The following is a 72,089-nucleotide window of genomic DNA, read 5'->3' on the forward strand; positions in this document are numbered from 1 at the left end:
TTGTACTCATTTGTCCAACTATGTAAGGTTGGTCGTTCCCTCTTACAACACTCTACACACGGATACATTTTTTACTGATTTTGCGAGTACTTACTATTTTCTTAACTCTCTAATTCACAGATTAATGAAAACATTTAATGAGCTGTCTAAAGTCACTAACATTGATATATTTTCTGACTCTGCCTTTAGGTTTCGGTCCATTCTTGTTGGTTATTTTCGCCGCTGCAACTGCAGTCGTAGTACTGGTTGGTTGAGGTCGCTCAGATGAATTCTTATGTATACCACACTGTTTTGTATAATTTTTGTACAATAATATATCATTTTCTGTTTAATCATCGATTTAGGTGTTCGATTTAGGGCTTGATGTTCATATGTGGATAATTTTTTTTTTTCTGTAACACTGAATTGTGGACACCCGAAACAAGGAAAAATGATTCAACGCAGGTTGCGAAGGCATCAAACGCGCCCCCAACTAAACGCGCGCGAAAAGAAAGCTCCACTTCTGATGAGGAGACTGTCAAGAAGGCAACGGAAGTGCCTAAAAGAGATAAAATTCCACCCATCACGATGATGGGCACCTCAGATTGGGTAGAGATATCTAAAGCTCTCTACACAAAAAGGATAAACTACAACCGCGCAACTGTAGTTGAAGACGGTATAAAAATCATCGCGTCAACCGAAGATGATTTTAGAAAAATCACAAAATTCTTCGAGCAGCATGGTAAAGAATTTTTTACCTACCAAATGGAGGAGGAGAAGGAGATATATGCCATCATTAGGCATTTACCAATCGACGCTGATCTTGCGTTGATTGAGGACGACCTGATATTCCAGGGAATATCAGACGCTGAGGTGTCCAGAATGACATCGAACAAGACGAAGAAGCCCATACCTCTCTACCTGGTTAAAACCCAGAAAAAGGAAATCTTCGACGTGAAGCGACTCTACAACCTCTGTAGTGTGGTTGAACACAAAAAGAGGCCTGAAAGTCCAAGCCAGTGCTTTATGTGCCAAAGGTACGGACATGCACAGAACAAATGCTCCTTCCCGTGGAGATGCGTGAAGTGCTCAGGAAGTCATAGCAGCAATGACTGCACACTCACCAGAAAAGGTGAAGAGAGAAATGCCACATGCGTCTTATGTGGAGAAGAGGGCCATCCAGCTAGCTACAAAGGATGTAGCGAGTTCAAGTTGGTGACCAGAAAGAAGAATTCCCGAAAATCAGCTGAACAGAAAAAGAAGGTAACAAAAACAACAACTTCTGAACAAAAAATTCAGGAAGTAGCGAAGACCCAACCTACAGAGCAGGAAAAGAAGAGGGAGACTCCAAAACCCGTTCAGAAAAAAGAAGGACAGAAGAAGCGTACAATGAAACAGGCTGTGACCAGTCAACAGGAGAAGAAAAATATATCTGAATCAGCCGATGATTTAGATATCTTCACGGAAAAAATTTTCAACAAGATAATATTGGCAAAGAGCCATGTCAAAAGAATTCAGGCCACTGAAAACAAGCTGCTACGATGTGCAATAGATGCACCTGGGTTTGTCAGGAATAGACAGATTTAAAGGGACTTAAAATGGAAAACCATAACGGAATTCATGAACAGAAAACAGAGAAATTATTCGAAACAGCGAAAAACCATCCGAATCAAGAACTCCGGAGACTAGTGGACTACGACCCAGAGGAAGACCGAAGGAGACCAAGAGATCATTTAAAAAGATATTAAAAAAACAGCAGAAACTTATTGAAAAATTCAATAAAGTGCTAATCCAATAGAGGATAAACACATAAATCCCAGCACGATAGTGTGCGAGGAGAAAACCGACCAAGAGATGAACGGTTTATAGGCAAATGCCGGGAACCAAAATTCAAGAAGCAGTTGGGGGTTTTGAGTCGGTCTCGAGCTCAGGAGAGTGAGAAACCCCACACTGTTAACCCTCAGGAGAGGGTGGTTCGTCTGTCTTGCAGATTTCCCCCCTGCTACACCAAAAAAAAAAAAATATTCCTCAGACTCACTCGTCTGTTCACGAATGCTTAGTGGAATGTATTACAAAGTTTTGCCTGGATGTTTCGTAAGCAGATCGGATCCCTTCAGGTCCTTACCTGCAGAAATGGTTTCAACCATTTTTAGATATCTGGATACTGATTCACTGTTATCCGTTTATTCGACGAGCCGAAGATTCAGAGATATCTGCCTTCATGACCCGATGCTCAGGCGTAAGCTCATTTCGAGAACGACTGAATTGCGGAAAGAAGAGCGGAGGCGATTGCTGAATCCAAAATTTGGCAAAGGTATTGTTCGGAATGATGATTCCTCTCGCTCATCATTCCGAGAAAATACCACTCATAAAAAAGTTCTTGTACAAACAAGAACACAACGAACGCGTGCCTTGACAATTCCAAGTAATTGGAGTTTATGCTCCTCTGAGCAGAAGGTCAAAACAAAACATCGCTTGATGAGGCTATGAATCTGCATGCACTATCAACATAATTAATTTTAATTGACACTTTGTTGTTCTCGGCAACATATATTATCATTGTGACAGATGTGACTCAACTTCAACTAATATTCTACGTTAATCGATTGTTGACTTAATTGAATCCATTCAGAAATGAAAAATACATTGGAAAATCAATAAAAAATATTTTTTCTTTCTGTTTCTTCTCCTTCTACAAAAATTTCTCTTTTTCTAAGCAATAATTCCAACATGAAATAAGTATTGGCAAATAAGGGATGAATACACTAAGGCATCATATTTGTTATTAGACTTGAATGGGTTACAACTTGGAAATGAAGGGAAGTAGGATGCCCAGATTCAGATACTCTAGATATAGATAGTTTTATTGCTGCCATTATAATAATGTCCGTCTCATCCTCACAAAATAAGTAAATAGGTACATTTGTCGGCATTCATAAATCTGAACCCAGATGTTCTGTCTATTTCCGTGAAATAGACCAGAACAACAATTAAACATTGTTCAATTCGTTTGGGTTTTATTACACCTTATCTAGGTGATACTTGGTAAGGAATACAGTCCCTGGCCAGTTTATTAGACGCACTGAGGATTTTTTTTTATATTCAGTGGTATTGCCCGAGGAAAAAGCAGAATATTTGAATTTCATTTCTGAAATAAATTCAATTCATGAATGGAAGTATAATAAATCGAATCGCTAATTCAGTTTTACAGTGTGGCTAATTTTTACAACAATTGAGATATATGCACTGAGAAATACAAACCTTTAGCAGTGGTCAAATTACTGACAAACACTTTAAGTATCAATAATGCGAGTAGACTTACCAGTACACTAGAGTAGGAAGCACGTGTATTGTGTGTAAGTTTCGTAGAGCGTGCTGTCAACTTAAGTATGGCTGATTTCGCTAGAGTGATCAGAAACGAACTGAGCTGGTGGAAGTGTGTTCTTGCCGGCATCGCTTTTACTCTGTGGTCCAAAAGATGGGCGTGGCCTCGGTACTCTTCTTCTTCCTTGACCGGCCTAAGTCTGGCAATATTGACCTCATTGCGCAGAGTCAGCAAGATGGAGTCAGAATATGAGCAAAAATCGAGGTAGCCCATTTCGCGCATACAATTGCATTGTCATTTATATGACATGATAATATGAGTTGAAAAATATATACACATATATACAAAGAACGAGAATAGAACAATTTCCACAGAATGTCAGTTTCATCTACGACTCTCATTAAATTGTTCTATTGGGCATTTATTTTTGATGTTGTAATATTAGTAGTAAAGTATGAATTAGTACTATGTCTTCCAGTGGACGTCTTGCATGATGAAGGTTCGGACGTTATTTCGATAATCCTCATATGAAATCATCATTCTCGAATGCAGTAAACCGAACAATTCTGCATTGATAGTATGAAGCTCTCATAGCTACACAAGGTGGCTTAGCAAAATATTAGAATTTCATGTTGAACATGCAATAAACAGTTCCCAACTGAATAAGCTGGCGAACACATGTGTATCGGCTGCGATAAACTCGTGAATATAAATTGTTATAGAGTGAAAATCAAAGTAAAATCGAAAAATCAACATCTCTGAAAACAAAACCTATGACGCCGCCGATTTCGAGGCATTTTTAACAGAAATGTCTGGAAGAAGCGACGAAATAACCCAAGACACGTCAAACGCAGAAGACGAATCTCATTCTAATTTCCAAACAGTGGCAGGGAGGAAACGTAGAAAGAGTAGAATAAAACCAAAACTTCCAAAAAAAAAGACGAGAAGGCATCACCGAAAATTACGCAAGAACAACCAAACTTAGGTCAAAATACATTCAAAAAACCCACCACTGAAAACACAAATAAACAAAACACACAATATCAAAACATAAACACTGATAAGGACGCAAGTAATAATAAAACATCTGCGAGGCGGACAACAATGCAAAAAAGATACGATAATTTATTCCACATAAATACACTAACCAACACAAATAGAATACAAATCGCGAATAGTTGGATGGAAATATTTCCAAACAGCACAGATATAATAACAAACACAAGACAAGGATTCCTGATCAAATCTGACAATACAAAGGAGAATTTGTGTAAAGCCCTGGAACACCTTAAAAAAGAAGGACTCGTGTTAGAATATTCAGAAACAATGGAAAACAGAGCAACTACCCCAATCAAGAAATTGTCTGAATCGTACTCTGCCGTCATTTCACATGTGGAGATGGAAATTCAAGAACAAGAAATTGAAACATTTTTGAGGAACTTGGAAATTATATTCAGATACTGCAAAAGAATCATTTCAAAAGAAACGAATCAGCCCCCACTGTTTATCAGAATCATAACAGGAGATATTGCCTCATATGAAAGACTGATTAACGAAGGGGTCTTCTACAAATGCAGGCACTACAGGGTTAAGCCCAGTTACCCGATTCCGATTCCCATACCGTGATCAAAATGTTCACAATTCACACACAAATCTGAGGACTGTAAGGAACCAATAAAATGCCAGAAATGTGGGGGAAACCATAGGAACAATCAATGTGAAACAAACCTACCTCAAAAATGTATTGCATGCAACTCAACCGAACATGTTCCATGGTCAACAAAATGTCCAAAACGGCCGCTCAAACCTATCGAAGGAATACAGAATGTGAAAATACGCTCAATAAATAAAAAAAGCGCAGAAATGGAAGAAACTAAAACTGTTACAAGTAGAATTCACCAAAGCATCACAATATACGATTACATAATTGAAACATACATAAACAAAATTAATAAACCCAAAAATTCAGACAGACAAGTACTCATTCAAAAACTACAGAAAAGATTCATAGAGACCTATAGAATAAATACAATCCCAACCTTCATAGGAAACCGAATATATATTTTAATGTTTGATATGGATAAAGAGGATAGAACAATCGATACAGAACCTGCGGAGGGGACTCAACTACATCGAATTATTAATGATTAAAGCAGTCTACTGCAATATAAACAGTATAAAAAACAAAAAAGAACTAATACGTCACTTTATAGAAAACAACAATATAGACTGTGCAATGTTCGTAGAAACCAAGACAGGAGAAAACAACTACTTTCACTATCGGCATTGGAGGACAATATTCAGACATGGTAGCATTTTGAATCAAAATACCAGAGGGGGAGCATAAGTAATGGCTGACAAAAAGGTTCAAATCGGAAAAAGTAACCCACCTTACCTCAATAACCCATGGAACGACGTATTACACTACACTATTCCATTCAAAGACCAGAGGATGCATATATTTCTGGCTTACATCCACCACTCTAGTCAACTAATTGAGGAGAACCTATTCGTTAAAGCATCCCAGTACAAATTCTGTATAATCATAGGAGACTTCAATGTGAATGCTCGAAGAGAAAAACTGCTGAATGGATTTATCAGAAATTCGGACTTCACCATTCTAGAAACCCCACCAACATATCTGATGAAAAATAATCCAGACTCCACACCCGATATTCTATTGTGCACTAGAAACATAATATCCAAGGAATAAATCTTACACCTGACCTAGGCTCGAATCATCTGGCGATTGAATTTACAATAGACACCAATAGAAGTCCACTGAAATACTCTGAAGAAACAAAACTTACATTTGACAGGTGCAACATTGAGGAAGTGAACAAGCGAATGTTCGATTAAATAAACCTTGAAGCAGAAATTACGCCAGCATACATCACTACATTTCACAACTCTCTATCAAGAATAATAAAAAATCAGACTCCAATTTTGAAGAAAAAATATTATAGCCAAACTCTGCCACCATTCATACGGAAGCTAATCAGAATAAAAAAACAGCTTTTTCGCGAGTACCAAATCAACAAGGATCCAGGCTTGAAAACAAAACTAAATAATTTCAACAAGGACATACACAAGCTAATAAGCGAGTACAGATCCCATAAATATCTGGAAGCATGTAGGGAAATAGAAGATCAGAATGGACGAACATACTGGAGAACAATCAAGAAACTATCCAAATACACAACTCATAATCTAACCAACCCAATACAAGACAAGGGAAAAACCTTGATAGACGACAGAGAAATCACAGACGCCTTTGCGAAACATTTCCAGAATATCTACAGAAAAAATAATAACAGAAAATTTGAGGAAAACCACAAAAGCCAGGTAGAACGGTGGTACCAAAACAGCATGCCCTGCACAGGATCAGAAGAAAACATAGAAGAAATAACAGAAGAGGAATACTATCAAGCCTTAAATTATGGAAAAAACACAGCCCCCACTAATAACCCATTATAACACAGCAAAGCAATGTATCGAAAACTCCAACAACTTACAGAAGTGACAGTTGCATGGATGCGACGCTGGAGAATAAGTCCAAACCCATCAAAATCAAAGCTGATAATATTCAACCATCAAATCAGGACCCACTCCCCATATATAGAAGTAGACAACAACATAATACGTCCCACAAATAATTGCAGATACCTAGGAATTCTCATAGACAATAAACTTAGCTTCAAGGCACACATAAAATCCCAAAAGACAGCAGCAATCACTAGAGCCGCACACTTCAGATCGCTTACATACAAAAATTTGGGCATCAATGTGAAAACGGCTAGTACGATATATAAAATGATATGCAGGCCCCTTCTAGAGTATGGACATACAATCTTTCAGAACACTTCTGAATCTACTCTCAAAAATCTCGAAGTGGCTGAAAGAACTTGCTTGAGAAAAATTACTAAGATCAGACACCCTAACAATCCGTTACACAATCCACCAAATCAACTTTTGTATGAAGCAACAGAAATAGAGCCTATATTGCGAGAGGTGAACCGGTCATGAAAATGTTGTACACCACAATTCAGACAATTCACGCAATTCCTATAATAGCATATAAAACAATTCAGACAATTCAACAATTCACACAATTCAAGAAAATTCATGGCAATTCACGGACAATTCAATACAATTCATGGCAATTCAATACAATTCATGACAATTCAATACAATTCATGACAATTCAATACAATTCATGACAATTCAATACAATTCATGACAATTCAATACAATTCATGACAATTCAATACAATTCATAGTTATGTGTTTTTTTTTTTGAATATATATTTTGGGAATTTTTTTCACATCACACTATGAGAGGTCTGAAACCACTCAATAATATGTCTTATAGATATAGCCAGATAGTAGTTAAGGCTAACTGAGGCTAGCTTACAGAAATTGCTTCTATCCATGGATATCCTATACTTCATTGTTTGATGTACTATTAACCTCCCCTCATCAACATCTTATCTTAATATATATAATTCTTCTGTTCGTGGCTTTGTCACACAACTCCTCCTAAACGGCTGTGCCGATTTTGATGAAATTTTTTGTGTATATTCCAGTGAACTCGAGGATGGTTTAGAATCACAATTTAGTCCACTGGAAAATATTTTTCTTGGAAATTTTATACTTTAAAGGGAAAATTTTATATTTTTGTTAGTTAATTCAAAAACTACTGGACCGATTTCAGAAATTTTTTCACTCTCAGAATGCTTCATCATTCCCGAGTGGCATATGCTATATTTTTCACTGAAAAAAATTCAGACATCTACAAAAATTCCAAAAATGTACGAAAATTTGCAATTTTCAAACTATTGTTGCGTACGCTGCGAAAACCTGATGACTTACATTGATACAATGTATGACAAAAATGTGGCTCTTCAGTTCTACAAAAAAGTCCGCAAGAGCATATGTCTATCTCTCAAGGTTAACTGAAAAAACCCTTTAAATGTAATAAAATTTTTACCAAATATTGCCTCATTTCAGAGGATGTTTTTATGAATACGGTATCGATCCTGATTCAAATAAATAAGCTATTCATCACAATTATTTAATAAAGAACAAAATTGCCTTTTACATAATATGATTTAGATGAATACTTTAGAAGATATCGTAGGTTGAAGATAAAGCCGTATCCCGCATCAAATAATGATGCTGCCGTAGTAGACGTCGCGTCAGTGAGAAACCGGCTACAGACTAGGGCTCAGAAATTTCGGGATGAGTCAATTCGAATATTCGTTTCATGCTTTTTTCGAATATTCGAATTTATTCGAATTTTCGAATTATTCAAATCTTCTTAATCTTCTTGATCTTATCTTATCTTAATATATATAATTTTTTGGTTCGTGTATATTCCAATGAATTCGAGGATGGTTTAGAATCACAATTTAGTCCACTGGAAGATATTTTTCTTGGAAATTTTATACTTTAAAGGGGAAAAATTAATTATTTGTTAGTTAATTCAAAAACTACTGGACCGATTTCAGAAATTTTTTCACTCTCAGAATGCTTTATCATTCTCGGGTGGCATATGCTATATTTTTCACTGAAAAAAATTCAGACATCTACAAAAATTCCAAAAATGTAAGAAAATTTGCAATTTTCAAGCTTTTGTTGCGTATGCTGCGAAAACCATATGACTAACATTGATACAATGTATGACAAAAATGTGGCTCTTCAACAGTTCTACAAAAAAGTCCGCGAGAGCATATGTCTATCTCTCAAGGTTAACTGAAAAAAACCCTCTGAATGTAATAAAAATTTTACCAAAATATTGCCTTATTTCAGAGGAGGTTTTTATGAATACGGTATCGAGCCTGATTCAAATAAATGAGCTATTCATCACAATTATTTAATAAAGACGTCAGTGAGAAACCGGCTACAGACTAGGGCTCGGAATTTTCGGGATGAGTCAATTCGAATATTCGTTTCATGCTTTTTTCGAATATTCGAATTTATTCGAATTTTCGAATTATTCAAATTATTCTAATATTATTCGAATTTAGTAGAGCCCTTTACACAAATACCCGCTTCCCGTACGGAAAGATATCAGTTTTTTTTTGTCTAATATCGCATCGCATTGATTTCCTATTTTATTGGAAAAAAGTGGAGAGATAGAGGACCTAATTTAATATTTGTGATGTTTTATCCTTTTTTCATGAAGCTGTTTAGCTGTGAGGTGTACGTGATAATAGTTCTCTTTAGGGCAGTCCAACGATCTGTCACGATTATCTGATTGCCTGCTGAGCCTTGTGGACCGACGTAAACAAACCGATTTCTAAGTCTTCACAGAGGCTTGGAATCAATACCATCGCAGATATTTTATTGATTTTCAAACGATATAGGATATTTTAGTTGTTTTGTGTGGTAGATTACGAGTATGAATTCCTGTTATCCTTTGTTTTGCGACCTGCACGTCCCCAGCGGCCATATTTAATTGTTTTGTTGGAGTGGCCTATTGTGCCCCAATGTTAACTGGTACAAATTGAAGTTTTTTCCATACTTCGGCATTTCTTCTTCAAACGAATCTTGGGTCTGTTCTGAAATCTGCATTCGTTTTATTGCTCTTTGTTTGCACATTTCACTAAATACAAACGTGCGTCGCCGTCGGGCTAGGGGCAATAAAAATGTGTCATTGCAAAGAGGGTTTTTGCCGGAACTCAGCCAAATTGCCGATATTTGGACATAAATATGTTATACTCTGTTCAAATACAAGAGAATGCAAACAAACAAACCAAATCGGTTTATTTTGCTTGAACCTGATATTTTATTGGTCAAACGGTCTTATTTACAACTGTGAACTACCCTCGATTCTCCTCTGGACGGAAACTACCTGAATACGCCAGGCCTTACTGCGCGACTTTGTTGTGATGTCTCTTATATTTGAACAGTGTTTTGATAGTAGGCCGTGTGAGAGGGTGAGATGCGAACGGATTCAGAAAAATTTAGTGTTATCATTGTGTTTTGATAAGTGACATTCTAATTGTGAAAGTGTTAAAGTTTTTGAAGTATACGTAAAAAACTATACGTTTTGCAAACTAAGTGTGATATCACAGTGAGTATTTTACATGATTTTTTATCAATTTTACTCGCAAGATAATCAATAAATATTCGAACATACTAATTTATTCATTCAATGATTTCATAATACTTATTTTCAATCGTTTTTATTTCAAATATTGACTATTCGAAAATAATAGGGAGTGATGATCAAAAATTAAATTATGCATTATTCATAAAATGTGGTACAGAAAAACTTTTCAGACCTGTTACTAAATTCAAATTTCATCTCAATCCAGTTTCTCAATTCAGTTGTATACCTTTTTTACATAAGTTATGTACTTTCTTACAGTACCTACGTTTTCTTCTCAATTCAGTTTTATACCTTTTTTACATAAGTTATGTCTTTTCTTACAGTACCTACGTTATATTCACCGAAAAATGCCACGTCTTCGTGGAAGATCCAGAAATATTGAGTCTTTTCATGTAAATAAAAATGTACATACCTTTTTCAATGTAATTAAATTATTTGTATATTTTGTATCTACTTTAATTTCGCCTAATATATATCCGACTTGAAAAAATACCAATGGTTAGTTAATACAACTTTATGTATCTCTGAGGCGAAACAAAGTTCGCCGGGCCAGCTAGTTGAGGTATAAAATTGTATGATCCGAAAAAATACTTTCAGGTAAATTTTTTAAAATTCTCTCAGCAAATGGCTCTAGAGTTAGTCTGTGCATAAAATCTTTTTGGTCAAAATGGGCAACCCTAATATTGAATACAACAGAGCGTACCCGTCCGTAACGACAATTTTTGTAGGTTTTTCCAAATTGAGTTATAAAATTTTATGAAGCGAAGAAATACTTCTAGGTGGAATCTTTTGAATCAGTACCTTCTATCAAACGGAAATTGATCGAGTAGTTGAAAAAAATGGTTACTGTGCAAGCTATTAATTTTAAATCATACATCAACATGTCGAGTTATTATTTTATAGAATTTTATGGAAGTATGTGAAGTAGGTACTACAAAATAATAACACAACTCACCAGGTTTCAGAAACATGGTGCGTTGAAATCAAGATTGTGTTCTCATGAAAGTTGTTCGTTCAATTTATATGGAATAACAAAGAGCTTACAGAATAACCATCAAGAGATTCGACACACGTGCTGAAATATCTATGTCTACTTTTTGAGTGCTGAAAACAATTATTAATTCATATATCCCTCTTCGAATTGCCCAATTCGGTGATCCTTAGTGTGCACCTACGTATCTAGGAATTCATTCAACGCGAACCTTAATTATTACATTACTGAAGCTCTACTGATTACAAATGCTATAAGCGAAATATATGATTTATATATAATTTGAAACATTAGACAAATGTTTCAAATAATTTTTATTTTAGACTTGGAGAGACATCTCCAAGCGAGTCTCCAAGTCTTAGATGAACCTCCGAATAATCTTTGTCAGGTTGAGAGGGAAGAAGCTGTGAATATATAATTGACATTATTGCAATCGATATATTGATATAGACTGACATTTCGAATTAACATCTTCTCAGAAATGATAAAAGTGTTAAAAATGAGGTTGAAATAACCAAAATTATATGATATGCATTGAAGAAAGAACTCCCGTTCTTAACAATGATTTTAATGGGTTATTCCCAACAGAGTAATAAAACGGTTTCAACCAAAGGAATCGTTTCAGGTACCTGCTATTGAACGCAAAGAGATCGGGGCGAATATTCACCAATATTATTGGTGAATAGTCCCTGTACAGGTTAACAATGTGTTTTGATGACTCTTCATGATGTACAATGTTATATCGAACCAATTTACCTACTCTATTCTCAAGAATGCACATGTCTCGAGAAAATTTGAAATTTTTAACTTTGAATCCCTCCAGGCCCCCCGTACGGGCTGACAATGAGCTTTGATGATTTTCATTGGTATAAATCAAGGTATGAATAATATCCGATTGCACCATATCTCATTCTTTTTCCAAGAGAAACTCAAATCCTAAAACGAGCATTAATATCTATTTCAGAACTGTAAGAATTGTATACTGAACAATACAGTTATCCTTAGAGCGCGGCGTTGACAGATTATAACTGTGGATGAAAGAAACCTGGCTTCACACCCGTAGGAAATTATTGTGTATCAATAAGAAATAATGAAAAAATTAAATGTTGTATAATTCTTACCTGCTCAATCTTATATCACTTTAATTCAAATCACAGAATACAGAAATTAAACTCGGAGTTTGCACTATTGCGCCGGCATGCGACTATATACATGTCTACATGAATATGACTATATACATGTCCATATACATGTGCAAACCTCCCTTTCTGCGTCCTAATAGTTGGACAGGTTGGACACCTGTGAATTGCAAGACAGCGAATCGCCCAACAATTAGAAAATGCATTGCAATTCATAACAATTCCTGACAATTCATGAGAATTTTCGAACAATTCACGGAAATTAATAGTTCAGAACAATTCTTTATAATTTACGACGATGGGCAAGTTTCCTAAAACTCCAAAATCGAATTCAAATTATTTATGGAAACCCATTTCCATTAGTTATCCAACACGTAAGAGATTCTCTTCAAAATTCAGATATACACCCTTCGAAACTTCGAAACATTCGATTGTATAAAAGCGTGTAACGTAGAATGTCCTTACTACAGTAATTTTTATCAATTCGACACCAGTGAAACCGATCAAGAAAATATAGAATTCCATATCCACCGAAATATCCATATATAAAAAAAAAAAATTTCTGAATTCTATACCTTAGAACATATCCATGTTCTATAAGAGAGCTCTTCTGAAATCACAATTTCCGACCGAATGCAATGTGTTAAAATTAAAAAAAAATAAATTTCCATATATTTATTTGAGTTATAAAAATTCTTATATTTTGAAATTTAGAAAAATAGCCCATTCTCCACAATTCACGACAATTCTCAACAATTCCTGACAATTCACACAATTCTTGGCAATTCACAACAATTCTTGACAATTCACCACAGTTCCTGGCAATTCATGACAATTCTCAACAATTCTTGGCAATTCAATTCAATTCATGACAATTCCTGCAATTTGTACACCACAATTCACGACCGGTTCACCCCTCGCTATATTGTCAAGATTGCGGGAACAGAGCAAAAAATTCATCAAGGGGATTACTAATAAGACTATAATAACACCACTACTGCACCAATATGACACAGAGAGCCCACCAAAGGCCAAACTACCAGCACTACCAATTTATGAACATCTGATATCATTGGAATAACTTTTTTTTTTATACAATGGATACAATTAATAAATTATAAATGTAATTGGCAGGAAGACTTCGGTCGATAGCCATTTGATGATTTTTTATTATCAATAAAGTTAATTTCTCTCTCTCTCTCACATGCAATAAATCAATATTTTTCAATGAATATGATATATTATATGTGAAAACTATTCACAGATGAATTATACAGGGTGTTTCATCATAAACTGGACAAACTCATATGACGTGTAGAGAACATCGGGAGAATAATTTTTTTCTTATGAAATATTTCCCGTTTTCGAAGCATAAGGGAGATACACGGTGTTTAATGTCATTTTCGAGCGTTATTATATTGAGTGTGGTCGGTTATGTATAAGACTGGAAGTAATGGTTTCTTGTCATATCGTAGTATTTTTGGATGCTTCATTCAGAAATGGTGTAGAGCACCAAAAAAAAAATTACAAAATGGCGGAAAACCTGCAATGTTCGTGATTTTTTTTTCGGTTGCCAAATTGATTTTCATTTCCTAAATTAACACTATTTTTAAAGGATATCTGTGAAAAATTTTTTTCAGAAATCGAACACAACTTTTTTTTTACATGTCTACAGCGAAAAAAAAATTTCACTCGAAATTGATGAAATTTTTCACGATTGTACTTACTTTCATACCTAACACGAATATCAAAACAGAATCGAAAAATATCAAACGGTTTCGTTTTTACAGCCATTCAACTGTCCCGTTCGAATATCTGAAATAATAAAAAAACATGACACAGCTTGTGTTCTTAGGCCCATAATTTTTGAATTTGTATGTCGAAACATTCCAGATTGCAAAATGAATTTAAAAAAATCAGTGAAACTTCATTGAGAGTCGAACTCCCTACTCTGAGTTAAGTATTAATGTGAAATATGAGTCTGTTCTAAGGTTCTGAGTATACATATTAATTTTCGTTGCCGAGCAACAGTAGCTGATAGAATTTGACAGGGTATTTGAATTTTACTGAATAATTCGAGTATATTGAAACGATTTGTATGCAAACGAAAATGGAATATTCACTTTTAGAAAAAAATGATATGGTTCAGGCTTATTATGAAGCGAATTCCTCAGGGAGAAAAGCAAGGGAAATTTACGCTCGCAGATTTCCAAGCCGAAACGTTCCTAATTTTAAAACTTTCATAGAAACAGTGCGTAAATTACGTGAAGAAGGTATTCTTCACCGCAAGAAGAAGGAAACAATCCGAAATAACGAAGAACGTATCCTGGATTTAGTGAGTGAAAATCCGATGGTATCAACGAGAACTCTAACAAATTATCCAAGTGTGAATAAGAGTAAATCCATTGTATGGAGAGTTTTGAAAAGAAATCGCTACCATCCGTACCATTTCCATTCATGTCAAACCTTAGAAGAAGGTGATTTTGAGAAGAGGAAAGAATTCTGTGAATTTATTTTAAGAAGGACACGTGAGAATAGGAATTTCCTAGGTCTCATACTGTTTACGGATGAAGCAACATTCCACAGAGATAGTTTCTTCAACAAAAAAAATAATATAATATGGCAAAGGGAAAATCCACATGCAACAGTAGCAAAAAATAGCCAGAAGAGATTTTCTGTCAATGTTTGGGCGGGAATGAAGGATGGATTCATTATAGGACCGTACATTCTTCCTGAAACATTGACTGGAAATGGCTATAATCAATTTTTGAGGGAAACTCTGCCCGATCTATTGGAAGATATTCCTTTGAGTCACTTTCAAGGAATATGGTACCAGCATGATGGTTGCCCTGCTCACACAGTGAGGAGTGTACGAGAATTTTTAGACTCTCAATACCCTCGCCGATGGATCGACCGATTGGGACCTGTCGCATGGCCTCCTCGTTCTCCAGATCTTACACCTATGGATTTTTATTTCTGGGGTCATATGAAGAGTCTTGTTTATGATAAGCGAGCTCCAGTGACTTCGAGAGAAGAACTGATTCAAAGAATCGAATCAGCCGCCGAAGAGATTCGCCGAAACCCGGAAATGGTTCGTTCAGCGGTGGATAGTGTGGCGAAAAGGGCGAGAAAGTGTATCCTGAAAAATGGCAATATTTTTGAGAACGAATTATGAATAAATTTTATACTAATAGGTTTTTTTTGTTGCGTTTGTGAAATTGTGGAATTATTCGTAGAAATTTCCGCAATAATGCCATGCCATTAATATCTGGGAAGTATTAACCGCCAATTTCTACTCAAACTGCATAAATTGGTTTCAAGATAGTTGCAATATTATATTCAGTTAAATTCAAATACTCTGTCAAATTCTATGAGCTGCCATTGCTTGGCAACGAAAATTAAAAACCTTTGAACAATCTCAATTAAGATTCCACATTTATTTTAATAGGTACTTAACTCAGAGCAGGGAGTTCGACTCTCAGTGAAGTTTCACTGATTTTTTTTTAATTCATTTTGCAATCTGAAATGTTTCGACATACAAATTCAAAAATTATGGGCCTAAGAACACAAGCTGTGTCATGTTTTTTTATTATTTCAGATACTCGAACGGGACATTTGAATGGCTGTAAAAACGAAACCGTTTGATATTTTTCGATTCTGTTTTGATATTCGTGTTAGGTATGAAAGTAAGTACAATCGTGAAAAATTTCATCAATTTCGAGTAAAATTTTTTTTTCGCTGTAGACATGTAAAAAAAAAGTTGTGTTCGATTTCTGAAAAAAATTTTTCATAGATATCCTTTAAAAATTGTGTTAATTTAGGAAATGAAAATCAATTTGGCAACCGAAAAAAAAAATCACGAACATTGCAGGTTTTCCGCCATTTTGTAATTGTTTTTTCGGTGCTCTACACCATTTCTGAATGAAGCATCCAAAAATACTACGATATGACAAGAAACCATTACCTCCAGTCTTATACATAACCGACCACACTCAATATAATAACGAAAATGACATTAAACACCGTGTATCCCCTTATGCTTCGAAAACGGGAAATATTTCATAAGAAAAAAATGATTCTCCCGATGTTCTCTACACGTCATATGAGTTTGTCCAGTTTATGATGAAACACCCTGTATATAACATATACATTCAATTTAATAATTCAATATTCACAAACCAATAACCTAATAACCAATTTCAAAGCGTGTTCGATTCGGATTTTGCATCAAATCAATGCGTCTAATAATATGGCCAGGGACTGTACATATTTTGTATTTGTGGAGCTCATTAAATATAGAACCTAAAAATTTCCATATTGACATATACCGAATTTGACCGAAAATTATTATCGCATTCGTTTAGAAATGAAATATCAAATGGCCGAGTCAATAGAAAAATATATAACTCAATCTTTTGCTATATAAATATTTTTCATTTATCATTCTCGAGCGAGCATTGTGTGAGCTGTAGACGTGAATTTCTGTGCTGCTCCGAACTCTGGAATTTAATGAAGTCAGGAATTGCTGCAGACTGTTTTGATCGTTCTGAGTAGTGTAGAAAAAACTAATTCTTCGTGATACATACAGTTAGATCCATTTTATCGATGACAACCAGAAACAAAACATTGGCTGACCTTGAAAAACATTTTCAAAGTCAGATGAGGAACTTCGAAGAAAAGCTAAGGAACATCCAGGAACCTTCTGTCGCTTCCGGGACAACTGGTGCCAGTTTGACTGCAACGTTAAAGATGGAGTTTGAGACATTCAAGTCGGAAATTACACAAAAATTTGAGAAAATTGTAGATAGGTTTTCACAGAAAATCCAGAGGAAGATATTTTCAATACTGTTGCTGGTATATTCAAAAATCAATTGAATGTTGATGTAAATAAAAATCAAATCAATAATTGTTATCGTATGGGCAAGATTACCGGTGGACGGAAGGAAAACATACGGAAACACCGGCCGATCGTGGTGGAGTTCGTGTGTCAGTAGATGAAAGATACTGTGTTTTCCAAGAAATTTAAACTTAAGGGAAGTGGTGTTGTACTAGTGGAAATGCTTATAAAAAGCAAGTCGGATCTCTTCAAGAAGGTTAGGGAAAGATACAAGAATGACTGCTGGACTGTTAGGGGTAACATCAAAGTAGGCCTGTTTTGGTTCGCTTTTAGGATGGTTCTAGAACGGTTCAAAACAGTCGCACATTTAATAGGTTTGTTCGTAGAGTGGTTTGAAACGGTTGTGAACTGTACAGAGCAAGCGCAATTCCATTTTAGGGTAGCGAAAATCCATTTGCGCTTGCTCTGTACAGTTCACAACCGTTTCAAACCACTCTACGAACAAGCCTATTTATTCAGCGTAAGCTCGCGCGTAGCATGCGTGTAGCTTCCCACACCAATGCTGCTCCACTACTTTGAACCGATTCGGAACCGCCTCAAGTGCGAACCAAAATAAAGCTAGTGTTTGTAAACAACAGAATTTTGCAGGTTGACAGTTAAGAACAGTTCAACCAGCTCAAGAATACTTAAGATTCTTGATCATTGTATGTTAAATCATAATTTTAGTTGGGTATATTTAGTTATATTGTTTTGAATTGACTTGTTCAATCTTTCGCGGCAGTTTGTGGCTTATTGTTGGATATTTCGATTGTGGGGGATACGGGGTTGCGTCGTTAAGTTTCAGACCGTGCTTAGGTTAACTTTTCATTTTGCCGTACAGTCAAGTTTGACTGGACTTGAAATTCCTCATTGATATTTCCTTGATTGTTTTTTTTATACATATTTGTGTCACAAATTTATCATCTCCAGATAATTATTTTAATGATTGTGATTTATGAGTTTCATTAATAATGGTGGTTTTAATATCGATTATCTTCTCCTGGATTAATGGAGAGATGGTTTCCTGTCCTAAGCTGATCACCGAGATATTCGGGAGTCTTTGCTGTATTATTATAGAGCAAACATCTCTACTTCTTGTACTAAACAAAAACTATTAGATACAAACTTCTTCCTTTTTCCGGTAATACCGGATGAGGTAATAACTGTTATTGAGTGTTTGAAGAACAGTGGTGGCACGGGTCCGGATGCGATATCTGCGAGGATGCTCAAGCGTCCTTTCATAGCTGAGCACTTTGATTTTCTCATCAATGATTCTGTCACTACTGGATGGTTCCCTTCAGTTTTGAAGCTTTCGAGGGTTGTACCAGGGCACAAGAAGGGTTCTACGAGAGATGTCACGAACTATCGTCCAATCGCAATTTTAAGCCAGTTGTCCAAGGTGTTCGAGAAGATTGTATATCGACGAATGTGCGATTTCCTCATAAAATTTTCAATATTATCGGATCATCAGCATGGCTTTCGGGCAGGAAGGTCGACTCAAACGACTTGCTCTGAATTTGTTGAGTTTGTCCATTGCTCTCTGGACGAATCCTACCACGTCGTCGGCATTTTCTTCGATCTATCAAGGGCTTTTGACTGTCTGCAACACCAATTCATTATAGATAAGCTTTGTCAGGTTGGATTCCGCGGGATATTTCTTGAGTGGATATTGAGTTACCTATCGGATCGTAATATGTTTGTCGATCATAACAGCTGTAATTCAAGAGAATATCGCACCAAGCTTGCTGTCCCTCAGGGCTCAGTTCTGGGTCTGTTTCTGTTTTTATTATTTATTAACGACTTACCAGACCACCTGAAGGCAGTTATCATTATTTTATTTGCTGATGATACTTCTATAGCTGCACGATCAAGGAATTTAGAAGAACTGAAAAAAACCTGTGAGGAGCTTGTTCAACGGTTCACTACATGGTGTAGACGTAATTTTCTCATGATCAATTCAAATAAGACCCAAATTATTCGGTTTCAATATCAGGAGACAATTCAATCTTCTCAACTGGTTTTGTTCGTTGCTGATCAACAAATCAAATCAGTTGAATATGTTAGGTTTCTGGGACTAAATGTTGATAGGTTCTTGAGATGAGGCTCGCATCTTTGCAAAACAATGAGCAGGTCGTACTATGCTATACATCAGCTGAAGCGATCACTCCCAAGAGATGCACTTTTGAATGTTTATTACTCTTTGGTTTGCAGCCATCTCAACTATAACATTATTCTTTGGGGTGCTTCGCCCGAAATAAGTAGAGTATTTATTTTACAGAAAAGAATTATACGAATGATATTTAATGTAGCACCAAGAAACTCCTGCAGAGAAATTTTCAAAAATTCTAAAGTTCTCACACTACCATGCGTGTATATTCTAAATTGTCTCCTGTATGTGCGATCGCATTTGCATGATCTCAAGAAGTGTTCAGATTTCCATGATTACAACACTAGACATATTAATACAATCAGTGTACCCAGACACTCCACCACCAAATTTAGGTCTTCTTCCATATTCGCAGGTATTTCATTGTATAACCACTCACCAGATAGATTCAAGAATATGAAATTACGAGAGTTCCAGAATAATATAAAAGCTCTGTTATACGCTAAAAGTTTCTATAACACAGTTGAATATTTTTCAGATAAGCTTCTTTAAGGGATTATTATATGTAATATTATTTACCTTTTGTGTGTTGACATATCCTATGAATCTTTTTGATATCTTTAAGGACGAATAAACATTTATTCATTTATTTAATGACATTTATTTCGAAATTTAGGAAAATAGCCCATTGTTAGATTGGAGTTGCAGTCAGGGCATTTTGGTTTCTCCGTTTTGGTGAACATGTGGTTTTTGGTTAAACGGGTATGACCAATCAGTAATCTGTTTAGTAGTGTTTAGTAGTCGATGTTTAGTTGTTGTTAAAATGCCTAAAGTACGTGTACGCAGAATTTATCGCCAGCTAAGTGAATTTGAAAGACGTCGAATTATTGGTCTACGGCAGGCGGGGTTGTCATTTCGAAAAATCGCTAACCGTACGAAGAGAAATACAACTAATGTTATGAGATGTTGTCAAGCGTGGTCATTCGAGAGCGAGACGTCGAAGCGAGTAGAAGGGTTGAGTGATTTTTGGAATACACGAGTTTTGTGAATGAGTTTTGTTGTGTCGTGTTGTATTCAGCCCAGATCAAATCGATCGCTGGTTGTGCAAATCACATCAGGTGAGACTTTTTCTATATAATAATTGGTGATTTTCGTTCTTTTCTCTCTCATTGATATTTACCACCTTTGTAAAAAACTAAAAACGTTTAGCCATGTCGGAGACCTCAGATAATGAGGGTTCCTACATGGAAGCTTCCGAAGAAGTCGATGACTTCAGCGAGAATGAGTGTGAAGGACAGACTACTTTACGTGAGGATAATGAGCACATGAAAACTCAAATCGCGAAACTGAATGAAACAGTCCGCCAATTGATTAATGAACTCCTCCTAGCGAAAGAAGAAATAACTAAGCTTTCAGCGCCGAAACCCCCTACATTTGCCGAAATTGCGAGAAATAATGTCACTTCTGACATTAAGAGGAATCAAGCAACGCTGATTGCTAAACCTCAAAATGTGCCCCCATCTAAACGCGCGCGTAAAGACAGTTCCTCGTCAGAGAAAATACCAAAAGAGCACCTGAAGCGCCTAGAAAAGACAGAATCCCACCCATCACAATGATGGGCACCTCAGAATGGGTAGAGATTTCTGAAGCACTCTACTCCAAGAAATTCATTTATAGCCGCGCAACCGTAGTTAAAGACGGTACTAGAATCATCGCGTCCACCGTAGATGATTATAGAAAAATTGCCAAATTTTTCGAACACCATGGTAAAGAATTTTTTACCTACCAAATGGAGGAAGAGAAGAAGATATATGCCGTCATCAGGCATTTACCAATCGACGCTGATCTTGCGTTGATTAAGGACGACCTGATATTCCAGGGAATATCAGACGCTGGGGTGCCCAGAATGACATCGTACAAAACCAAGAAGCCCATACCTCTCTACCTGGTTAAAACCCAGAAAAAGGAAATCTTCGAAGTGAAGCTACTCTACAATCTCTGTATTGTGGTTGAACAAAAAAAGAGGCCTGAAAGTCCAAGCCAGTGCTTTATGTGCCAAAGGTACGGACATGCACAGAACAAATGCTCCTTTCCGTGGAGATGCGTGAAGTGCTCAGGAAGCCATAGCAGCAATGACTGCACACTCATCAGAAAAGGTGAAGAGAGAAATGCCACATGCGTCTTATGTGAAGAAGAGGGCCATCCAGCTAGCTACAAAGGATGTAGCGAGTTCAACCTTGTGACCAGAAAGAAGAATTCCTGAAAACCAGCTGAACAGAAAAAGCCGGTAACAAAAACTAAAACTTCTGTTCAAAAAATTCAGGATGTAGCGAAGGCCAAACCTACAGAACCGGAAAAGAAGGAGGAGACTTCAAAACCGGTTCAGAAAAAAGGAGAACAGAAGAAGCCTCCAATAAAACAGGCTGTGAACAGTCAACAGGAGAAGAAAAAGATATCTGAATCAGCCGATGATTTTGATATCTTTACGGAGAAAATTTTCAACAAGATAATGTTGAAAATTGAGAGGGAAATGGAGAAAAAACTCCAAGCATTATTCAGTAAACTGAATTAATGGACATTACGGATATTAGGAAGAAATCCCTCAAGATAATCTCGTGGAATATAAACGAGAATAACACTCTAAAAGCCGAGATAGAAGAAATAATATCAGAGAGACAACCTGATATTATAGCTCTACAGGAAACAATAATGAATCGGAACAGACGACTGAATTTCATGAATTATGAAACATTTAGATGTGACAGAATTACAAACACCGGAGGAGGAGTAGCAATATTGGTGAGAACAGATCTGAAACACTACTTTAAAAGTAGATCCGACGAAACACAAGGAAAAACAGAAAAAGTGACGAATGTTGCCGAATTAAATCGTCAATGAGTCGAAATTACCTCGGCACATAAGCCACCACAAAACAATGTATTGGAAGAAGAGATGAACAACATGTAGGAGGAACAAACCCGAAAATCTGCATTGGAGATTTCAACTGTAAATTCCCATTATAGAACAGCATAACAGAGAATAGAAATGGCAAAAAACTCAAGGATTTCGCCGAAAAACAAAATGCCATATTGATTGGACCAGAGTTACCGACATATCTTGCTTTTGGTAGAGGAATACCAGATGTAATAGATATCGCGATATTGAAAAATACAACTCAAGAATTCTCGATTGAAACTTTGGAAGATGGAACCTCAAACCACAATTGACAATTGGAGAAGAACCAAGAGAAAAACTGCTGAAAATAAGAGAATATACCAATTGGGCTAAATACAGCCATTCAATACAATCGGAAATAAAAGAAATTCCAACAATAAGCACTCCAGACGATCTGGAATGTGCGGTTCATAAACTGGAAGGGATTATATTGAAAGCTTACGAAAAATGCACGAGAAGAGTGAAGAGACCAGCACCAAGCCATCCGCATGGCGATACGCCTAAAGAAATAAAAGATCTTATACGAGAAAATCGAAGACTCAGAAGAATATATCGGATGAATAAAAATGATCTGAATAGAAGGAACCTCAACCGACATAGCCAAGTTCTGAGAAATGCCCTGAAAGATCTAAGAACAAGCAGATGGAACAAAAGTGTTCAAGAACTGAATACAATTGATCATTCTGCATGGAGAATGCAAAAAAAGGCTACGGGGAGAAAAGACTAAAATTCCACCCCTACACGGAGAAAGGGGGATGGCGTATACCAATACTGATAAGGCAGATGCATTGGCGGAATAAGTTACAGGATAGACGATGATAATGAATATCTGGAAGAACTGGTTGAGGAAAATGATGAAGAAATGGATGAATTACCAGCGGCTGCTGAAATAGACAATCCAACATCGCCAAATGAAATCAGGGAAATAATTAGAAGTTTGAAGAAGCGGAAAGCTCCCGGAAGCGATAAAATAACAAATGTTATGTTGAAGAAATTACCTAGAAAAGGTATAGCCGCTCTAACAAATATCGCGAATGGAATTATCAGGACAGAACACTACCCAGAAAAATGGAAAACAGCAGAAGTCATAGTATTCAATGAACCATTCAAAGGGAAGAAGTTCCCACAAAACTACAGACCGATAAGTCTACTATCGGCGTTAGGAAAATTAGTAGAAAGAATTATCGCCAAGAGGCTAAATGAGGAAACCGAAAATCTGAAACTAATTCCACCAGAACAGTTCGGATTCAGAAGAGAGCATTCAACAGAGCAACAATTAGTAAGGCTCACAGAATACATTACAGAGGGATTCCAAAATAAACAAGCTACAGGTCTTGTTTTACTAGACGTCGCCAGAGCATTCGACAGAGTATGGCATGAAGGATTAATATATAAGATGAGATGTGCTGGATATTCGATCAAAATATGCGAGTTGATCAGGAATTATCTCAAAAATAGAAGATTTTACGTGAAAGTGGGAGGAGAATGCTCCTCAACAAGAGATATAGAGGCTGGAGTACCCCAAGGATCAGTACTTGGGCCACTTCTGTACAACATATACATCCACGATATTCCGACAAATCCGAGAACCATGCTAACGTTATATGCTGAAGACACAGGCATAGCAACTCGACACCGCAAGCCAGAATTAATAGAACGAGTTCTACAAGAAACGATTGACGAAACAAATGTCTGGTGCATAAAATGGAAAATCAAGCTCAATGGACAAAAGAGCCAAGCAATATTACTACAGAAGAGAAGACTGCGACCCACAACGAAACTGGAAGTTGACGGCGAAGAAATCGACTGGAAAAATGAAGCCAAATATTCAGGAATATCGCTTGACAAAGGACTTACTTGGAAAAGTCATATCAAACAAGCAATCGACGAAACGAAAGCAGCGATGAATAGACTCTACCCTTTAATAGGAAGAAGCCACATGTCGAAAGAGACAAAATTGAAGATAATCAAAGCCGTTGCTAGGCCTCAACTGACTATGTATCAGTTGCCTGGGGTTTCGCGGCAAAGAGCCACATCAAAAGAATTCAGGCCACTGAAAACAAGCTGCTACGATGTGCAATAGATGCACCTTGGTCTGTCAGGAACAGACAGATTTATAGGGACCTGAAATGGGAAACCATAATGGAATTCATGAACAGAAAAGCAGAGAAATTATTCGAAACAGGGAAAAACCATCCGAATAAAGAACTCAGGAGACTAGTGGACTACGACCCAGAGGAAGACAAAAGGAGAATGCCAATTTACCGAAGGAGGCCAAGAGATCAATTAAAAAGAGATTAAAAAAACAACAGAAACTTATTGAAAAATTCAAGAAAGTGTTAATCCAATAGAGGATAAACACATAAATCCCAGCACGATAGTGTGCGAGAAGAAAACCGACTAAGAGATGAACGGTTTATAGGCAAATGCCGGGAACCAAAATTCAAGAAGCAGTTGAGGGTTTTTAGTGGGTCTCGAGCTCAGGAGAGTGAGAATCCCCACACTTGTTTCCCCTCAGGAGAGGGTTGTTCGATCGTAAATTGGGTTGCCTGACTCCGGTTTGTCAGGCGCCGACGTAATTCGTATCATCGCCGGACGCGCCGAAATCTTCCTTTCAAAATGTTCGTAAATGTGCATACTGGTGCGAAAACGTATTATTGCGTGCTCCTGCTGAACTTCTGATTTTGTGCGATTTTCAAATGAAGATTGGTTCATTTTCAGTTTAATCGTGAGTTAAACCCTCAAGTTGAGTATTTATACATTTTTTTTTTCTGCATTGATACAGGCTAATCATTTATTTTTAAGTTATTTGATCATAACAATATTGTCTACACCAAGTTTATCCGTACTCTTCCGTTCGCCTGTGGCTTGACCTTGATCGGCTTGTTCTCCGAGACCTGTGTGCGCCTTATTGCTTTCATATTACGCATCGGCTGTCTGGGTTGCGTATTCGTGGCATCTACATATTGTTTCCCCCTACTCTCTACCCTGTATTTCCCTGCCCGTGGCCTTCCCACTGTGTCGAAGTCTTCCTTACAGGCCCAAGGAAGTGAATAGTAATTTTTGTATTTCCCCATTCCTATACCGCGCTTCAATCTCAAAATGCCAGGTAGTTGCAGTAACTGTAGCAAACAAATTATCGACTCAAATTTCTCAGCATTCTGCACCAGATGCAAAAAATCTTTTCATCCTGAGTGTGCAACTTGGGCAGCAAAGAACTAGAGTTTCTAAAAGAAAGTAAGGAAATATGGTGCTGTCCAGCCTGCTCTTCTAGCGAGCGCCTACTCCGGAGTAATTCCGGTAGCTCTCGTCGTGCTGTGTCTCCTGTGCACGTCACATCTGCGTCACCACTATCAGGTTCGTCCGAGATGAGTCTTACAACCAAACATTTCCAGCTTCTGATGGATTAAATGCGCAAGATGACAGCCAGTTTAGAGCGTGTCAGAGGCAGAATGATCTCATGGCTCGCCTCGACCTGTGTGCTGCCACTGTTGACAGTCACTCTGAAATTCTAACCTCTCATAAATCTGAGATTGATTATTGCAAGCGCGCAATAGCCACCATGAAATATACTCAGGTCGCGGTCGGTGAGACCATCTCGTCCTTGTCTAACAAAATCAATTGTATTGACTCGAGAACGCCTTCTGCCAATGATTCGAGGGAAGTTATCGTTCCAGAGGTTATCGATCGTGTAAGACGTTCATTCAATCTAATTTTTTCCAACGTTCCTGAATCCGATGAAGCTACTGACACTGCCACCGTTTCGAAGATTTGCGATCTCATCAGCGCATCCTCCAGCAGGCACATTGTCAACGCAGTTAGACTGCAGTCTCGAGACAGGAATCGTCCTCGTTGGATTAGGGTGTCCTTTACCAATTCCGAGATAGTTCAGACGATTCTAAGAAGAAGGAACTCAATTCTGGGCAGCTCTCAATACCGTTCGGTCAAGATTCAGGACGACAAAACCAGGGAACAATTGTCCCAGTTAACATCGTTGAGAGCAGAGCTGAGAGAGAGATTATCCGCAGGTGAACCAAATCTCACCATCAAGTATGTTAAAGGAAATCCGAAAATCGTCAGCATTCCACCTAACAGTGTGAAATCAAAAAACTGGGTGACCTGAATTCTTGGCCCATCATATATACAAACACACAGTCCTTACATCGAAGCACTCTGAAATTCTTGTCTATACGCAGTTACACCGACCTCTTCTTGTGTTCATATCTGAGACTTGGCTTCGTCCATCGATTCCTGATTCGGTTGTGCAGATCCCGGGTTACACTATCTACAGGGCCGATAGTCAGGACGCACTTGGCTACCGGGGCGTTTACATATACGTCAATAAACACATAACCGACTCTTACAGGGTTGAAACTATACATAAAAATTGGACCGACATCGATAACATTTTCCTGAAAATTTCTATCAACCAATTTTCAATCTTTGTTGGGTGTATTTACAGACCGCGCCCATGTCCTGCTGACCTCAGTTGCGTTGATTTCCTTTCCTCTGCATCCAGAACCCACGACAATATATTCATTGTTGGTGACTTCAATTGTCCCGACCTGAAGTGGCCGATGATCATGTTAACCCCTGCGTCTTCTCCATCATTTCCTTACGCCGAATTAGTTTCTAACTCCCGTTTGCAACAGCTTGTAACACAACCCACCAGATTCAGAGAAGGTCAAACCCCATCCCGTCTGGACTTGGTGTTCGTCTCTGACCCTCTGCTCACCTCAGACCTCAGCTATCTGCATCCCTTTGGTAAATCTGATCATGTCACGCTCTCCACTGCATTGCAGTTTCGTTCATCAAATGCCAACCATCATGATATGAAGACTATAAATAAGGTCGAGTATGAAAAAATCTCCACTGAATTGTCGAGATTGGATTGGAACTCCTTGCTTCCATCTAATGGAGTCTAATGGATAAGATCGTCTCCTCGAACACCCGGGTTATAGTGAAGAAACGGAATCCTCTGAAGCCTTGGATTAACGATCACTCATTTCATCTGATAAGAAAGAAAAAGTCTCTATGGCAAAGATACTTGCGTACTCGATCCACAGCGGACTTCACTACGCATCGTAATTACTCCAATTATGTAGAGACATAGGAGGTTGAGACCTCCTTGCGAAATTCGAAGAAGAACTTTGAGAATGGACTGGCCTCATCCAAGAACAAGAAAAAATTTTTCAAATATGTAAGATCATCTTTAAGCACCAATGTGAGTGTTCCGATCGTCAAGGATGACTGTGGCAATCTGAGTTGCGGCTCTGAAGAGACGGCGGACATTCTGGCTAAATCTTTTTTTCAATCCTTTTCCCCTGAGCCGCCCGGTCCGAGTCCAACCCCACAGTTTCCCCGATGCTGCTCCGAAATACTGAATGTTGAAATCAATGAAGCAATGGTGGAGCATCACCTATCTAAGCTCAATATTTCTTCTGTTCCAGACAGCGATGGAATTACACCTTTCCTTCTTAAGCGTTGTGCCAGTGCCCTATCTATCCCCCTCACCATCATGTTTCGCAAGTCCATGATTACAGGTTCACTTCCCTCGGATTGGCTTTTTGCTACTGTGACCCCCATCTACAAGAGAGGAGACAAGCTTTCCCCCGAAAACTATCGCCCTATAAGCCTGCTGTCAGCCGTTGCAAAGGTAATGGAGAGGATAATTAATGAAAACCTTCTTGAATTTTCTCTTTCAAATGGTTTGATTCCTGACGAGCAGCACGGTTTCGTTCCTGGACGCTCCACAACAACAAATCTCCTATCATGCATATCCGACTGGACAAAAGCAATGGACTCCGGTCAGCCAACGGAGTCATATATCTTGATTTCTCCAAAGCTTTCGACGGGGTCCCGCACAACCGTTTACTTGCAAAGTTGGAGCACATTGGTGTTCGGGGAGAGCTGCTCGTTTGGATTGAAGCTTTCCTGACTGGCCGTTCGTACCGTGTGCGTGTTGGCGGTTCATTCTCCTCATCCGCTTGGCCGGTACTATCTGGCGTCCCTCAAGGCTCCGTTTTGGGGCCTCTGCTCTTTCTTCTTTACGCCTCCGATCTTCCATTCCGGTTTAAATCCACCCTGTCACAGTTTGCCGACGACATCAAACTTTACAATAACCCCATAGTAAATCACGCTGATCTTCAGACTGACTTGAACATCTTGAATAAATTGTGCGAAGAATGGTTGCTTCCCCTTAACACAAGTAAATGCTTTGTACTTCACATAGGCAAAAACAACCCTCGTTTGCGTTACACTATCAATGCTGAATACCTGACTCCCGTATCCCAGATTGAAGACCTTGGCGTTACCATTAAGGAAGATCTTAGTTGGTTAGCCCATATTGAACGTATCTCAGCCAAAGCAAAACAGCTTACCTACATGTTCAATTAATCCTTCAGAGGCTGTGATGACCGGACTTTCGGGATTATTCTCAAGACATACGTCCGACCTACACTTGAGTACACTGGTCGAGTTTGGTGGTGCTCCACGAAGGCCGCCAGCGATATTCTTGAGTCCACACAGCGATGGGCCACTCGCGCTCATTATAGTCCAATGCGATCCTCATATGAACAGCGACTTTCTGCCATGGATTTGTCACTCTTCGAGGAGAGACGTGTACGCGGTGACCTGATCTTCTCGTTTCGAGCCATGCAGGGCCACTTCGGTGAGAGGTTTGCAGTATGTTTCCTCTGAATAGGAATAACTTGCAAGGGCACATTTTCAAATTGAAACGTAAAAATTTCAGGTCCTCCCAACGTCAACACTTTCTCCCTAACCGGATATTTCACAATTGGTCTGCCTGAATGCGTAGTGCGATCGACCTCGGTAAACGGTTTCAAAAACAGTTATGACAGGTGGAAGTCCTCTCTATGAGGAACTGTGGTGTTATATCTAATTTTTGTTTTTGTTTTTGTATATGATATTTCAGTTTTGTATTTTTTGCTTTCATTTTTATCCTCATGAGTTCATGTATGCACATATGTAATCTAATAATCTTCGAGTTTAAAGGCTTGTCTTCTACTCGAAACAATTATGTAATAAATAAATAAATAAATAAATAAATAAATAAATAAATAAAAACCGAAATAATCTTCTTATATATCGCCGAAATCATCGCACCATTTGTCATCTCTCTATATTGAGTGAACCAAAGTGATATTGAGCAATTTTAAGTGAAGTGCTGTGTCCTTAATCAGCATCTATAGTGCCACGAAAGGTGTTTCCCCTTCCTTAGGAGCCCCCTTTCTGCTATCATACCATTGGAGATTCATCTGAGTTTCGACTTAACCCAGTTGGGGTAGGTAAAGGCATTTTCACTTGTTCAGTTGATCGCGAACTCATTTGCGATCAATTAAGAGTGGTTCGTCTGACTTGCAGATTTTCCCCCTACTACACCAAAAAAAAAAGAAGAAGAGACGGCTCTCGCGCCGTTCGCGCGAGAAATCGAGCCGGGAAAGACTCGGTCGCGTCATAGGTGTAGGGGACCCAGCCGCCACAGAAGATAAGTCACCACCGGGAACAGGTGTACACCCCCTGCACGATGCACATTTCCAACACTTGTTCCACCTCAGTAGAGGGTGGTTCGTCTGACTTGCAGATTTTCCCCCTGCTACACCAAAAAAAAAAAAAAAGTCAAGCGTGTTTTGATAATGCCCAAAATTGAAGAAGTAGGCACCAGACGTCGAAAGGGCACAAATGAAGTTCAAGATCGGCGTCTAAGACTTATGGCCATTAGAGACCGATTTGCGACAACTCGATCTTTGGCTGATGAGTGGTTAGGAGAACAAGGCCATCCTGTAACTGTCCGAACGGTTTACCGCCGTATAAGTTCTTCTAGATGCAGCATTATCGACCCCATCTTGTGTTACCTCTTACGGTTGAGGAAAGACGGCAACGATTATAGTGGTGCAGAGAACGACAACATTGAATATGGAATGGCATCAGAACGTCTTTTCTGAAGAATCTCGATTCTCCTTGGGTGCACATGATGGCCGAAGAGGGTAAGACGACGTCGAGGAGAAAGACTTGAACTTCATATTCATGTTGAGCGTCATGTACACCGGACAGTAGGTGGTATGTTATGGGGTGTTATTGCACAGGGAAGTAGGCCACCTTTAGTCTTTTTTCGAGGTAACATGACAGCGCTGCGTTACCTTCAAGAAATAGTGGAGCCATATGTTCTCCCTTACCTTAACCGGCTCCAGAATTCAATATTTCAGCAAGATAATGCTCGACCTCATATTGCCAGAGTTAGTTTGAGATTTTTTGAAGCGACCCATGTGAATCTTTTGCCATGGCCGCCCAGATCCATCGATCTTTTGCCCATAGAGCATGTTTGGTACATCATGGGTAAAAGGCTTGGAAATTCACCCCAGCTCCCACGGACTTTGGCGGCTCTGACACGTGAAGTACAGGTAGCTTGGGAAAGTATCTCTCAAGAAGAAATAGACCACCTTCTTGCATCAATGCCAAGACGCGTTGAGGGGTGTATAGATAACCGCGTTGGACAAACACATTATTAACAAATTTAATAAAAAAAATGTAAACACTTCGTTTTTTTTTCTCCAAATTTCAATCATTTACTACTTGTTTGTGAAAATCGTGTAATTTGTTTTAAGTTCTATACCTTTTCGCTTATTGAACTCACCACTGAAACGGTGTGGATCCCTCTTCATCCTACTCTGCAAATATTGTCCAGATTGATCTAAGTACATATATTTTCGTACAATCTGAACATGGCTATTTTCAAAGTTTTTCTCTCGAATTGGTTATTCTAGAATGTTATAATATTCAATGTATCAATCATGCTTTCAACTTGAATTCATCATAAGTATTTCTCATCTCCTTCGTAGCATTTTTTCAAAATAACATATGTAGTTACATTTTTTTCAGGCTGGTGAATGATATAAAGTCCAGCATTGGGATCATATTTGCTCCTTCGCAACACATTCTTCTTGGTCTCATCATTTCTCTAATGGAATTTCAGGCTGTTGTAGTAAGTTACTATATATTCATTATTTTATTGTGATATGATTGGTCATTCATTCTGAATTTCAAAATCAACGGAATTCTACCAAAAGGAACAATTTTGGCACAGCATAGCGTAAACAGAAGATTTTAAGTTAGCTGAATATAAACGAGAAAAAATTTATTGTAACCCAAAACAGAATTAACATTGAAAACGTGTGTGTGAAAACATTTCTAGAAGCTAGAAGTGATTTCAAGCTCACGTTTTTTCATTGATTTGTTATATAATTTTTAGTGCATGTGCAACGAAATTCATATTATTTCGATTACCAGTTTTTGATTGCCAAAAGGGCTGTAGTTTTTTACGGGTCATGTAGGTAAGAAGTCCCCCTGTCTTTAATGCAGTACATGTCGAGTGTTTTTCATGCAAATGGCAGATGTCAAGAACCCTAAAGCCGGGCAGTAGTTAGGTGTGAGTTGGTAATCGTGGTAAACATGGATCTCCGTTGATCACTCATTATCCGCCTTCACCTCGGCCTGAGTACTCCGCCAGCTCAGGAGGAATCGAACGAGATTGAGATACTGGAGGAACCGGCGAAGATCGGCCTGATGCATATGATGTCGACTGTGAGGGCGGAGGTCCTCCTCACATTTTACAGAGAATAGATGGGACACTGGCCTTCTGTGAGATTAAATATTGTTTTGCGCTTTTCTATAGGGGATGCGATTTGTACTATAACCAGACTAAGCTGCCTAAGGAAACTGTATTATCAACAATACAGGAGACTGTATTAGCGATAAATGGCGCGAAATTTTAAAAATGTTCGCACTACTCGATCCGCGAAATATTTAGTTTAAGAATCCTGAAATTATTTTAAAGGAATGGCTGCTGCTAAGAAAATAATAGTAATAAGTGTATACACTTGAGTCTTTGAGCGTTTACTACCAGAATATTGGCGGTTTAAGAACAATGTTACCTAATTTCAAATGTTCTTCTACATCCAGTAACTACGATCTGTTCTTCATTACTGAGACTTAGCTCAATAGTAGTGTATGTTTTGGAGATTGTAGATGTCGGTGAATATAACATATTTCGGAGAGATCGCTCCTCAGCAATGAGTGCTTAACAAGAGGGTGGTAGTGTTCTCGTGGGGGTGAGAAGGAGTCTGGATTCAATCATTGTCCCTGAATTTCAAAGTGGTACAGAGGATATGTAGATTCGGTGATTCGGATCTCAATCATTGGATTAATGGTCTATGTGTGCTGTGTTCACATTCTGCCGAACGACAATGCAGCTACGTATGTTGTTGCTTAAGGATATAAAAAATGGGATTGGTGCGGACTTCGTCCTGATGTTGGGCTCGGGTGGTTTCTTGTTGCCCATGAACGTGGATAATAAAAGGACTGCCTTATTGGACTCATTTTTTACTTCTTGAGTTGATGCAGTTCAATGAAGTGGTTAATAATAATAATAGAATTCTTGATCTTGTACTAAGTAACACCACCAGAGTTAGTAATTTGATAAGATGTGTTGATCCATTTGTTCCTGAGGAGAGAAGACATCCATCTCTAGAATTCCTGTTTAGTGTGGGACTCCTCAAGCCGCTGCAGCAGAATAACACCTTTTATGATTTCCGGAGAGCGAATTTTAGTTCAATTGATGAAGTTTCACTTAATATACATTAGAGCGAGTTACTTGTAAATGATGATTTAGTTGTTTTATATAAAACTTCAAATAGGGTAATTGATGGAAATATAGCTGTAGTTAGGAAAGTTAAGAGTTATCCATCCTTTTTCTGCAATGAAACCATAAAATTGATAAAACGGAAAAATAAATTCCATACAAAATGGAAAATTTATGGTAATTATAGCCATTTCAAGATATTTCAAGTTTTCCGGTCAAAAACCAAATCTCTCATTAGATCTGATTATAATAAATACTCAACATCTGTTCAAGCTCAGCTCAAAACAAATCCCAAAAAGTTATTTGACTTAATTTTTGTTGGTTCTAAGGACTCTGGATTTCCTGGCAGGATGTCATATAGACAACGTATCGGTGAGGAGATTTGTAATTTATTCGCCGATTACTTTGAGAGCGTCTACACTAATCCTAATCCTTCCACTGGTAGAAGTCCTGAGATTAACAATTTCGATCATTACTTGAATTCCTTCCATATTGAAGAGTTTGGACGAAAAGAAGGGAGCGGGTCCTGATTCTATTCCCCCAACTTTCGCTGAAAAATGTAGTTCTTCTTTGAGTATTACACTAGCGTTAATCTTTAATAAGTCTCTTCGCAGTGGCTTATTCCCTGACTTCTGGAAGACCACCTGTATAACCCCTATCTTCAAAACTGGTATTAAGGATCAAATAAAAACTATCGTCCTATCAGTAAACTGTGTATTCTAGAAAAAGTGTTCGAATCACTCATTCATACTTACTTGCTCTTCCATTTTTAAACTAGAATAATAACCGAACAGCATGGTTTCGTCTGGTATGCCCCAAGGTTTCCATTCTGGATGACATAATTGAATCCAGTATTTTACCATTGTCATTGAGTTGAAAGTTGAACTGTCCCAATGATTTGTAAGAGGTGAAGTCTTTGAATACAGTAAAAGAATCGCCGAGCACTGGATCACAAACCATATCTCCATTCATTCCCGCAACCCATGAAAAACGCGGAAGATTAAAATCACCCAGGAGAAGGAACTGGTCATCACAGTTCTCGTCCATTAAATCTGTAACAGCATCGAGGTATGTCAATTAATCACCGGAGGATGTTATTGGCGGAATGTAACATACACCAACACACAACTTCATCGTTCTACTCATCCTTATTTTGACCCATAAGTCCTCGACCAATGTGGATTGAAGAGAGTCTGACACAGGAACACGCTGTAGATGTTTCGCAACGCCTATGAAAACACCACCTCCTTTCCTCTTGTACCTCGTTCTCACTCTCCAAGGTTCTGAGGCGAGTATCTACTCAGTCCAACCTCTTGTTCATGTTCTCAAAGGTCGACAATTTGGACTCGAAATCGTCTATTTTATTTCCGTAGTAGTTGAGAGATCTCATAAATTACGCCTGTTGATTTTTTATGGAAGCCAGATCTGAAACGATTTTGTCCAACTTTCTTTGGCCACTGCCAGAATTGGTTGAATCAGAGAAGCATTCTTTTTAGACCCATTTAATTTCTCCAGCCTCTCCAGAAATCTTCAACACACTGGACGACACTCCAAGGCAAATTACATGTATTTCATTAGTACATGAAAAACATTTCCCAGCTGGTTTGATTCTGCTGCTGGGTGTACCGCATGAGACACAGTTGACCGGCATGTTCTATGAATTCGCAAAACACGAGTCTCAGGACACCAGATTATCACGAAAAACCTCACCAGTCTCTCACTAAAGGTGAAAATAACTGGCGAAAACTGGCAACTGATTAATCATCTGTGTGTGGGTTCTCATAATAAGTAAAGTGTTCTATTATTTGTGATTTAAAAAGTGGAAAATCATGAAAACTAGAATTTTGATGAATCATTTATTGACTGAATGATTGATACACACAAATTATTGTAAAAATACTTTAAAGATACAATTATATATCTGATATCTTAATATATAGAACTAGGTCTGCCATTTTGTGGGTTACACCATTTATAACTCAAAATTGGATGAACTGTTTGTCATGAAAAATGATATTTTGGATTTTTTTACGGCCGGGTTAACATAAATTGCATTTAAACTCTGAAAAATTTTATGAAATCAAAGAAAAAAAAGGAAAAAATAATGAGGATAAATTTAGATGCATACCACCCGACGATATGAATATCGACAAGTGTTACGTTCTGAATTGAACTAGCCAATTTGCCATCGTCAAGGCCCCAAATGGAGTACGATCCACCGAAGAAAAGCAGATGCTGACCGTGGTTCCTTCTTGCGAAGAACGCCAGTAGGTGTCTCAACGGTTGATAGCGTGTTCACTATTCGTTATTTTTTTTTTTTTACAAAGTAACAGTGTTGCATCAACCATTTAGGTTATTAGCAACATCAGTGATACACTATATGTAGGTATACAGGTTGATGTTCTTAAGGTATTGTACAACTTTGCATGATTGATCCTCACTTAACATATCTGATAATAAAGCGCTTGAAAACATAAGTCTATGGTTGGCGTATTTTGGGCAATCTGATAACACGTATTTCCCGATGATTGTGGTGCAGCATAGTTCGCATCTTGGAGGTGGTTCACGTTTCAGGAGAAAGCCATGTGTAAGGTTTGTATGACCAAGACGGAGACGAGTCACTTTGATTTGGTACTGACGGTTTGATGGAAAACATTGCCATTTTTGGTAAATTGGTTTTATATCGCGTAGTTTTGATTCTCACTGAGACCATTCGGATTGCCACGAGGTTATAAGTGTTTGCCTGATGTAGCTCTTCACATCAGCACACACTAGTACCTTTGAGTTTATTGTTAGATTTGAGCTTGTGGAGGTTGCTTTGCGTGCGCAGATGTCTGCTTTTTCATTGCCAGATATGCCGATGTGAGATGGGAGCCAGAAAAGGAACACTTCTTTGCCGTTTTGGCTACCCATTAAGAGTTGACTCTTGATGTCTTGAGCTATCTGGTGCTTGCTGTATAATTGTTTCAATGAGAGTATTGAACTATGCGAATCGGTGAAGATTACAAATTTTTTCTCGGTTATCTAGCTGAGGCTGTGTATGTGTTTTGTTGCCTGATGTATCGGGTATAATTCTGCAGATAAAATGTTTGTGTGTGCATGTAACCTGAATTATAACTCCCGGTCTGACGTGATCATCGCAGCTCCAACTCCGGTTGATGTTTTAGAGGCATCTGTGTAATGGTGGTACTCCTTGTAGTTTTCGAGTAATTCATTGAGTTTAGACTTGATGACATGAGGACTGGTATTATGCTTGTCGTATCTTGTTAAGGTTGTAACGGCTTTTAGAGATGGTTTTAGCCAGGGTTCCATGTCATAAGAAATGGGAGGTATCTCTGGTAAAGATAACTTTAGGCAGTTTCGATTCGATTCTAATCGTAGAGAGGCTTAGTTGTTCTGGATCTGTTAGTGAAGAATTCTCTGGTGTTTTTCTTTTGAGTGTAATACCGCACTGGGTTGAAGTGGTTGGCTGATACGGAGGTAGAGTAGGTCAGGCTCAGTTGCATTCTTCTGGAGGCTAAAACAGGTTCGCCTAGTTACCATTGTAGACTGTTGATGGGAGTCGTTCTGAAAGCTCCAAGGATGATACGGAAGGCGGAATTTTGGATGACATCTAGGAGTTTCAGAGTGGAATCACAGGCGGAGTTATATGCGACAGAACCGTAGTCGATACGAGATTTGATGAGGGATTCATACATAAGTAGCAAAGTTGGACCGTCCGCACCCCAATTTTTATTCGACGCTATCTTTAGAATATTCAGCGTTTTCTGGCAGTCGGGACTAAGTTTACTGATGTGTTCTTTCCAGTTTAATTGCTTGTCCATATGCATTCCAAGAAACTTTGTAGTGGGCAGGCAAGGTAGTTGGTGACCATAAATTGTTAGTTCTGGTGTGAACGGATCTACATGTTTGGAGAATACCATAGAATGGGTTTTGGATCTGGAGAAACTAAAGCCGGTTTCGTTGGACCAAGATTCAAGCTGATTCAGTAAAGTTTGAAGGAAGGTCTTCATGTTGTCACGATTTCTTTCCTTGACGAATATAACCAGGTCGTCGACGTATAGGCGAGCTTTGAGGGGTTTACTCAGTTTCTTCAGAATGTCATTGATCGCTACAAGAAAGAGAGTGGTGCTGATTATGGATCCCTGAGTAGTGCCGTTATCTTGAGCTTTGCTGCTGGATGTCGATCCGTTCACTCTTACAGTAAATGATCTGATATCAAGGAAATTTACTATGAATGCGAGACAATGCCCTTGAATATTCCAAGAATGTAGTGTTCGTAAAATCTGTGTCGCCATGCTCTGTCGCAGACTCCTGTGATGTCGAAGAAAATTGCCATACATATAAGAACCTGAGAAAAGGCTTCGTGTATGAAGCTCTCAAGTTCTATTATGTTATCCAATGTGGATCTGTGCTGTCTGAAGCCGCTTCGTTCTGTATCAGTAGTTGAGCTTTTTCCAGAGTCCATGTGAGTCTTTTGTTGATAATTTTTTCCAGTAGTTTGCACATTGTGCAAGTCAAAGGAATAGGTCGATAGGAATCTGTTAGTTTTTTTGGTTTATTGGGTTTCAGGATTGGAATGATTACTGCTTTGCGCCATTCATCAGGAAATACGTGTTCTGACCATATCTTGTTGAAAATCTTCAGCATGTGTGCCTTTGCGTTGTTAGGAAGGTGTTTCAAGAAGAGTGTTGGTATGTCATCGGGACCTGCGCAGGAGTTTTTAAGGCTTCTGAGTGCGTCGTCTAGTTCTATTTGTGTGAGAGGCTCGTTTAGAGGGTCACTCATGTGACGATGACGATGATTTCATCTCTTTCTTGCTGAAATTTGTGTTGTAAGAAAGTGTCGCTGTAGTTATTGTTGCTGGTATGTTCAAGATAGGCTTTAACAAAAGTTTCTGCAATAGTTTCTGGCACGACTAGGGCTTGACTAGCTCGAAAATTCGAAGGACCTGGAATAAATGAAAACGCGATGCTGGGGGTTGAGGTGCCTACCTTGAACAGGTGGATATCCTCGAATAATCCTAGGCCATGGTTCTCTTGCTAGGTTAGCTAACCACGTTGAAGAACAGAACAGAACAGAACAGAACCACACATTCACTTATTGTTTATATGTTAAAGTTTGTAGAGAGAAATATTATAGAGTTCAAGAAAGGAGAATAAGGAATCATGTAAATATTATGCACTGAGAGGCGTTAATTCGTACGGTAATTTCGAGCGAAGAGCATTGATTGATTGTCTCTTTATCAGCGGTGCGACAGATCTCATGTCCAGCATATGGGAATTTAATTTATTCTTTCAGATGAATCCCTCGAAATTATGTAATTACAAATATATCTGAAAGTATTGTGGGTTGCAGTAACATTACCGCCCACTTAAAATAGAATATTTTAGGTAAACTTGCGAGAAAGAAAAAAAAATAAAAAAGAAGAGACAAAAAAACAAGAGAAACAGAAGTTATTGAGAAGGCAAAGGACACAACTTCACCAAGGGTCTCTGCAATATACTTTGTGTAGTGCGAACAGTTGCTACTCGAGCTATTTCATCAGCCCCATAATAGAGCGTTTCAATACGTGCTAGACGCCAGCGTAATGGTGGTAGTTGCTCATCTTTAATGAGAACGAGCATACCCGGAGATGATGCTTTTATGTCCTGGTTATACCATTTTTTGCGTTGTTGCAAAGTATTTAAATATTCGTTGTGCCATCGTTTCCAGAAGTCTTGATGGAGACGACCTAACAGTTGCCATCGCGATAATCTATTCATAGAAAGTGAAGTTAAATCTGGTTCAGGTAACGCACTAAGTTGAGCTAACGTAAGGAAATGTCCGGGTGTCAGAGCTGAGATGTCATTTGGATCATTACTAAGCGGGCATAGTGGACGAGAGTTCAGTAATGCCTCAATTTGTGTTAACACAGTATAAAACACTTCGTAACTCAATACCTGATCACCGATCACTCTAAATAAATGAGATTTGACTGATTTAATACCTGATTCCCAAAGGCCGCCAAAATGTGGACCAGATGGAGGATTGAAACTCCACTCGATCTTTTCAGTATCAACAGCATTGTGCATATACTTAAGCATATTCCTGTACGTACCTTTAAAATTTGTTCCTCCATCGCTGAAGATAGTATTACAGCGACCTTTTCGAGCGATGAAGCGCCGTAGAGCAGCGAGAAAAGCATCCGAAGTGAGATCTGACACTAGTTCTAAGTATAGTGCTTTCGTTGTGAAGCAAACGAAGAGGCACACGTAAGACTTCATGGTTTTAGAACCACGATATTTCAAGAGAGTGACCGCAAAGGGTCCTCCAAAATCTACACCAACGCACTGAAACGGTTTTAGCTGACTCACTCGTAAGGACGGCAGATCGCCCATGAAAGGTTGAAATGGTTTGGGGTTCAACCTAAAACATGTATGACATTTAGATATTATCTTATTTATGGATCGTCGAGCAGACAATATCCAAACCTGTTGGGCTAACAGATATTGAAGTGTTTGTGCACCAGGATGCAAATAAACCTGATGGAAATACTGAATGACAAGTTCAGTTAGTCGATGGGAAGAGGGCAATAAGGCTGAGTGTTTGTGTTCGTAGGCCAGACCTGAAAAGGAGAGAAGACCGACCACCCTGAGAAGGCCATCCTCTCTGAGGAATGGATTCAATTTACGTAATTGTTTTGATATAGGTTTTTTGTTAATCAAATTATGAATATCTGTAGAAAAGACGGATTGTTGAACATATTTGATGAGAAAGAAGAAAGCTTGTTTGAGCTCCATCGAAGACGAGACACCGAATCTACGAGAAAGAGGATTTTTCAAGTTATGAACAAACCTTAAAACATGAGACATGATTCGTTTTATTTGAGAGAGACTAGAAAAACTCGACAGTAAGTCATCAACGATTGATAGAGAGACAAAAGTCAATAGAGAAATCTGACGTTCCTCTTCTGAAACAAGAACAGGATCAAAATGTTCACCAATCTCATTTTCTCCTGATCGTAGCCAAGCTGGTCCCACCCACCATAGTGATGATTCGAAAAGTTCACCAGGTGTCAGACCACGAGATGCACAATCTGCAGGGTTATCCCTAGTTTAGACATGATGCCAATTTTCTGGGGAAACAAGTTCCTGAATTTGAGTAGTCCTATTACTAACAAAACTCTTCCATCGATGAGCTATCAATATGAAATGTCTTCGAATATGAGGAATATACCAGGTTAATAAGCTTTGACAACAAAAGACGGTAGAGATATTCGCTTTACCGGAACGTCTTTCGACTTGCCACATACGAAGGATGTGCCGATAGAGGCGTTTTCGTAAAAGAATCGCAGATAAACGACTGCTCCATATCCTCGTTCACTACTATCTCCAAAACCATGGAGTTCACATCTAGTGAAGAAATCTGAAGCTAATTTTCGTGGAATTTTGAGCTTGGAAAGCTCTGCTAATTCGGACCTACACCTCTTCCAACGTAATGTTACATCTTGTGCCAGTGGATCATCCCACTGTAAACCTAAAGTCCAGAGATGTTGGATCAAATGCTTTGCCAGAAAAGTAAATGGGGAAAGGAACCCTAAAGGATCGAAAATTCGCGATAATTCGGACAAAATTGCTTGTTTCGTATAGACTTCACTAGAAACATTAGTGAAATGAGTGAATTCATCTAAGGACGGAAACCACATTAAACCGAGAATTTTGACGACCGGATCAACATCAAAATTCAAGGAATTCTGGTGTTGATGGTCCGGAGGGATAGAAGCAACTCGACGTTGTTACTACACCATTTGCGAAGCTGAAAACCACCCTTATGCAGTAAAGAAATCAATTCCTTCTGCAAAACTTTTGCTTCTTCCAAATCATCACATCCTGTGACAATATCATCAACGTATACGTCTGTCAACAAAACTTTGAAAGCATTAGGAAATGAATATTTCTCATCCTGCGCCAACTGGAATAGAGTTCTAAGTGCAAGAGAAAGAGCAGGGGAAACTCTATACGTTACAGTATTCAACTGATATTCTTGGACAGACTCACGGGGTGAAAATCTCCAAAGAATTCCTTGGAAATCTCTATGAGAAGGTTGAATCAAGATTTGCCGATACATTTGCTTTATATAAGCAGTGAAAACAAAATTATGAATGCGGAAATTCAACAGAATTACCGCAATGTCTTTCTGCAGTTTTGGACCAATGCAGAGAGTATCATTCAATGAGGGATTTCCGGGAACACAAGCAGAGGCATCGAAAACCACCCTCAGCTTAGTTGAAACACTATCTGGCTTGATAACGCAATGATGAGGAATATAAAATGAATTTTTCGATCTTAAATCTGAAGATATCAAGGACATATGTTTACTAGATATATAGTCACTCATGAAATTACGATACTCTTCATGAACACTGGATGTTTTTATTAGACGACGTTCCAAGGATAGGAGACGACGAAAAGCTAGGGAGTAGGTATCACCGAAATAAGGAATGTCATTATTCTTGAAAGGTAACGCAACAGTATATCGTCCTGATGCGTCCCGTGTGTGATAATTTTTGAAAAATTGTTCACAATACTCATCTTCCTGTGACAAGGCTTTGGAACTTCTCCAAGTTCTCAGAACTTTTTCAAGGTAGAATTTATTGAAGATTCGTCAATGGAAGCATGAAAAGAATTTATAGTCGGAGGGGAGCCTTGGATTTTTTCCATAAACATCCATCCAAAAACAGTTTGGAGGGCTGTGGGTTCTAGATCGTTACCTTCCAGGCGGCCATCCCTAAGAATTAAAGGAAAAACATCTGCGCCTAGAAGGATATCAACTGAACCAGGAGTGGCGAAATCTGGATCAGCTAATTTCTTTGAGGAGACGCAAGACCAATAGGAGAAATTAATAAGTGTACTTGGCATTTGTGCGCAAATTTTTGAGAGTACAATTGCGTCAAATGTGAAAGAAGAATTAACCTGATCTGTGGGACGTATGGTACAGACAACACAACTATTGGCCGAAGATGAGCTATCACCAATACCGAGGATGGCGAGCGAAATCTTGGATGTTTTTAATCTTTACCTATTGACACAACTTTGCGATATGATATTAATTTGAAAACCACCATCTAACAAGACGCGTACCTTCTGAAATCTACCCCAAGCATCGAGAATTTCGATCTGCGCAGTTGCCAGTAACACGGGAGTTTTAGTGGAAAGAACATTTGTCAAAACTTGTGCGGGCTAAGGAACATAATTACCAGAGGATTCACTTTGATTCGAAAAAATAGTTTGTGAGTTTGATAAACTATTTGATAAACTGCGCATGTGCAATAAAGAATGATGTTTTTCATTGCATGTACGACAGCTCGACTTAGAAGAGCATTTGTTTATTTGATGCCCAGAATGAAGACAATTAACACACCAATTTTTCTCAGTCAGTTGAGCATTCCTGTAATTCAAATCTTCTAATTGTAGGCGTATCTAATTTTTGGATTAGGAGATGAAACAAAACAAAGTCCCAATGAGCAACTGGTAGTCCTAAATTATTTAGAACAGATAAATTTTCTGAAAAGACTTCCAAAATTTTTCTAAGACCTGCAGCAGATTCAGTTTGAATTTTTGGGACGTTATAAATCTCCTTCCAACATGTGTTGGCCAAAAGTCGTTTGTTTTGGTATCTTTCCTTTAAGGTTCGAAATACAGTTTGATAATTTTGTGAGGTAAGCGGAAACCCTTTTATTAGATTAAGGGCCTGACCAGAGAGTGAACCTAAAAGATATTGAAATTTTTCTATTTCACTCAAACTAGAATTTTCGTAAACCAGACTTTTAAATAAATCATAAAATGTTGGCCAATTTTTATAATCACCTTCTAAATTTGGTAAAGTAATCTTTGTCAATTTGACATTAGGCGTCTTGACAATATCATGAGATGCTTCAGGTTTTATTGCGGGAAATAAGTTTACATGTATGGTCTTGATTGTGAAATAATTATCTAAGAATGCAGTTCTGAGTGGCTTTTCTGCCTCATAATCAGGATTTTCAGTATTAGACAACAGAACGATAATTTGATTATGAAAATTTAAAAACTTCTCAAATAAATCGTCCAACATTTCATACCTCAACAGAAATCTTACGTGAAAACTTTCATCAATAACAGCATTCTGAGCTAAATGGAAAATTTCTCTAAGATCATCAATGACAACTTGACGACTAGCTTTATTCTGTTTCAGTTTAGCATTCATGTTTGTTTATTTACGAAGAATACGTTCTCAAAAGGTATATTGCAGACACCAAGTAAAATATGAAAATTATGAATTTTGAAGAGGAAAGAAAATAATAAAAAAAACAACTCCAAATACACCAAAACAAAACAATGCCTCGATGAAATGAATATTATAACGAACGACAATATTCGAGAAAGAGAGAAAATGACTTTTGTTTTTGTTCAGAATATATGGTTGTGTTTTCCTTTTTCTGAATGACGTTAAATTAAATGCGGTAAAATAGAACCTGTTTCCGAACGACAAGTATAACTATGTTTATCAGCGATAATTTTTTGTTTGTCTTCTTTTTTTTTTTCAATTTAATATGGATGACCGAAATAATCTCGAAGAAACTCAGCTGAAAGAATTTTATGAAAAGAAAACTGATTCAATATCCGGCTCGAAGGACCAAAATGGCACGACTAGGGCTTGAAGAGCTTGAAAATTCGAAGGACCTGGAATAAATGAAAACGCGATGCTGTTGGTTGAGGTGCCTACCTTGAACAGGTGGATATCCTCGAATTATTCTAGGCCATGGTTCTCTTGCCGGGTTAGCTAACCACGTCGAAGGCTTCAGAACAGCACCACACATTCACTTATTGTTTATATGTTAAAGTTTGTAGAGAGAAAGGAGAATAAGAAATCACGTAAATATTAAGCACTGAGAGGCGTTAATTCGTACGGTAATTTCGAGCGAAGAGCATTGATTGATTGTCTCTTTATCAGCGGTGCGACAGATCTCATGTCCAGCATATGGGAATTTAATTTATTCTTTCAGATGAATCCCTCGAAATTATGTAATTACAAATATATCTGAAAGTATTGTGGGTTGCAGTAACAGTTTCATTGTCGGTTATTAAGTCTCCGTTTGTCTCTAATGATGGTATGAAGTAGTTGGAAGTTTTGCCTGATATTTTCTTTATATTCTTCCAGACTTTGAAGATGGGCGTGGAACTGTTCAGAGATTAATCAAAGTTAGTCCAAGTTTCTTTCTTAGAGGATTTAAGGGTGTATCTGGTAATAGCTCTTAGTCGTTTGAATTCGGTTAGATTTTCGGGGGTTGTGCTTCTTATATCTGTTGAAGGCATTTTTGCTTGCCCGGATCGCATTTTCACATTTAGTATTCCACCAAGGCACTGGGTTTCGTTTATTTATGAAAGATTTTCTTCCTATGGTAGATTCTGCAGCGTCGATAATGACTTGAGTGAAGTTTTTTACCGCGATGTTGATGTCTTCTGCCAGGATGCATGTATTCATTTTGTCACTTATTGTCTCAGTGAATTTGCTCCAGTTAGCATTGTTTAACCGCCATTGTGGGGGGAGGGTTTGATGTTGTGTTATGGGTGGGATGTAGCTATTGTTGTTGATTTTTATTGGGAAATGATCGCTGCTGTATAGAAACTGCAATACTTCCCAGGAGATCGAGAGGAAGGGCCGACGAGTTTCCAGTGGCCGAAGATATATATTGCATACATGAATATCGTTCCTTGTTGTCAATGAAGTGTCAGAAGTTTTTTGAATTTCTTCCCTGTTTTTTCAATTTTCTACCGAATAACCACTGGTATATCTATTAGAGATAATTCCCCAATATAAGGGTCCTGTAGCGTTCCTCGAACAACTGAAGAATAGAAGAATCATCACTTGGAAGACTGGACCTGGTCCAAAGACCCTCCCAGTCAAAAGCAAGATTTGAGTTCTGAAGGCATTTCTAACGACAAGGGTGATCCTCCACCAAGATCAGCAGAAGATTTTTGATGCAGAGATGTTATTCCTCCCAATGCAATTGAAAAACAAGTTATGTACCTATGATTATTTATTTTTTTCTTCAGTCATCATCAAGTCTTAGAATGAGTTTGGATGAAGGCTTTATAATTCATTTTTTTTCTCGTTTTCTGCTCTGTTTCTTTGTTTCCGATATTATTTCGAAATGAAAAGAGGATAAAGAAATTTCCATGTCAATGGAAAGGAAGCCCTTCAGTATTGAAAGCTTATTCTGTAAACAAATTTGACCTCACTACACTACTCACGGGGAGACAGGGTTTTTTTACTGAGGTTTTTCCCTAAGCTCTTGTATCGTACTCCAAATTGTATGGTACCCCGTTACACTAACCTTTGCTGAAACTCATTCATATGCTATATTGTTTGATAACTAAAAATGTATTGCTGACATTCAAATGAATATATATATATATATAATTAAATTAGTCTTTTAGATCGGTGAAATTACTTACGATGATTTCGAACTACACTAACTATGTATTCATATAATCACTTCATGAAGAAGATCGTGATAATAGCTGTAGAATCTCAATGAAAATTATTTATCAAAATTTGCAGAGCGAGGTTGAGGCAGTTTGCTTCGATACTTGCCGTGACCGGACTCCGCTATTCGTTATTGAATGAATGATAAATACACATAAATTATTGTAGAAATACTTGAAAGATACAATTATGAATTTAATACTACTAACATCAATTAGTGAAATTATCAATTGGCGGATTTTTCGAAATCCTTCATTATTTGTCCCAAATGTTAGTGAAGTTTAGGTTATCTTCCTGGTATATTTTCCTTTCGAATTTTGAAACAGCGAACTATTTAATGAATCGAATAAATTATCAATCTGATGAGAAAACTCAGCGGTATGTTACGCGTTTGTCTCCACACAGAAAGTTTCAATAGCTGCTGCTACAGTGTGACTCAGTTGTGGGGCTGCCACATTCACCTTCATCTTCATATAGGAATTCGAAAAATTGAAATTATTTTCAGTTTATTTACTGCAGCCTTTATATGTTCTCTTAGAATTATCAAAATGGAAAGCTTTCTTTATATGGTCCATACAGCAAACTTCCCTGTCTCAAATTCTATTCATTCTATATTCATCGATTGGTAAGTTGGATAAGGAATTTTCAATGGAAGATACATAGAATATGTTGAATGAAATATTAGTATTTGAATTTGAATAATTAGATGTGAAAATTTGATGATATAGGGTGGATTTACAGGGGGTTTAGGAATTGATAGATATTTGAGTTACTTCGGTTCCCTAGGATTATTGAAATCAGAAAATCTGAAGTGATCCTGACATTTTAATTTTTTTCACCAGGCAAATTTCTTCTGAAGACAATACTTCAGGAAGGATATTGACAAGAGTAAACAATCTTAAAAGGAGATGAAGACTTAACTATAGAGCCAGACATATTTAAAGAATTAGTAGCATAAAAGGAAAATAATTAAACGGTTGTGAAAATATAATATTAGCAACGATACATTAACCAATAACATTAAATATTCATAAATGACTACTTACCTGCATAAATCGACCATCAAGATAAATTCTAATTCCATTCAAATATTCTTTCAATCACTATTCGAATTGGATGATTCAAGAGGTCTGAAATACGAAATTAGAATTTCTTTTAAATCTGTATCATGTACGTGAATCAGAAAATACTTACGTCGTACTATCACGTCAAGGTTATTGAACAATAATGTTCATGCACTTATACAAAAAACCTCTGTAAACAATCACAACACGCACACTAGCTCAATGGATGATAATTGAGCGAAACGTTAAGGGAGATCGGCAACCGAATGCGAAGTTGAGCGAAGCTGAGAGTTTTCAATGCTAAATGATGAGCTACGTCACTCGATTCGTAGCTTGACGATTATATTAGTACTGAAAATGCTCAGCTTCGCGCAACTTCGCATTCGGTGGCCGATCCGCCTAAAACACGCCAACGGCCACCGTCCGGCACTTCGAAGTTTTGCGCATGCTTGGCGGCCATTGAAGGTGTCGTCCAATCAGAAGCTTCTTCTCAATTTCTTACTTCGAGAGTATGTATGATGGAGATGCCTTGAACCAATTAGTACAAACAAATGTACCACTATTAAATTCACAACAAAAGGGAGTTTATGATACGATAGCAGTCGATTCTTCTGGGATAGCAGCCACTTTGCTAGAGGGATGCAGAACAGCTCATTCTGCGTTTAAGTTACCGTTAAACCTGCAGACAGTTGAGTAGTACCCAACATGCAATTTCGCAAAGCACTCAGCAGTGGCAAAGGTTCTGACTGCAAGTAAAATAATTATTTGGGATGATCCAGAATAGGCCACAAACGAGCGTTAGAAGCACTCGATCGGACCATGAAAGACTTGTGCAATGATTCAAGATGTTTTGGGGGCGCATGGATTCTATTGTCCGGTGACTTTCGACAAACATTACCGGTCATTCCAAAATCCACGGCTGCCGATGAAATAAATGCTTGGCTAAAATCATGAACATTGTGGCGCTATATGCAAAAACTACAATTAACTACAAACATGCGAGTTGCATTGTTGAGTGATCCATCTGCCAGAATTTTCTCTGAACATATTTTGCACAGTCCAACTATAAATTCATCCCTTCAGTTTGACAATGAAATATAATCCTCAGATTCCGGATTTATCCATAACAAATTATTCCTTTTTGCAGGAAAAGAAGGGTGACGCAATACCAACGTTGATATTTTGGTTTTTATTCGAATCTCTGACGTGCTGGAAGGGACAGTGCCTGGAAAATGCGGTAAATTAAAGCCATCTTTTTTTTCAGCAGCCTCATTAATCCCGGTTTTTATTTTCAGAGTATTTCCTTAGCGGAACAAGTTTATGAATATCCTTGGTATGATTTGGATCCCACGGCCATGAGCATTTTCAAAATATTCTACAAACAAGTTCAAGTTACATTACAATTAAAATGTCCCCCAATTATAACCATCAATTTCGCCTATTTCTACGAGGTTTGTTTTCAGTCCGTATTTAAGCTTGATAATCTGACCGGAACCGCATGTATATTCTGTGTATTTTCAAGACCTGACTTCGAAAGCTCCACTTCTCAATATATCTGCTTGTTATATCAATTTATACGATGAAACAGATCCTCATAAAAATTTGATGATAAAATCCGTATCAAAGGGATGAAAAATATGAAAATTAATAAATTGTGTGTGAAAATACAAGATACAGCGAAGTTTATTGTCTAGAAATAATTATTTGATCAACTAGGTTGTTAATGACGGCGATTAATGTTCGAGATCATTAATTGCTCAATTAATAAACGAGTTGATTACAAGATTTTTCTGTCGACCACATTCTGAATTGAATGGGAATTCTTGATTGCAAAAATTTTCTATCGATGCCTGGTCAAATTTGACACTTTATAAATTTTGTAAGTTCATATCGGAATGTTGATATTTATGCGGCCGATCGAACAATTCGAGGAGTCCATAGGGGGTATTATATTCGAGTTGTGACAATTTGAGTAAATCACATTGATATCGTTCCCTATAATATCTGTTAAAGCATGTGTGGAGCTGGTGGAAGCTGGAGTTGTAGTACATAGATATATTGATTACACTCTAACGATCATAATTTTTCTGCAACCTTCACTATTCATCTCTTCTCAATTCACCCGCTAGGTACTACGAAAATCAATTCGACATACAAATAAAATAATTATTTGGGTAGCTGCTGAATGTTTCTATGTTCGATTGCTCATTATAATAATGCATTAATTATTTAATTAATTATATATATATATATATATATATATATATATATATATATATATATATATATATATATATATATATATATATATATATATATATATATATATATATATATATATAGATTTGTTCGACCGCATATACAGACCCAAAACGGTATACTCGACCGACTTTTCAGTCCAAAAGTGACGTTGTCAGACCCGGCTCCGGGTCTGGTAACGTTCGACCATAGAATCGTTATAAGGGGGGTTAGGGGATGCTAGGGGTGAATTTTCAGGTGGGTCTGAAAAGTCGGTTATACTCGTTATTATATACAGAAAACTTCAGGGTTTGGCCAGTGCGAGGGCGCTTCGAGCGAAATGAGCTTGATGTATATAATCCGCATAGTTGACCAACGCATCTAGTCCGAAAATTTGGCAACGCTGCAGTTGAAGAGCTTGAGAGTTTATTTTGTCATCTTTTCGATTTATACACCTCAAATGTACTATAAGAAAACTTATACGATCCCGGTATGATGAACAGTCGTCATGAGAAATATTCAATGGCAATATTTTGAATTGAATTGAAGTGGTGTTATTGGATTCTTTTCGTATACGAACTATAATAGCACACGTATGGAAACTTATACAAGCCCGATTAAGTGAAGTGAGTCGACCTAATTTCAGGAGCACTGGCACGTTTAGGATCCTATGCACAAAAATTGTATTTTCACCACACTCTACTTGACCTCTGCCGTGTTTACGAATTTACGAATTTCCTGAACATCATTGTAGTTATATTTGGTTGACTTGACAGGAGCTCTTTTCCAGAAATTTTTCAGAAGATCAATATACAAAAGCAATGGAGATTTTTTACTCCTACCAAAGTGATAAAAAGGTTTTTTCAGTATGAAGTCCTTATTATCTTGAAAACTCTATCTCTTCAGCAACTTCATATTTGTTTGAATCATAGAGATGAAATATTGGAAATTATTCGAGTATCCCGAACTAACAATTGGAAATTTTCAGTTCAGGAGGTGGAAGGGTATTCCTCAGTCAAACTTTCAATTTAATCATTTATAAAAATACACATAAAAATCATTATCAATTCAGAGGACTTTCAGTTACACGATTGGTTTTCGCCTATAGGTACAAGTTAATTTACAGAGTGATGTGATACCTAATATAAGTTTAATATAGATATTTGAATTAGCTTGAGCTGAAATGAACAGATGATATAATATACCAAAATAAATAAAAACACCTAAAAACTGTCTCTCACCAATTTATTCTACAAGAACTACCGGTTTCGGGATGACTAATCGCATCCCATCTTCAGGTTCCAACACCAGAAACGCTGTTATGAGCCTCTGGACTTTAAAAACCTACTGGGATGTCAATAATTCTGGAAAAGACCATAGTGATTTTTCAAATTTTGACATTTAAATTGACATTTTCTGGAACTCATCTATGTCTTGAAATTTTTACTTCTCGTAACTAGTAAATTATTTCGCAACTGTTGCGATAAACTGAAATTAAATACCTTCAGTGACGACTGAAACGATTTAAAAGGAATCTGCGAGGAACGTTTGACTATTGACGGCAGAGGGTAGAGTAGGGTAAAGTTAAAATTAATTTTTTTTTTGGCGAAGATCCTGACTTCATCGGACGTTTATAGTTTTGCGGACGTGTGATAATCTAGTTTGCATACGAAAAGAATTCAATAACACCTCTCAGATTCTATAATATTCAAAATATTGTGATAACTTTTTCTTTCAAGGTGTTCCAGACATAAAAATCCAAAAGCGTAAGGTCGGGGCTTCTTGTTGGCCATCTTACCTGACTGTACCTTCCAATCCATTGCACCCCAAAATATTGATTTATTTAGTGCCGTACATTCCGGCTATTATAAGCTGGGCAGCCATTTATTTGAAACCAGACATTTTCTCCAATATGTCTGTCAAGATGCTTTGGATCAATCGGATCGGGAAATATTACTCGTCCGAAAAGTTCACCTCTCATGACTGCCAACCACACGTTGACCCTCAACCCATGTATGGAAAAGAGAAAACTCCCATGCGACCATGGTTTCTCATTTTCAACATGAGTTGAGGGTCAACGTAAGATGGCCACAAAGAGGCTCCGACCTTACGCCTTTGGATTTTTATGCGTGGAACACCTTGAAAGAAAAAGTTTATTAAATTAGCGTTCAGACTCGAGAGGTCCTGATCGAAAGAATAACATTGTGTTATGCTGAAATGCGCAGGGTTGCAGATTCACTACAAAAACGATCTATAAAATGTATTGAACAAGGCGGTGGACATTTCGAGCAATTATTACGAGTATAAGTGCTAGTAGTAATTTTTTTTCTTTACATGTTTTCATAAAATCTATAACATTAAAATTTAGTTTATTCATTTGGGTTATTTGATTTTGCAGATAAATTCATGATTTCCATGTGAATAATTTTAATATTCAATCATTCAATCAAATTAAGGTTTGGAATGTGTCGAGTTTTTCGTTGTTATCTTGTTAGCTATTATATTCATATGTTAACAATTTCTCCTTCAACGTATATTTCACAACTGGAACCGTCGCCCTGAATGCGTAGTGCGATCGACCTCGGTAAACGGTTTCAAAAACAGTTATGACAGGTAGAAGTCCTCTCTGTGAGGAACTGTGGTGTTATATCTAATTTTTTTTTCTTTTTTGTATATGATATTTCAGTTTTGTATTTTTTGCTTTCATTTTCGTTTATCCACACAGTTTATGTATGCATGTATGTAATCTATTACCTTCGAGTTTATAGGCTTGTCCTCTACTGGAAACCATTACGTAATAAATAAATATAATGAAAGAAGACTAGCAGCAAGAATAAAAACTTATATGTCATTCGGAAGCAATCCAAAAGGAGTATTTTTTGTTGAAAAGAAAACATATCCATAATTAATAATTTTTCATTGATAAAACCATTGGAAAAATAGGCTTAATTTTGTTCACTTCAGAATCGTGATATTCATCCCATCCCCTTACCAAGCCCGCAATAAGAAATTTTTTCGTACACACGAATTCTCATCATGTAGCAGATTTATTGCTGTTTCCAGATATTTGGACAAATTTAATTAGGCTACGAGATAACTGTAGTGTGATTGATACCATTAGAAAAACTTGGAATATTTCGTGAAATCAAAAAATGTTATATTAAAGAATAACCGATAACATTTCGATTATATGTTATATGACATTTTTCGTTCCAAATCACTTGTATGATCTCATCATGAAGTTTGTCCCTTTTAAAAGGAGACACGCTGTATAAACCAATAATCAATTAGATTTCAACCTTTACAGTCGAAAATTAATTTTTCAACAGTATTCAATTGCAAAACGCAGTATACAAGAGTTTGCTCCCCACATGCAGTATGTAGAGTGTTTAGAACTTGGAGATAATATTCAACCTTGAATTTTTCAAATTGTATGGCCACATCACAAACCTTCTTTGTATATGAGAATCTGCAGTAATGACGATGCTCAGTTCACTGAAGATCATGCGTTTAATACTCCAGAGATCAAATAGTATCATCGTGTGAAACCATAAGAAATACTACCGGGATATTCGAAAGAATACGAAGTTCTACGAGACAGAGAGTTGATGCATATATTTTAGCGAGAGGTAGTCATTTTGAACATTTATTATAGTTTTGCGTTATTGTATCTGAAATAAAATGAAAAGTACTGTTGTCAATTATGCTCATTAATCGAAAGAAATTTCAATTTGTTAAATTAAAATATTAGGGATATAATTTTCTTCCGGAAATTAGTAATTTAACCTTCAGAAAGATTCATAGAACATCTTTATCACCCGTCATAGACATACAATATTTCAGAATATTCATTCTATGGAATACTTTTACTTCGATATGGAATGAACAGTAATCAGACTTGATTGCAAGTTTATATTTCTTCCGAGAAAGTATCGAATGTATCGAAACTTTGCAGGCGATTTTTTCTCCCGAATCGAATAGGAATCCATAAGAGAATTTTGTTTTTTGAATATCTATCCCACGAAAACAATTTTTGAAGGAAAATCATAAAGGGTTATGTTCGACCCTTAATAATGAAATTATGAGATCTAACAAATTGTGTGAGTAATAATATATACTTAGTGCTTCATATTATGTATAGTTTTATGACTCAGTGTTTTTTAGAACCCGTAAAAAAATCAAAAACTATAAACTCGTCATCGCCTTCCAAAGGCTGTATCTTGGATGGGAGGTCCATTTCGAAAAAAATTCATAGGAACTACCCCTGCTTATTTTCATCGAGGAATCATCTACCTTAGTCCTTTGCATTTGTATAATATTAACTTTCCACAAAATATTTCTCCTGGCATGCCACAGGGCATAAAAATCGGAGAAACACATTTTCAAAGTAAGGAATGGCCTGGACAATACCTATCCAATTAAATGAATTGGTCCAGGAGGCCCAACTGGGAACCATGACCTTATATATTACCAGATCTGAACCTTCTATACAATTCTTTGTGGGTAAAATTTAAGGAGGTTTATGAGGAGGATATCCAGACGACGAGAAACCAATTGAATGATGAATTTTTGTGATCTATTAAGAAACAATGGCAAAATGGATCGAAAGGCTTTATCTCATCGGAGAATTCAACGTGACAGATGTGAACAAACAAACGGTTCTCATTTCGCAAAACTTTCAAAATAATATTGACGGAATTTGAACGTCAGTAATCAATTTTTTCATTTTTGTTTGTGTTATTTCATTTCAGTGTTTCGCATTAACGAATGATTGTACCTATCGAGGAAAGCTATTACGATTATTCTGGTCGTTTTAAAGCTTGTTATGGAATATTTCACATCTCATACCTATTCATTGACGCGATACTTATAGGAATTAATTAGATTTTTCTTTTTTTTTATTTCAATTTGGAAAATACATTAGAGGAGGAATTCTGGGCTTGGCATGGACTTCTTGAAAAGTGAAACAATTATTTTCAATTCGACATACAGGATGATATGATAAAACTGAACACATTGAATTAGGTGTGATGAGTGTAGCTCTGGAATATTAAAACAATTCATATTTCGCTCTCTAGATCTCAATTTTTGTCAACAGTGTTTTAATAAATTTTGTTGATTTTTGTCTCATTTTTATGATAGTTGGAGTACTTGCACGAATTTCAGGAACCCCTTGTAGATTTCAGAAGGAAGCTAAAAATTTATTTTTCATATTTTATTACAATCATTTTATGTATACAGGCCTCCCAAGGTTATGTTATTAATGGATCAAAATTTCAGAAGAATCTGTTAAAAAGGAATTTGCTTCATGAGAATATTGAGAAAATACTTCTTGCTCAACAAACTCACACATATATGAATTTCTACCGTAACACCTACTTTTTCGCGTCATTTTCTACATCGAAATTGTCGGCTCCAGTCCCGTCAAACTGGCAACAGCGCCGGGATCGTGAACGTTGGCCATATTTACCGCTGGAGTATATGTGGGATTGTAAAGTTGGTGCAATGTCTCGGGTTTGGAAAATATTATCGATTATGCTACTTTTTCAAATGAAGGAATTCTTTTCCCCTCTAAGTGTGCCTAAGGAGTTATAATTCTCATTAACGTTATTTCATCATATATACTCGAAAGAAACATTCGGATCATGTGGGTCTCAGGTCGCCTTAAAAACGTATCGGGACTGGAAACATCTATTGGACAAATATATATATATATATATATATATATATATATATATATATATATATATATATATATATATATATATATATATATATATATATATATATATATATATATATTCTTTTGAAAAAGAGTGTTGAAAACTTTTACAATCTGAAAATAACGGGTGTAAAGAAATGGAACAAGAGACAGATCCTAAAAACCTGTTTCTCGTTCCAGATCTCAGTGTAAGCAGAGGAAAAATGTCAACGGGGTACCATACATATCTACGTATGATACATGAAAAAAACAGAGATAAAAACCTCAGAAAAAACTCTCTGTTTGCCCGTATAAGTGTAATGATGATGTATTTGTGTAAAGAATAAGCTGAAAATAATTGAAATTGAAGGACATCTTCTTCATATGACAAAATCCAAAAACTTCTTCCCATTCTTTCTACTATGCTGGTTGACGAAGAATAATCTGAAAACAAAAAAGAAAGAAAAAAAACGAGAGGGGTGTATTGAATTTTATATTACTCATTAAATAATTTTGAAATTAGTAACCCAACTCAAAAAAGAATCGGTAACCGAATGAATACCTTCGAAACCATACGCCTCTTGACTGTTGTAAATTTTTTTCCTTATTTGCATTGTTATCGAATCACCTACTTCGTTTTGATCTATGTTTTTCGAGCAGTTTTCAGGAATAAAGCACATTTTGACTATGTTCAAAATGTGGCTATGGCAAAAGTATTAATATCTTTGGGCTCTGGCGCAAGAAAGCGAGTATCGTACAGTTGCCCATCTCGTTATTACTTTTGAAATCTTAGCTATTCATTCACAATATATAGGTCTATATATTTCTATGTCGTTGATGTATACCTATCAGGTTTCAGAAAAACGATAATCGGCTAAAAATATCCTTGAAGAGGACATGTAGGAATCACTCGTTTAAAGTGTACTACTAAAGTGTTCAGGAAATGAATGAAAATTGAAGACGAAATTAATCAAATTGAAGAAAATAAACGTAGCATTGAAATAGTTCGTGTATGGAATGAGATGAAAGAGAAAAAAATATGGAAAAAAACAAAAAAGTCAAACTTTTATTTCTTGTCTGATTTATTTATGATATTTTTGGAAACTGGTCGAATAAGTTTCCGACTACGACATGCCTTCTTTTTTCCAACCCAAATGTACCGGTTTGCTTTTTTTTGTCGAAACGTGAATTTTGGGAGCTCATCGAAGAGGATGGATAAAAATTGTAATTTGGATGGCATGGTGTTACCTTTAAACTGAGCTATATAAAAAGATCAAAAAGAATTCAATTCCTAAAAGAATAGGGTTTATTTATCAAAATTCAAAGGAATCGTTTTCGATTGGTTCATTGGTAGTTTTTCTTTTATTTCAGTTAGCTGTTCGAAGGAACTATAAATTCGATTCATTATTTTCCATTTCATTTTATGTAATTTTTAATTAGATCTTTTCGCTAAATATCTTCACATTATTGAACTGAAATGATTTCTCAATTGTTTCATACTGACCAATAATTATGACATGGCTTAATTCAGTAATTTCCTTCCAGGTGATGAAAGGATCATATTCGGTGCTGATGTATTTACAGAAAATGTATTGAGGATCGACTCTTGGCTTTGAAATATGTACACAAATTCATGAAAGAGCACGTCTAGATAATTAAAATGAAAAGTATTATTTATAAATAACCGTTATTGTTATTGATATTTTTCACAACCTGACAAAATATTGCCACAATGATATCAATCTCGCCCGCACCAAATCACATTCGAAAAGAAAACCAAATAGGAAAAATGCCGCCTCCAATAATGGATAGAACGACTTTTTTGAAGCTGCTAGATTTCCTCTTCGAGTAGATTTCTTTTGTGTTCGATGGTGATAATCCCTAAGTGGCCGCTCTTGTGATGAACGATCTAGTCACACAATGATGAACCAACTTACATTTGTGATACCTTCTTTCAAATTTCATGTTGATGACTCTATAACAACTATATCAAAAGATAAAGTAAATGAAACAGTACCGTTGTTCAACCGGTATCACAAAAAAATCCAGTTCATGGTATAGGTAGAAAATCGGGGTTCATTACCATTTTTAGACATATATATAAATAGAGAGAGAGAGAGAAATTAACTTTATTGATAATACAAAATCATCAAATGGCTATCGATCGAAGTCTTCCTGCCATATATATAAATATATTCTTTTGAAATAATAATAATATTTATTGATCCCTTAAGACATTCACAATGTTTAGGACAAGTCAAAATTGAATTGGAAAAATTAACTTTCAGGAACTCATTCTACAATGATATCCTTATCATCCAGAGACTCCTTAATACTGTAGTACCTTTTTTAAAGCAAGATACATTTGATGTTTTTTTTTTAATTTCATTTTATTGAGCAACTTAACAGTGTTAGACAGGTGATTGTACAATGTTATGGCCCGATACACCGGGGAAGTCTCATATTTAGATGTTGTATGGTGTGGAATATACAATGTTGCATTATTTCTGGTGGAGTAATTATAATAATAATAATAATAATAATAATGTCTGGCCTGTCTGGCAGCTATCTGGTAGATGGCCTGCCGGGTAGCCATCGTAACGACGTAGACGGTGCAGCCAGCCACGCCTGCTGTCCGCAGTCCCATCCCTTTTTCCTCTCTCTTTCACATCCTTTATGGGGGTGCTCTTTCTGCTCCCATTTCTCTACCCCTCACCCAAACCGAGAAAGGGGAGCACAAACCCATGGAAATGGTGATTACGAGAAGCCTCGGAAACAAGTCGCTGCCTGGGGATCGTCAGGGCATGTCTGGAGCCGGCGCTGGACATGACAGCATGCGGGACGTCGGTGGCAGGATGTTGAGGAAGCGGGCTCCTGCTGCAAAAGAAGCTACAGCTCCAAAGCAACAACAGCAACCAACGAGTCCAATTCAATTGCCGACTCGAACCGCTGAAGGTGCTGCGCAGGATATTCAGCCAGTGCTCACCCAAGCGGGGTTAGTTAGAAAGCGCATGAAGTGGACAACGTCCATGAATGAAACTATTGTGCGTATATATAACTCCATCACGGGACTAGGACAGAACACGAACAACTATAGGAAAAGGCTCCATGAGGAATTCTGCAACGCCTACCCAAATCTCAATGTCACTGAACAACGAGTGGCAGACCAGTACCGCGTAATTCTGAGAAATAAACTAATACCAACGGCCCGAATCGACGCAATTAAACGGGAACTTCAGCGTCCGCTAGCAATAGAAAATAACACCAACACCTCTGATGAAATTCACATGCCTGGGCAACAACACCTAGAAGACATTGATACTGAAAGTCCATCTTGCAACCCAAGTGAGCCTGAATTCCAGGACGGTAGGGAAGAGCTCCACCGACAAGTTCACTCTGACATGAGGAGATACTTCGCCGAACTGGAAGGGACAGACCCTCTTCATCGAATAACACCTCCCCGACTCAATACATCCAAGAAGCTGTCACTTATAATCGACATCTTGAATAAGGACGTTTTACCTGAATACCTACAGAACGGAAGTTCATTGGAATATCTGCATCTAGTTTTTTACTGTGCAGCGCTGACGACAGCTAAAACCATAGGGGCAAAAATTCGCGGAACGAACAACAATGGTCCAAAATTACACAAATTTCACGCGCCAGCATGGCAGAAACGTCTTCAACACAAAACAGAAAGGCTAAGAAGAGACATTGGACGACTGACGGAGTACTTGAACGGGAATCGAGGAAGAAAGGTTGTGAAAGCTGCCAAAGAGATCATGGATAGAAACAGGACACACACAGAACGAGAGACGGAGAATGCTACAGCTTACCATTGCCTCGACACTCTGAAGCAAAAATTAAGCCTATATGCAGAACGCCTGAGGAGATATAAAAGCAATTATAGCCGGAAAAGAGACAATAATTCATTCGAAAAGTCGGAAGAAACTTTCTACCGGTCACTCACATCGTCGGATGGAGAAAATGGAAAGTTACCACCAAAAGAAACCATTGAACAATTCTGGACCGAACAATTATCAACGAAACCTCAGTTCAATGGAGATACCGGATGGATTGATGATGAAAAATCTGAAGCTATAAAATATGAGCCGATGTAGCATGACATGATCACAATTGAAGAAGTAAAATCAGCTATCAGAGGACTACACAACTGGAAAACACCTGGGCCTGATGGATTACAGAACTTCTGGATCAAGAAACTTTGGATCATGCATGACAAATTGACCTCCGCAATAAATGATGTCATTCAAAATCCTGAGAGAATGCCAGTATTCCTTACACATGGCACAACATACCTGTTACCTAAAGACCAAAGGAATACAGAAGACCCATCCAAGTACCGACCAATCACATGTCTTCCAACGATATACAAATTAATCACATCGTGCATTTCAAACCGAATTTACAGCCATTGCGAAAGGAATAACATCATCGCCATGCAACAGAAAGGATGCACCAAAGACAGCCGAGGGTGCAAAGAACAACTAATAATAGATTCAGTTATCTGCAATCAAGCGTTCTCCAAGCGGAGGAATCTTTACGCTGCGTACATAGACTACAAAAAAGCATTCGATTCTATACCTCACGAATGGCTCTTGACGATCTTGAAGATTTACAAGGTGGATCCCAATATTGTTGAGTTCCTGAAAAACGCCATGTCAACCTGGCGTACTAGTCTTCAAATGAAAGCAGCAGATTGCTCTATTACAACAGGACCCATTCCAATAAGACGTGGAATTTTCCAAGGAGACTCGCTGAGCCCTCTGTGGTTCTGCATGGCCCTGAATCCCTTGTCTCATAGATCGAATTCTACGGACTACAGATTTCCCATTAAGAGCGGCAGTAGAACTATGAGAAACTGAATCATCTCCTTTACATGGACGATTTGAAACTCTTCGCATCTACCAAAAAACAAATGCAACAGATGCTGAAAATGGTGGAAGGATTCTCGGAAGACATCAAAATGAAGTTTGGACTAGAAAAATGTCGACTGCTGAACATAACGAGAAGGAAAATAGAAGATGGTACGTTCAAACTCAAGGAAGGTGCAGAAATTGAAGCATTGAAGGAAGGAGACACATACAAGTATCTGGGCATAAAACAGGCAAGAAAAATCAATCAGACTCAGATGAAGAAAGAATTAACGGAGGAGTTCACCCGAAGATTGAGGAGGATAATGAGAACTGGTTTTAACAGCAAGAATCTGATAAAAGCGATTAACACCTACGCTTTCTCGGCACTGAGCTATTCATTTGGTATTATCTCTTGGACGACCACCAATTTAGCAGCTTTACAGAGAAAAATAAGGACGATGCTGACTAAACACAATAAACATCACCCCAAAAGCTCAATAGAACGGACAGAGCTGCCACGACATCTTGGGGGTAGAGGAATTGTTGATTTGTCCAACCGTATGTTCCAGGAAATTGAAGGACTTCGAAAATATTTCTTGAGCAAGGCAGCTTCGTCAGAACTCCATCGAGTAGTTTGTGTTGCTGATACTTCTACACCATTAAAGCTACAACAGGATCACTTGGAAACCGTCGAACACTCTGCAGAAAGTAAAATGCAGAAACTGATTGGCAAACCTTTGCATGGGAGGCACCAGAATGAGGTCAACCATGATTACGTCGACATATCTGCGTCGAAATACTGGTTGACTTCCGGAAGGTTGTTTCCTGAGACAGAGGGCTTCATGCTCGCCATCCAGGATCAGGTGATTCCAACAAGAAATTACATGAAATACATCGCCAAGGATGCCTCAGTGGCGGACGATAGCTGTCGTTATGGCTGTGCGACACATGAAACTATCCAGCACATCACCGGGGGATGTCAGAAGTTCGCAGGCACGGAGTACAAAAATAGACATGATGCTGTTGCCAAGATTCTTCACCAAGAATTGGCACTAAAACACCAACTTCTAACTTCGAAAAAGGTTCCGTATTACAATTACCATCCAGATGCTGTGCTGGAAAACGAACATCACAAGCTCTACTGGGATCGCACTGTTCTCACAGACCGGAAAATAACCCACAATAGACCAGACCTCATATTGCTCAATAAGGATGAGGACACAGCACTATTCATCGACGTGGCAATTCCAAATAATAACAATCTTCTAGATAGACACACTGAAAAAATTTCAAAATACAGAGATCTCGAGGAACAAACCAGAAAACAGTGGAAGCTGAAAGATATAAAGACCATCCCTATTGTCATTTCATCTACAGGCCTGATACCGAAGAGGCTACTAGAGAACTTGAGAAAACTTCAGTTGGACGAAAATATCTATAGCGTCATGCAGAAGGCGGTACTGCTCGGAACGGCGAGAACTGTACGCAAGTACATGGGGAATGCAGAGGAACACCGTCTGCTCCGACAGGAAGTGCGGGTGGAGCAGGAATCCAACCTACAGCAGGGAGGCGAGGAGCGACCCGGACCCGACCACCACCACGAGCCCGAAAACCTGGAAAGGGCTCCAACAGAGCTTAATCCTTTTGATATCTGAGATATCTGGGATAAGTGAATTTTCCTCTGGAGAGGAGTGTGAAAGCCGCAAGGCTAAAGTCATATAACTTTATTACCCAACAGGAGTACTCCCAATTACAGGGTAAAATAAAAAAAATATTTAACAAAATGAGAAAATTCGCAACCTGAAAAATAATATACATATACAGAAAATTCCCTACAATGTACCAACCAGAGAATGAACAAGAAAAAAACAATAAAAATAATCATAACACTTGACCATAACAATCAAGGAAACATATTCAAGCTCAGGTCATTTGCACTTTTACACGCACGATAAATTGGTGCACGAATCAACAAGTTAGTGCGAGGTGTCGGCAAACGAAAAACAGGAGCAGATCTAGAGGTCAACCTTGGAACGTTAACATTCACCTTGGACAGCAGATATGATGAGTCGAGAGTAGCGGTCAGCAACTTTCGAGCAAATCTTGCACACTGATTTTCGTGTCTTTCAGCCAATGATGATATTCTCATCTCTCTCATGACGGAGGAAAGGTCAGCTCCACGAGCAGGGTATACACCAGTTTGTCGGAAAGCAGCGTACTTGAAAAACCTCCTATGTACACGCTCAAGCAGATTTAAGTGACAATCATACGTAGGAAACCAAATGATGCTACCATACTCTAGCTTGCTTATAACCAGAGTTAAATAAAGTTTTCTAAATAACTCTATGTCATCAAATTCTTTAGAGCATCTAAAGACAAAACACAGCGTTCTAAAAGCAGAGGCGCACAGCTCATTAATATGAGGAATGAAGTTCAAAGAACTGTCAAATAATACACCAAGATCGCGTATTTGATCTACACGTGCAAGAAAGTGATCCCCAATGAAGTAATTGGCAACCAAGGGCTGGAGTCTGCTAGTGTAGGACATCTGGAAGCATTTCTGGAAATTCAATTTTAGCCCATTCCTCTTACACCAATCCCAGACAATCTGCAAACTGAACTGGAGCATCCTCAGATCATCCACACCACATATTCTCAGGAACAACTTTAAATCATCAGCATACGCCAAAGCCATGCATCAGAGGGAATTTAACAGATCATTTAAAAATATCACAAATAGTAGAGGGCCAAGATTCGACCCTTGAGGAACCCCAGCTTCCAGTTCATATTCAAAGGACCGAAAACCATTATAAAAAACATAGTTGTATCTTCCCTTCAGGTAGGATCCAATCAACCTCACGTAAGCAGGACAAAAACCGAATGAAGACAGTTTTCTGAGAAGCACATCAAAATCCACCGAATCAAACGCCCTTGAAAAATCAGTATAAATCACATCTACTTGACCACCATCATCTACAGTCTCTGTAATATACTGTGATAAGGTGGCCAGATTTGTGATAGTCGATCTACCTCGCACAAAACCATGCTGACCCTCAGCCAGATGGGACTGTACACCCTGACGCATACTTCTATACAATACCTCCTCGTATACCTTGGCGAAATTGGAGAGGATCGATATCGGCCTATAGTTTTTGATCTCGCATTTGTCATTCTTTTTGAAGACCGGGACTACTCGAGCTCTTTTCCATAAGCTTGGGAATGTCGATGTCTGTATACTCATCGAAATGAGGAGATGAACAGGACAAGCGAGAGCAGAGGCGCACTCCCTGACCAACAATGCAGGAATCTGATCATCGCCAGTAGTTAGTTAATTTTTTCATAATAGATTCAATTTCTTCCTCCGAAATTTTAGGCAAGACAAAGGGAGAAGAATGATCAAAATCAAATGAGTTTTCACTCGTGGAGACATGTATCCCTCCTAGACTTGAGAAATGAAATGCAAATGAATCAACTATAGCTTTAGGATCCTTATACGTGCTGTCATCATCCCGCATTACCCCGGGTATCCGAGTGGTCTTCCTTTTCCTGTTTATGTGTCTCCAAAAAGATGCTGGATCAGATCTGATATCATCCTGCACGCCAGCCAAATAATCATCATACTCCAAAGAAACTTCAGACTTGACCCTCGCTCTCAAACGCTTGAAGTTGTCATAGTATCTTCTGTCTCCCGTGGAACGCCATTCGGTATGGTAATAATTTTTCAGACGGATTAGTCTTCTAGTACCAGCACTGAACCAAACATGATATCTTCTCGCCATTGAAGGCTCTGACCTAGTAGGAATGTGCTCACGAAAAAAACAAAAAAGCTTATCATAAAAAAATTCCAAGGCCAGATTGACATCATTGAACATCTCCAAAACACTCCAATCATAGCTGCAGATAGAATTATTCAAAGCAGAAAAGTTTGCTCTTCTGAAATCGAAAGAAAACTGTCTCGACCCCCTTGGAAAATTCTCCAGACGGACATGCAAGGATTGACTCAAATCAATACTCAATGCTGGATGATATGGATCCTCCGAAACAAAAGGCATCTCACAGTGAGAAACCATCACATCAAGATCTCCACCAACCATAACCAGATCCAATAGTCTTTCATCCCCATTCAACACAGCATTAAGCTGTTTCATACCCACAAGGTCACAGAAATTCTGTAGCAGCATAGACCTCTGACAAGAAGAGGAACCAGAAAACCCAGGAACGTTAAAATCACCAACAACGATAACTGTCTCACCCTGAAGTTTAATCTCAAGAGCAATCACCATCGTTTCCAGCTGAAGAAGTGAGACATCCGGAGGCACATACAAAACACAAATTAAAAATCTAATAGGCAAAATACACCGAACCAAAATGATATCGACCAATGGAATGAGATCCCTTATAAATTCAACACCCAAAATCTCATAAACCAAATCATCAGAGAATGCAGCAAGCACACCACCACCTCTAGATCTACCAATCACATCAAACTGTCTGTCTGAACGCACTACACTGTAACCAGGAGGGACCAGCTCTGCATCAAAAACTGACTCACTTAACCATGTTTCACCAATACAAATAATATCAAATGAATAATCACAAACAGATTTCATAAATTATGAAAACTAGATAATGTAACCATCAATTGTTCGTGCTCCTCAATATGGACTAAACTTCTATAGATATATAAAGAAGGAAGCGTCAAAATATCATACCAAGAACCGCGCCCTGAGGCACTCCCAAATCAGTACTGCATTTCTCTGACCAGCATTTATCCACCCTAACTGACAACCAGCGATCGGTGATGAAGCTTAAAATCCACTGGAGAAAAACTCCGCGAAACCCAATGTTATATAACTTACTCTGATGCCATATTGTCTTCTTCGCGTCCTTGCATGAAATTGGAATAGTAATATATATATATATATATTCTTTTGATATAGAGCATTACAATCTTGAACACCAAACAATAATTATAGCATGTGTTTGAGATACAGTTTTAGCAGAGGTTAGCGTAACGGGATACCATACAAATTGGTGTATGATACAAGAGCTTAGGTAAAAACCTCAGTAAAAAAACCCTTTCTCCCCGTGAGTGTAGTGGATTGTAATTGTACACGAAATAAGCTGAAATATTCCATATTGAAGGCCATCTCGCACTGCAAAAATTGATTCTTTCTCCAGCAAAAAGGAAAATCCAGAAGGTCTTCTCCAAGAGACCAGAAACTTTTATCTGAAATAAAGAGAAAACAAAAGCAGAAAAACGTAAAATAATAAAATTAGATTCAATATAGTAATAAGTTTGTGGCTTGAGGACAGGGCAAATGAAATCTATCCTTTTTGAAGTGCCGACGTTTCGATCCTTAGTTCGGATCTTTTTCAAGGCTGGAAATATATTTGTAAAAATATAAACAACAACTTTGACATAAACAGGTTTACAAACAATAAGAACATTATCATAACACAAAGATGTTACCTTTAAAAGCAGCCTGGTCTCCAGGACGAAAAACACTATTAAAATTGGATTTACCTTTTCAAACGGATAAATAAGGCAAAGCAATGCGTTCAAGAAAACCATAGGTCACTTCTCGTCAAATTACTATGTGTCATGTAGGTAAGCTGAAAACACCTATCATTCGTGAAATCAGAATTAAAACAATGAGATGAGATGGAAAGATTCAAATTTGTAATGATGTTATTTATCAATTTCGACATGTGTGGGACCGAAGGTGGAATGTACCGTTTGGATGAATTAATTTATTTCTAATCTCTAAATTTTCGTCAATAAATTGCTGTACACAAAACTGAGGGATTCAACATCACTTCTCAAATTTATGGTATCATTTATTGAGATTTGAGTCCTTTGTCAAGGTTCTTATACACATATTCAATAAATGAAAATGCTGCAGTTTCAGTAGATATTCACTCTCTAAAGCCATGCTGGCAGTCGCTAATCACGGTGAAAAGATTTAAAAATGAAATCATACGTCCATACACAATTATTTCAAACACCTTAGAGAACACGCTTAAAAGTGAAATGGGTCGATAGTTAGCTATATTGCTGGGATCATTTTTCTTCAAAACAGGTATAACAGAGGCAATTTTCAATAAAGAAGGAATTTTTTCTTCGTTGACCGATAAGTTAATGAGATCAGCTAAATGCTCTGCAATAATATCAGTCACTGACTTCAATACGCCAACAGATATATATTCCTGAACTTTTCTTATTTGTCAAAGAATTCACAATTTGAATTACCTCTTCCCTCAGGACTGGATAGAAGAAAAAAGTGTTCACAGATAGCTCAAATACGAAGCTGAGGCGCAGTATTACCAAAATGATTCGATATACTGACCTGTGCAATGGAACTGAAATAATTTGCAAGTATGTTGGCAACAACAGAAGGCTCAGCATAGAACACTCCATCTATTTTCAGACTTATAATATTATTTGATGCTTTCTTTCTACATAATTCCCATTGACAATGTTCCAAACAGTTTTATTTTTATTCCAGGATGAGCTTATAGCATTTTGATAAAATTCACATCTGGTTGTTTTCACTAATTCCCTAAAATCAATCTTAGCTTTCTTGTAAATTTCAAATGATTCCCTTGATCTCAAATTCTTGTTCAGCCAATTCAAATTTTTTAAATTTACACTCAGTTGCTTAATCTCATCATTTATCCATTTTTTATTCAGTTCATTTGGGGATCTAGAAGACAACCCAACTCTAGATAATATTCAAAAATTTCAAAAGAGGCTCTGAAACACACATCAATGTCCTGACATTGACAAATTTCTAACCAATGCTCGCTCATTCACTGATTTTTTTTTGCAGTTGATTTTTTCACATAATCCAAGATCATAACTTTGTGATCACCTAAATAACCCCCAAAAGTTCTAGAGTTGCAGGAGTCTGAGGGCGTATTCGTCAGAATATAGTCATCTTGGATACAGATTCTACCCTGTTAACATTGATGAAAATTCTAGTAGGATCTAAAGAAGTATCCCTCAGATCAAAACGTTGCAGTAAATCATCAAGAAGTTGCTTCCGTGGACAAGTCGACAGCAGATAATTGATATTGAGAACACCACACAAAAATATTATGTCAGCTAACTTGAAACAGTGTTGCAAAACAAAGGACAATCTTTGACCTTTTTCAACGTCACTTTCTGGTATTCTATAGGCACTTATGAAGCAACATTTCTGTATCTTTATTAATAGACAAATTCATTCATTCATTCATTCATTGCTGTGTCCCGTTACCGGGAATAAATCTACAAAAAGAAGGAAAAAAAAAAACAAAAAAAAAACAAAAAAAAAAGAAACAAAAAAAAATTTCGAACAGACTTGTAACTTCTTAGTGCTAGTTGCGACTGTGTGCCCTCCTGTGACTAAAGAGACCCAACCGTGACCTGCAGATCCTTCCACACTCAGGGCATGGATAGTCTCCAACCAGATCTGGCCGCCGCTGTATCCTTCTCGATTCTCCATTATAACTGTGGACCAAAGACTTCGGGAACGTTCTTTATTGACATCGACTACTATCGTGAATGACATCTTTACGACTCTACGTCACATAGACTAGATCACAGATTATTACATATTAATGACTATGTTCCGTAACATCTCCCCTTCATAATATATTTCAATTGAATACAGTTTCCTAAAACAACATCTAAACCTAATTAAAGCTATTTACACTTATTCTACAGGTTCTCCATATTTATAAAGTTTTCTAACAGTTCAATATCGAGAAGTCTGGGGCATATCATTCCCACAGCACTTACACTTACACTACAGGTTCTCCGTATCTATTTGGTTTTCTGACAGTCCTTCCATATCGAGAAGTCTGGGGCATATCATTCCCACAGCTTCTTTCTTGACTTAATTCACATGATGGATTTAAACTGAAGTTAAAATTAGTATTTAATTTATTATCACTATCTTCGTAATTCGACTTATCATAACAAATTGTATCATTTGATTCTACTCTTAATTTTATATGTTTTCTATTTCTTCTATAGATAGTTCCCTCTTCATCTTCTATTTCATAAGACCTTTTACCCAAATACTTTCTGACAATAGCTGGAAGCCACAAACCAGTTATTTTCTTTTTAAAATATATTTTCTCCCTTTCTGACAATTTAGGTAAGTTTCTTCCTACATTTATAATATTTCTTCATCCTCTCAATATTTTTTGAATGACTTTCTTTGTAATCATTAAATTTGACAATTTTCGGTTTTAATACATTGACTGTCTTGACATTAACAATTGAGAAGGTGAAGGGTAACTATCCTTAGAAGTATTTGTATAATGTAGTAAAGAAAGATATGGATCTGAATTAGTTTCATGACATTTTCTGAGAATATTTTTTACAATTTTGACAGAAGATTCTACTTGACCATTTGATTGTGGATAATGTGGGCTTGATGTTATGTGTTCTATTTCCCAGTTTAAAGTAAAATTTTTAAATTGAGCTGAATTGAAAGGGGGTCCATTATCACTAATGAGTTGTTGAGGTATACCATGTCTAGCAAAAATAGACTTTAAATGTAATATAACATAATCAGCATTATAACTACTTTTGAGCAGTGAAATTTCTATAAATTTAGAATAATAATCAATGACAATTAAGTAATTCAATCCATTGAGATACAAAAAATCGATTCCAACTCTTTGCCATGGTAAATTGCAAATGTCATATGGTTTCAGAGGTTCGCTTACATTATTTGGTTTATATTTGGCACATATTTGACAATTTTCAACAATATTTTTTATATCAGTATTTATTTTAGGCCAATATACCACTGACTTTAAAAGACTTTTACATTTAGAAATTCCCATATGTCCCATATGAGCTTTCGTTAACATTTCTGACCTTAGAGATTTTGGAATTATAATTTTATTTTCAAGAAATACCAAGTTTTTGGCAGAATAAATTTGGGATTGAAGATTAAAATAAGGTTTCACTATGTCTTCTACTTTTTGTTTATGTTTAGGCCAACCTTCAGGATATTATTTTCTCAAAAGAGATAATTCAATATCATTTTGACTTGATATTTCGATTTTCTTTAATTGATCATTAGTGACGGCTAAATTATTGACAACCATATTCACATGCATGTTAATTTCATTTTCACATTTAGTTATCTCTTGATCAGGTAAAGGTGCTCTCGAAAGTGCATCTGGAATATACATAAATTTTCCAGGGACATAAATTACATCTAGATCATACATTTGAAGTGATAGCATAATTCTTTGTAATCTTGGTGGAACTTGATTTAGAGGTTTTTTGAATAAGGAAACTAAAGGACGATGATCAGTGTGAACTTCTGTTCGACGAGCATATACATATTGGTGAAATTTTTGACAACCATACAATATGGCATATAATTCCTTTTCTATTTGAGCGTATCTTTTTGGGGTATCATTTAAGCTTTTTGAACTATACGCTATAGGTATCTTATCTTGTAAAATGACTGCACCTACTGCATTTTGTGATGCATCAACGGCTAAAACTAGTTTCTTATTCACATCATAATTGACTTAAACAGGAGTTGAACTTATACATTTTTTCAAATTATTGAATGCTTCTTCATGATTTGAATCCCATGACCAATGTGAGTCCTTTCTCAATAAAGTTCTCAAAATATTTGTTTTCTCAGATAAATTATTGATGAATGATGACAAATAATTCAAAATTCCTAAAAATCTTTGGAGGTCTTTGACATTTTTGGGAGTTGGCATTTCAACTATAGCTTTAATTTTATTATAATCTGGTTTCATACCTTCAGAAGAAAATTCATGTCCCAAAAATACAACATTATTCACCCCAAATTCACATTTTTCCTTATTAAGTTTCAAATTAATTTGTTTCATTTTTTGCAATACTTTCATTAAATTTTCATTATGTTCTTGTTCGTCTTTACCAAATACAAAAATGTCATCAATAAAAATTAGGACTCCTTTCATATTGCCAAATATATCAACCATGACTTTATAAAATATTTCCGCAGCACTTGAAATACCATATGGTTGTCTCAAAAATTTATATCGGCCAAAACAAGTTTGAAAACAAGTTAAATCAGAACTTTGTTCATCCAACTTTAACATCCAAAAACCTGAGTATGCGTCTAAGTGAGAAAATATTGTAGCATTATTCAATTTTGATCTGATTTCATCAATATTCGGCAATGGATAGTGTTCAAAAATCTGGGTGTTGAGATTTTTGGCAATTACTTAAAAGTGGACTGTTACCAAATGATTGAGTTGGAGATGGTAAAATAAAATCTTTATTGTATATCAAACACGTCACATAATAAATAGACACTCGCATGAAGTAAAATTATATACAACATCTAAACAGAGTGAACCTATTTACAAGTATTGAGAAGTTATTGAGAGAATTTTAAAGAAATGTTTCAATGAGGAAATCAACGTTGTATTTGCTTGAGAGAAAGAGCAGGTTGAGTGAATGTCATGTATCGAGTAACAAGATCAATTATTATGTGTTTGATAAGAATTGAGATAGATTAGCATCAAAATGTATTTATGTATTTTGAGGAGGTTGAAGCAGTTAGGTACATTGAGCACGTGGTTGATTGAGAGATTTGGAGAAAATTGAGAAAATATACATGCAAATATGATAGAGAGATGTAGAGCAGAATATTGCAAATGTAATTGTGAGAAAATGCATAGCGATGGAGTGAATGTTGAGAGGAAAATTATGTAAAATGATATTCTAACGTGACACATGCAAAAAATGATTACATTTTTTGTTGAGTGAAAAAAGTACTGTACCTTTTGAGATGTTAATCGAGTGATAATTATAATATAAAATAATATTATTAGATTTGAGCTGACTGAAAAAGTTGAGAGTGCACTAAAAAATCACGTTAAGAATTTAGACCAAGTTCCAATTCACTTGAGCGAACGAAGAATCTAGAAAGAATGAATTAAATTGAGCAGATTCAACAGGTTCCACCGGTTTTTTTTGAACAGCTGATTGACAGCGATTTAAAGGTTACGTTCACAGAAGCATGTAACGATAAATGTAGTCACTGAGTTGATAGAGCTGTGCATCGAGTGGTAGAGTTGGGTTGAAAATTCCTCCAATTTTCAACAGATAGTCAGATCTCATTATGGCGGTATTTAAATTTCTAGGATCAAGACAAATTCGAAGAGAATTGTTTGGTTTTCTTACCAGAACTATTGAATTAACCCACCGAGTTGGTTTCGTTACTTTTTGAATAACACCCAAGTTTTCCATTCTATCCAATTCTTCTTTCAATTGATTTCTTAGATTGAAAGGAATTTTACGAGGAGGATCCACCTTTGGTTCAACATCAGTACGTATCGCTATTGAACATTTTTGTGGAAGGCAGCCAAGACCTTCAAATAAATCATTATAAGAAGACAATAAATTTTCTAAATCTAAATCAACATTATTATACACAGCATGCACTCTCTGTAACAAATTCAATCGCTGACAGGTTGACAGTCTAATAATTGGTTTGCATTCGATGTCTACAATGACAAATTCCAAGTTGAAATTTTTACCATCGAAGAGACAGTTCAATTTAGTTTTTCCTATGACCGGAATATTATTATTTCCAACGCCTTTAATATTTAAACCGTTAGTTTTAGAAATGAAATAATGTGAATTCAAACTATCCAATGTTGTTTTAGACATAATACCGAGATCTGCTCCTGTATCCAAGAGAAATTCCAAATTTTTATCATCAATTTCAAAATTTACATACCAATGTCTCTGGTTTGATGAATTATTGAAGGACAGTCCTATATTTGGTTTGATCATTAGAAGTTGATGCTGAAAGTGAATTAATGGATCTTTGACTTGACAAGGGTTTTTTATTTTTTGAATGACAAAATTTTTCATAATGATTAAAAAGATTGCATGACCTGCATTTCACTCCTTTGGCTGGGCACCTATAACGATGAAATTGTCCACATCTTCCACACGTCTTGTTCTTGTTTTGACTCTGCTTACTCGGCGAATTGTTCCTCTGCTGCTTGTAATTTCTTTCCTTGTGTGACCCTGTAGACTGCCTGGACCGAGGCCTGGACCTACTTGTTGAACTCCTTAGAATTTCGTGTTCTTCTTGATTCAATAATGATGCATTTTCTTGAGATAAGACCATAGACTTCGCGATTGACAAGCTTTTATCCAAGTCAGCATTTTCTTGTAGAAGTTTTTCTTGGATTTTGGAATGACGAGTATTTAGATTACTTATGAAAATGTCTTTCAGCAAGGATTTCTGCAAATTGCCAAATTCGCATTCAAGGCTAAGATTTGTTAGATCGGTTATAAAGTTGTCAATTGTTTCATTGGTGCCTCGTTTTCTTGTGAAGAATTTGAATCTGTTGATCGTTAGATTTCTTTTAGGTACTAAATATTTTGTGAATTGTTTGATGACATCTTCATGTGTTACAGAATTTACATCCATATTAAAGGAATTGAAGATTTCTATACCTTGTGGGCCAATATTGTGGAGCAGAATGGCCACTCTTCTTTCATCAGATTCTTGATCGAGAC

General features: G+C 37.2%; 2 protein-coding genes across 3 annotated transcripts; both read left to right on the top strand.

Annotated features, from left to right (window-relative positions):
• Positions 1 to 7,066: 7,066 nt before the first annotated feature.
• On the top strand, positions 7,067 to 13,746 carry LOC123320825. Its single transcript, XM_044908265.1, has 2 exons — positions 7,067 to 7,305; positions 13,476 to 13,746. Exons 1-2 carry the CDS (start codon positions 7,118 to 7,120, stop codon positions 13,630 to 13,632), a joined length of 345 nt encoding a protein of 114 aa, XP_044764200.1. The 5' UTR covers positions 7,067 to 7,117; the 3' UTR covers positions 13,633 to 13,746.
• An 11,378-nt stretch (positions 13,747 to 25,124) lies between these two features.
• LOC123320824 lies at positions 25,125 to 56,316 on the top strand. 2 transcript variants are annotated; one of them, XM_044908264.1, is made up of 5 exons: positions 25,125 to 25,217; positions 31,388 to 31,490; positions 47,865 to 47,954; positions 48,013 to 48,168; positions 56,202 to 56,316. In XM_044908264.1, the coding sequence occupies exons 2-5, from the start codon at positions 31,470 to 31,472 to the stop codon at positions 56,250 to 56,252; spliced, it is 318 nt and encodes a 105-aa protein (XP_044764199.1). In that variant the 5' UTR covers positions 25,125 to 25,217; positions 31,388 to 31,469; the 3' UTR covers positions 56,253 to 56,316. The 2 variants fall into 2 exon arrangements, with proteins under 2 accessions (XP_044764199.1, XP_044764198.1); XM_044908263.1 differs by lacking the exons at positions 25,125 to 25,217; positions 31,388 to 31,490 and having other exon boundaries at positions 47,723 to 47,954.
• Positions 56,317 to 72,089: the final 15,773 nt, after the last annotated feature.

This window comes from Coccinella septempunctata, chromosome 9 (assembly GCF_907165205.1).
Source record: "Coccinella septempunctata chromosome 9, icCocSept1.1, whole genome shotgun sequence".
Classification (NCBI taxonomy): Eukaryota; Metazoa; Arthropoda; class Insecta; order Coleoptera; family Coccinellidae; genus Coccinella; species Coccinella septempunctata.

Excerpts from the sequence above, each read along its gene's own strand:
- LOC123320824 (XM_044908263.1), top strand. The coding sequence starts at position 47,808 with ATGAAATATAATCCTCAGATTCCGGATTTATCCATAACAAATTATTCC. Across the intron at positions 47,955-48,012 it reads GACAGTGCCTGGAAAATGCG|AGTATTTCCTTAGCGGAACA; the intron begins GTAAATTAAAGC and ends TTTTATTTTCAG. Across the intron at positions 48,169-56,201 it reads ATTTCGCCTATTTCTACGAG|GTGATGAAAGGATCATATTC; the intron begins GTTTGTTTTCAG and ends ATTTCCTTCCAG.
- LOC123320825 (XM_044908265.1), top strand. The coding sequence starts at position 7,118 with ATGATATGCAGGCCCCTTCTAGAGTATGGACATACAATCTTTCAGAAC. Across the intron at positions 7,306-13,475 it reads GCAACAGAAATAGAGCCTAT|ATTGTCAAGATTGCGGGAAC; the intron begins ATTGCGAGAGGT and ends ACCCCTCGCTAT.